Genomic DNA, 58,360 nt, shown 5'->3' with positions numbered 1-58,360 from the left:
GCAGAAAAAGCATTCGGCAAAATCCAGCATTTATTTATGATAAAAACTCTCAGCAAAGTGGGATTAGAGAGAACAAACCTCAACATAATAAAGGCCATACATAACAAACTACAGCTAACATCACACTCAATGGGGAAAGGCTAAAAACATTTTCCTTAAGATCAGGAACAAGACAAGGATGCCCACTTTCACCACTCCTCTTCAACATTGCATTGGAAGTCTTAGCCACAGCAATAAGACAAGAAAGAGAAATAAAAGGCATCGGAATTGGAAAGGAAGAAGTAAAACTCTCATTATTTGCCGATGTCATGATACTATATATAGAGAACCCTAAAGATTCCACCAAAAAACTGTTAGAATTGATCCATGAATTCAGTAGAGTAGCAGGTTACAAACTAAATATTCAGAAGTCAGTGGCATTTTTATACACCAATGATGAACTTTCAGAAAGAGAAATTAAGAAAACAATCCCATTTACAATTACGTCGAAAATTATAAAATACCTGGGAATCAAATTAATCAAAAAGGTAGAAGACCTATTTTTGGAAAATTATAAGTCATTGCAAAAAAGAAATTGAAGAAGATACAAGTAAATGGAAGCATATACTCTGTTCATGGGTAGGAAGAATCAACATTGTTAAAATGGCCATACTACCCAAAACAATCTATAGATTCAACGAAATCCCTATCAAAATACCAATGGCATTTTTCGGAGAGCTAGAACAAATAACCCTAAAATTTATATGGAGCCATAAAAATCCCCAAAGAGCCATGGCAATCTTGAGAAAGAAGAACAAAGTTGGAGGTATCATACCACATGATATCAAACTATATTACGAGGCTACAGTAATTAAAACAGCATGGTACTGGCATAAAAACAGATACATTGATCAATGGAACAGAATAGACAGCTCAGAAATAAATCTACGCCTATATGCTCACTTAATATATGACAAAGGAGGTAAGAATATACAATGGGGTAAAGACAGTCTCTTCAATAAATGATGTTGGGAAAATTGGACAGATACATGCAAAAAAAGCTGGACCATCTTCTTACACCATATACAAGCATAGACTCAAAATGTATTAAAGATTTAAATGTAAGACTAGAAACCATAAAACTTTTAGAAGAAAGCATAGGCAGATAGGCAGTAAATTCTCTGATATTACTAACAGGAATTTCTTTTCAGATATATCTCCTTGGGCAAGGGAAACAAAAGAAAAAATAAACAAATGGGACTACATCAAACTAAAAAGTTTTTGTACAGCAAAAGGAAACCACCAATAAAACAAAAAGACCACTGACTGTTTGGGAGAAGATATTCACTAATGATACATCTGATAAGGAGTTAATATTCAAAATTTATAAAGAACTGATATAACTCAACAACAAAAAGACAAACAATCCAATTAAAAAATGGGCAGAAGACCTGAACAGATACTTCTCTAAAGAGGAAATACAGATAGCTAAGAGACATATGAAAAGATGCTCAGGGTCACTAATCATCAGAGAAATGCAAATTAAAACCACAATGAGATATCATCTCACACCTGTCAGAATGGCTATCATCAATAAATCAAAAAACAGCAAATGTTGGTGAGGATGTGGAGAAAAGGGAATCCTCATATATTGTTGATGGGATTGCAAGTTGGTACAGCTGCTATGGAAAACAGTATGGAGGTTCCGTATGGAGGTTCCTCAAAAAAGTAAAAATGGATATACCTTTTGACCTAGCAATTGCACTCTGGGAATTTATCCAAAACACCAAAACAATAATTCGTAAAGATCTATGCACTCTAATATTCATGGCAGCACAACTTACAATAGCCAAGATATGGAAGCAACCTAAATACCCATCAACAGATGATTGGATAAAGAAATTATGGTTCATATATACAATGAAATATTACTCAGCCATTTAAAAAAATGAAATCTTACCATTTGCAACGACATGGATATACCTAGAGGTTATTATGCTGAGTGAAATAAGTCAGACAGAGAAAGATAAATACCATATGATTTCACTTATATGCAGTATCTAAGGGACAAAAAGAACAAACTAATCAAAAACGGACTCACGAATATAGTGGACAATTTGGTGACAGACAGAGGGGAGCGGGGTTGGGAGGCTGGGAGAATGGGGTGAAGGGTTAAAGAAGTACAAATTAGTAGTTGATAGTTGGGCATGGGAAGCATGGCAGAGGGAATGCAGTTGGCATTAATATGATGGCTAGGTAGAGGGCCAGGGGAGGGACGGAGCAATTGGGGGGATCGTTTTATGAACATTATAGATGTCTAACCAATGTACTGTATACTTGAAACTAATTTAAATAAATTTATGTCAAAATAAATTTATTTAACTTCATTAATTTTAGGCTTCTAGTTATTTGATTTGGGAAACAAATTATAACTTGATTCATCATTAATTTTAGGCTTCTAGTTATAACTTCATTATTGATCAGGCTGAATTAGGGAATAGAACCTAATATCAAATGATCTATGTGATACATTTGCACCCGGAAGTATGACCCTAACACAAATCTCCCTGCTAGATGCCTTGTATCAAATTATTCATTCTTTGTGTTCCTTTTCATGACTGAGGATAATCTGTGTGGGTCTTAATATTACTTACAATAAATTTGAGTGATCTAGAATAAGGCTTGTGTTGCGTCCATAGTTGTAAATCCGCACTAGGTGTCTTATGAAATGGTTTTTAGGTACAGATTTCTCACGCTCACAGTCAAAGTTCTGCCCAGTGTACTCTCAAACTTCCCAACCTATTTCTCACCAAAGGCTGCATCCACAATTAGATTACATGATGTTCCCTTCTCCTGAAGTATCCTCTTCTCCTTTTTCTGGCAAATACCTATCTACTCATGAAAAAAGCCATTTTTGATCCTTGAAGTCCATCCTATGATTACTTAGGTATTCTCTCTGGACTATTCCATTCCTAGTCTTGTTTTGTCCTTGAATCTCTTTAGAATTTTGGAGAGTCTATGTTTCTTAAAGGTACTTCTCTTTTGTAAAGTATCGTGAGTGAGTGAGTGTGTGTGTGTGTGTGTGTGTGTGTGTGTGTGTGTGTATTCCTGAATTTTCTTCCTAGATTGTAATTTCTTTAAACATTATCAATCCTTCTCATTTTTGCTTTCTAACTTGGTGTCATGCATGTAATGGGTAGTCAGTGTTTATTCCAGGAATTGAAAGAAGAGCTGCATTTTCTGGAGATAAGAATGATGAATCAAGTTATAATTTGTTTCCCAAATCAAATAACTAGAAGCCTAAAATTAATGAAGTTAAATAAACAAAGCTTTCCCTTGTTTATTTATTTGGAACACTGACACAGATGCTATTACAAAATATAATTTTATTAAGTATTGTTCTGTTTATGTTGAAATACAGAGTTGTCAGAAGTGTTTAAAGTCCAAATGTAAATGTGTGAAATTTTTATATACCGAACAATGCAGATTAGTGCACCTGGCTTCCCTTATGTGGTAACTCATGTAAAGGAGCATTATTTTTTTTTTTTTTTTGCTAACCTTCACCTTTGTATAATTAACGTCTAGCACAGAATCATATTTCACAGTTATCTTAGCGTTCTAAAATGTGTTCTCATTCTTTTCCGACAAAGGACTAGACCTGTCAGGAGGCTATCATAGATGTTTGTATGTCTATGCTATCATCTCCTAGGTAGCCTCTCTTGACTATTCATCCTCAGTTTTGATCTGTCTTTGAAAAGCTCTTTCTTAATTTTAACTTTTGAAATGACCTCATTCTCTGAGTACCCTTCTATATAACCGTACAACTAGATCTATATATGAAAATGAAACTTTACTTAGTGGTAATAATTACTCTTTGTTGAACTCTTCCTATGTACCGATACTATGTAAAGAAGTATAGTAAATCCTTAGCAGTTTTACACATCAAAAGTGAGAAAGTAAGAACCCATATCTAACAAGGAGCAAGTCTAGAATTTGAATCAGATTTTATTCCAAAGCTTTTGTACTTAGCCATTATGTGATACTGACTTCCACTGGTAAGAGAATGTGACCACAATGTAGTCACTTTTAGTACTATTCTTGATTATGTAGGGTCATTTTAGAGCCTTGGTAAAGTGAAACTTATCTACAAATGATAGAAATGATTTGTAAAAGGTATTTAAAGGCAAATAGAATTTTCTTCATATCACTAATATAAACATTCATCCTATGAATCACAGGACTTTCTTTTTTTAATCAAAGAAATTTAGTTTTATGGAGCGCCTGCTCCGTATTGAGCTTTGTCAGGTGAGCAGAATCTGTGAAGACATTCTCTTTTTTAATATCTGCAACCAAAGGCCAAGAAAGTCCATATGGCTTGTACATTTTACACATCTCTTTTGCTGAAGAACTGAGAGTTTAAACCCAGCACTCATTCTATTATATAACATTATTTATATTAACACCTCCCCCCAAAATGAAATACTTAGGTATAAAACTAACAAATATGTACAAAATCTATGTGAGGAAAACTAAAAAATGCTGGTGAAAGAAATCAATTAAATTTGGTCTCATAAAATATGTCAAGTAATTGAAATCATTTATAATATGTTTTCTGGACACACTGTAATTAACCTAGAAATTGATCATAAATTTTCCAGCTGTTTGGTAATTAAGCAATGCAATTCTGACTACTCCATAGTCAAAACATCATATGGGCAATAAAATATTTGCAATTGAATAAAAATAAATATTACATGTCTGGAATGGACAAAAGAGTGGAGTTTTTTGTTTTTGTTTTTTTTAACCTTTACGTAGACAACTTTGAACACACGGAAGTGTAATGGGACCTGCTGGTTCTCTCTGCTCTTTGTTGCTGTGACCTAAAACTGCTCTATAAAATAAAGTCCATTTTTAAAAAATGAATAAAATAAACAGGTAATGGAACAGATTTGGCCCATGGCCACAGTTGTTGACCCTTGGTTTAAATTTTTAATACCCCACAGAGGATAGAGGAACATGCTAAACTTCACCAGAGGAAAATGCAGACAGTGGGAAACTCCACAGAACAATCTTGTTTCCTCAAAAATGAATAGGAAGAAAAATAGACAGATGGAGGGGGGAACCATTAGATTGAAAGAGACCTAAGAGGCATATCAATCAGTTGCAAAGTGTGGATATCTCATAGATCCTGACTCAAACTGAAAATAAAAAATATTTTAAATTCATGATATATATAAACGATTGAAATTTGAACACTGATTTGATATTTAATGATATTCAGGAATTAGCGTTATTTTGTCAGGTATGGTAATGATATTGTGGTTATATATTTTAAAAGTTTGCATCATTTGAGGTAGGATGAACTTACATGATGTGTAGGTTTTGCTTCAAAATATTATGGGCAATTTAGCTATATATTATGTGCAATTTAGCTACATATTATGAGAGAAGTGAATGGGATATAAGTTTGTCCATATATCAGTAACTTAAAGTTAGGTTATGATTCATGGTAGTTCATCACAGCTTAATGTGTTTAAAATTGTCCACATAAAAGTTAAAACAAACAAACTTCACTATACTTCCTAGCCATACTTGCTTCTCCATTGCTTTTAATTCTTATAATTTTTCCGTTTTAATGTACACTCAAGCTATACTCTTTTAAAACTAAACACATATATCTAACTAGTTACATGTGGGATTGAATTTAGATAACATGACCAATTTTATACAAAAATGCCTTCCAAATTCTTATATCTGACCTGAATTAAAAGTGTTGTACAACTTGCAAAATCAGTCCTGTCATGCTGGTTTGCACTGTTCTTAATAGGTTGTAGCTGAGTATTCAGCATTGCTTCTAAGTGTTCTGCAATGGAACAGGTTTAGTTTTTAATTTATCAGATGTTTTATAAACTAGTTATGGATCTAGTGTATAGATCCACATGCACTAGATTCATAACTGCTGAGCTATATAGATCATTTTCTCTTTTGCTGTATAAATTATATGCAACCAAATATGTCAATAATAAAGTTGACATATTTTCCATAACTGTATCTTTTTTTGTTGTTTTACTTCAAGAACCTTATTGACAAATTCAGCATGCACCTTTAATTATTTTTAAGGGGTAAGGGACTATTTAATTTTTTGAAATAAGAGAACTTCAATTTACCCATTCTTGGTTTTGATTGATTGATTGGTTCATTCATTGATTCATTTATTTAACAGGCAACAACTAGGCATCTATTAAGTACCAGCTATGGTTCTAGACATGACGTCGCTGCAGTGAACAAAACAGATAAAAAACACTATGCTCATGGAACTTACATTTTAGTTGATGTCTGACAAATATTACAAACGACTAATAAAACATGTGGTATATTATATCATAAGTGCAATGAGGAAAAGTAAAGCTGAGAATGTCGAAATTTAATAGTAGAAGAGGGGTGCAATTTTAAATAATGCGGCCAAAGAAAGATTCAGTGACTTTTGAGTAGAGACTTGAAAGATTCGAAGGAGCAAGCCATGTGGACATGTAAGAAAAGCTATTCTTTTCAGGAAAAGTATAAGTCCTTAAGTTTTACTCATTTTCCTCAAATAGACTTCATTTAAACCTCTTTCTATATAGATATTTAGCATAAAAATCCTATTGACACTGTCAGATTTATTAAGTACCTTCTGTGATATAAAGCACTGGTCTACAAAGCAGCACAAGAAATGGTATCTCTTAAGGAGTTTGTATGCCAGATAGGGATATCTACTAAAAATTAATATAAGCAATTATATAAATGCTGGTGAGTGTTAGATTCTTTATTTAAAAAGAGGAAAAAAGAAAAATCCCTGAGGAGCTCGCTTAACCACATATAATCATAGTAAGGAAAGAGGTGAAACTTAAGCTGGGCCTTGTAAAAATAGGTAGAATTTATATTAGCATAAACAGTTCTGTGTTCTCTCTCTCTCTCTCTCTCTCCCCTCTCTCTCTCATGTATGTGTGTGTGTGCATGTGTCTATTTCCCCATGGCAGCATTTCAATTAGACTAGCTTGAACAACAGCACTGAGTAGAATGTTGGGAACAGTAAATACAATAGATAAGTTTAGATAATGTAAAGCTGAGAAATGAGGGAGGATGAAAGCCTGGGCAACTGTCTGGTTATCTATAGCTTTGCAGTCTACCCCAAACCATAGTGTTTTAAAATAACAGTTTATGTGTTGACTCGGTTCATTTGGGCAGTTCTGCCTTGGTGTCGGTCCCACTCATTAAGTTGCAGTCAGATAGTGGCTGGGACATAAAAGTTTCTCAAAATACATCTGGTGCCTGGTTGGTGATGGCTGGAATAGATGAGGATAGGTTGGTCATGTCTTCACATGGTCTTCCTAACTTGAGATTCCTCATTTAATAGTGGTCTCAGGGTGGTAGTACAACTTCTTACAGGTAGCCTATTTTCCCCAGAGCATCTTCCCAGAGACCTCGTCCAAGGCCAAAGCTTCAAGGCTTCTTGAGACCTAACTTAGGAAATAATGCGGTGTTACTTCTGCTGTATTCTCCTGGTCTGAGAAGTCAGAGGTCTACTCCAAAATAGAGAAACGGACTTTACTTCTCAATGAGTAAATGGCTGAGCACAGTGGTAGGGGTTGAGGTAGCTTGATGGCAACCACCTTGGAGACAAACTACTGTACCACTTTACATTTTCCCCTACCCCTTCACCCAAAAATGTGTATTAAAATAAATATGCAATCTAAGTATAGTTATATTTAGATTTTATTTAATTCTTAGACTAAAAAAAATCCATTCATATTTACCATGGTTTGACTGTCAGCAAACTTTTTTATTTTTGTGTAACTGGAATATTTCTTGATTATAATAATTTCTGCTAAAATACTAATATATACTAAAATATATATTCAAGTATACTAATTTTTTCATATATCAGAAATTGGCATTGTTTTCTCAGGAATTTCTTGAGCTTAGAATTCTAATAAGGGGATTCAATTATTTTGTCAACATGATTGTAATTTACAAAATGACCATAATTGGGATGGTACAAAACTGGAGTTTGGGGGCTTTTGGTGCTATAGCTGTAGGGGTGCTATACTTAACATCTTTCTGAGGCTGTGGAACTCTTTCTGCATTTTTGTTTCCTGGTAGAATTTGGAGGTGGGGGTGACAGATTAGATATGTTTAAGAAGTCTAAAGTCTATATTTGGAAACCCTAAAGTTCTTAAAAGTGCCACGTTTACTCTTCTTTTTTTTTTTTGAAATTGACAAAATAAGAAATTATTCAGAAAAAAAGTTCATAAACTTTGGATTGAATCTATACACACGTAACAGGATACGCAATGTAGTTTTCATATTGTCCCTGAATTGTAGCTGAAAACAAAAGACATTGAACCTACCTTCTTCTAAGAGCAGAGAAACAGCCAGTAATAGGAGTAACCCCCAGGTACCCCCATCTTTAGCCCACTGAAAAGTGCCAAAGAAGAAAATAGGCCCCTCCCTGCCCATCTCCTTTTAGGAAGCTGAAATCTTTAAGCAAAGATACCTGTTAACCTACTTCTAGTTACTCTAGGAGATACAAAACCAAACAATTGGGGAGAGATGCTAGAATATGCATGTTGCAGGTGGTGGTAGGGACTGTCAGTTGGAGATGGGGCCAAAACCTTCTTGCTTAAGTTTGCAAATTCAAAGAATTACAATAGTTGCAGCCTGCACATGCCTGCACACCTGAGAGTTGGCCATGATGAGACAAAATTGATGCCTCTAATCTTGTTGTAAGTGGTGCCTCCTGAGAGCTTCCTTAACGGAGCATCCTGGATTTACATAAGTGGCCCGTGAGGAAGACGACTACTGCAGGCTTTCCTGGTTATGGCTTTCCCCCTCTCCCTATTTTTTTGTCCATCACAAGAGGAGAAGGTACAAAGGAAACACAGAGAGGTAAAAGTGCACGAAGGGTGTGCCTGGTGCCCAGCTCTCACTTCCTAAGGCTGAACTACCAAAGGGAGGAAAACTTTTAGACACAAGATTCAAGTTTTAAAACAAAGTGAAGTGAGTCTTATAAATGGAAATAAGACTGGTTGAAAAAGTGATAGTGATTGAAACATTAAGACATGAAGCCAAGATGTTAACAAATGTTTCCCAGTGTGAAAGGGGGCTTGAAAGAACAAAGATAAGTTAGATATTACAAAAATGAAATTGTTTGATTTCCTATATATAACATATATGTATATAGACAGCATATAACATATAACATATAATGTTATATATACAGACACACATATATAGGAAGTACCAAAAATAGAGTCACAGAATTTATGAGTCACCATGAGATTTACAAAAAGCGAGAACTTCAAGCTAGGAAATCAAGAGACGTTTCATTGAGGAGGTGACTTGTAGAATGAGCTTTGAGAAACGGGCGGGCATTTGGGCAATGTCTAGTTGGGATACAGGAATTCACAGGAAGGGAAGAGCTTGTGCAAAGGGGGCAAAAATGGAACATAATTGTGGCACGGAAGTACTGAACTGACCTAGAGGACCACTTTGTAGTCCAGGTTGGCAGAGACATTAGGCTGTGTGATGGAGATGATACGGATGGATGGGCAGTTTACATCAAATAGTGGTGGTGACTGAGGTCAGTGGTGCTAGTAGTCAATTATCGCTTGCTGAACGAATGAATAAAATGGAGTGATGGCCAGACCAGGTGGTGGAGCCTTCCTTTTTTGTACTAAGCAATGGACAGCTAGTGAGGATTCTCTTTAGAAGAGAATCGCATAGGCTGAATATGTTTCAGGAACATTACTAAGAATCCTCTCATTTCTACTGTTGGAAGAATTAGCCTAGCTAGAAGGTTTGACCAAAGAACAGTAGCAGGACCTCTCTAAGGGACACACTCCAACCTCTGCAGACACTTCTTTTAGGGGACCCTGGTTGACCCCAGCATCGACACTTGCTGAGGACTCCTTTCTACCCCTAGATTCTTTCTGGCATTTCCAATCCACTTGGGCCACTCTTACTCCTTAGAATCCATTTCTGGCAGGGCCGTGAGAGTAGACAGACAGTACAGGACGCCCAGGACCGGAGGGACGCTGGGTCCCTGCAATCACCCATTCCTACCATGACGACATGAGCCTTGCTGGATCGCGTTCCCAAGCGTCAGTGGCGTCTGCTCCGAGCCCTCCATACTACAAGGGGGCGCACTCGGTCACCGGCCCACCTAGTTCCCTGGCGCGCGCTCTCCTTTGCCGCGCCGTGCTGGGCCACATCCTCGAACCCAGAAGCCACGTCAGAGTTCCACGACGACCAATCAGAACTGCCTATGTACTGAGGGGGGTGGGGCTGCCGAGACAGGAGGAAGATGGCGGCGGGGGCGAGGTGAGGTGTTGGCAGTAGAAAGGGGGCCGGGCGCGGGGGGCGAGGGAACGCGGAGAGATGGCCCGCGCCGGCCGCAGGGGTAGGTAAGAAGTCGTCGCGCCGCGGGTGTGGGAGGGTAGGACACCTGGGCGCAACGGGAGTATGACGGGGCTGTACGAGCTGGTGTGGCGGGTGCTGCACGCTCTGCTGTGCCTGCACCGCACGCTCACCTACTGGCTCCGCGTTCGGTTCGGCACCTGGAACTGGATTTGGCGGCGCTGCTGTCGCGCCGCCTCCGCCGCGGTCCTAGCGCCACTCGGCTTCACGCTCCGCAAGCCCCCGGCTGTAGGCAGGAACCGCCGTCCTTACCGGCACCCGCGAGGGGGGCCGGGCGCGGCCGCTCCCCATCCCCGGCTGCGCTGGCGCGCGGACGGCCGTTCCCTGCAGAAGCTACCTGTACACATGGGCCTGGTGATCACTGAGGAGGAGCAGGAGACCAGCTACTCGGACATCGCAAGCCTCGTGGTGTGGTGTATGGCCGTGGGCATCTCCTACATTAGCGTCTATGACCACCAAGGTGAGGCCCGGCGCGGGTAGGGGGACCGGGGCCTCTCTGACCGCGGGGACCTTACATCGGTTCCTAGAGCTCACCGCTGATCGCAGCTCTTCCCGCTCCACGAGTTTCCCGTTTCGCAGCCCTTAAGTGCAAATTACAGTGTTAGAGCTTTCCAAGGAGGGAAATAAGTTTTATTGAACACCTGCTAAGTCCCTGAATTCCATTCAGTCGCTTTCTGTACATTTAAGAAATATTTATTATTCTTAATAATGCCCCAGTAAGGTAAATGGTATTTGTATTCCTTTGTTTCACAAGTGAGGGAGCTGAGGATCAACAGCATTCACTGATTTTGTCCAAAGTCACAAAGGTAATAGGGAGATTGAAATTTTAGCCATCTGTGTTTTTCTACATATTTGCCCCTTTATTACTGCAGTGTTTCTTCAGAGAGGTTCAAGGCACTGATATTATGTCACATTCAGTCTGTGGAGGTTTTATGCTTAAACTGAGTGGTGGGGCCAGGTGGCATTTGAACTGGGCTTATGGTAAGTATGAGAGACTGAACTGGCAGAAATGAAAACAGTCATCTTATGTCTTGAGAGGTTTGAGATGGATCCCTGATTCTCAATGGCCAACACAGTACTTGACATGATAATGGTCCTCTCATAGTTTTGACTGAGGGAATGTTCACCATAGGAAATTTTTGTAAACACTGATCAGGGCGCTACAAACCTAAAGCACTGTACTAGGCATTATCCTTGGAATCTTACATTTAATTCCATGGACCCTCAGGCTTACAGGGATTAGACACATACTCACATAAGTGATGTGGTCAATAACAAGAAATGCTGAGAGTAAGGAACCACTCTGAGGAGGAAGAGAGAAATCCTGAATGGAGGAACTTGAGAAGTTTAGGCAGAGAGATGGAATTTAAGCAGAACATGGAATTTATATGAGAAAGATATGGTTAAGGAATGCTCTAAATGTCAGGTTTGAGTTTCAGTCAAATCCTGAAAGCAGTGGAATTTCCTTAGAGATAATGATGTGGTGAAAAGAATGATTTGAGAGCCTCAGTATGAAGGACAGAAACGAATATTTTATTCTCTGTTCAAAAAGTTAAATTACTGGTATGCTCCACAGAAACTACAACTTGATTTTTAATCTTAAGTCTTTGTCAGATGGGTAGGTTTAAGTGTGGGATTTTGTCGGAAAGGGTACTAACTCTAACAAGGTGTTAGAGTAATCTTTGATGACCAGGTAGCCTGTCAACATCAAACAGTGATTTTTCCAGTAAGGTAAAGTTTAATGTACTCAGCAGCGGACACTTCATGGAACTTGCCAGAGAGTGTGGTAAAGGAATAGAAATCATGAGACTGTTATGAGGCAATGTAATCTTTGCTTAAAATAATGCAACAGATAGATATATTGTCTCAAGAACCAAAGAAGTGAAGCAGAAATGGAAATTAGTTAAAGCCTTTAAGCAATGACTTGCAAGTGAGTCACTTATATGTAGGTGACTTTTTTAAAGCAAGGTCCTCCACCTTCTAATAGGGAAGGAAAATGTGTAGCTAAGTAGTTTAACTTGATGACTTTGCCTGCTAACAGATGATAATATAGCTACACTTCCTTGTTCCGGCAAGTCCTGTTAGTGAATTGCTGATGAGATTTAGAAACATCTCGTGTTATATTCTGTAAAAGAAAAATGATTGGTAATGAAAAGGGAGAAGTCAAGCTGACCAAGTACTGACTGAAAACCGAAAGGAGCTTTAAAGGAGCATTTTCAGTGAATGGATTTAGAGCTCGTGGTATCCTACTACAAAAACAATTTTAATTACTTCTTAAGAGATAAAGAGTAATTTCATTGTCTAAAATAAGATACTTTACATTTACCCATTCTTGATTTTGATTGATTGAATCATTCATTCATTTACCAGATGACAGTTGAGTATCTATTAAGTTCCTGACATGAGAGTACACCAGGAACAAAAAAAGATAAAAATCCCTGTGTTCATGGAACTTAAACTTTGATGCAAGTCTGACAAATATTATCAATGAGTAAAATATATAGTATATTAGATTATAAGTGTAATGAGGAAAATTAAAGCAGGGAAGTGGGATAGAATGTTGAATGCCCATGGTAGAAGAGGGGTGCAGTTTTAAACAGTGAGTGGCCTTGGAAAGCCTCAGTGACTTTTGAGTATAGAGACCTGAAAGATGTGAAGGAGCAAGTGTGGACGTGTGAGAAAAACTATCTTTTTTCAGGGGAGGTATAGATCCTTAAGCTTTACTCAGTTTTCGCCAACATACTTTTATTTAAGCTATTTCTATATAGATGTTTAACTTATGAAAAAATTCTATCGTCATACTCATAAATGCCAGATTTATTGAGTACCTTCTGTGCTATAAAGCACTGGGAAACAAAGAAGTACAAGAAATGGTGTTTCTTGAGGAGTTTATACTCAAATTAGAAAAATTACTAGAAATTAATACAAGCAACTATATAAATGCTAGTGAGTGGCACTTTTTAAAATGAGTGTTCATTCTAATTATAATTTGATCTGGATTATATTTGCTATAAAAAAATCCATCGATATTTACCCTGGTTTGACACTGTCAGCAAACTAATCCTTTTATTTTTATCTCCCTGCAATACTACTTGAATATAATAATTTCTGCCAGTATGTCTTTCATCTATCAAAAATTAGAGGTGTTTCTCAGGAATTTCTTGAGCTCAATTCTAGTAAGAAGACTTGGCTATTTTTTTTCCTACATGATTATATTTCAAGAAATGACTGTAACTGGAATGGTACAAAAATTGGAGTTTGGGGCTTTTTGTGCCATAGCCAGATGGGTGCTATGCTTGCTTAGGTCGTACTTGAAGGATGCCTGGATCCAAGTTATCTGGATATGTGTGATTGTCTTCAGTGATGGAATCTGTTCCATTAGTGCCATGCTGGAAACCTTGCAGTAGGATAGTATTTTTAAAATGTGGTCTCTCAACTATCCTGTGAATGACTCTGCAGGTACTTATAAGAAATACAGGTTCAACACAGTTATCGATCTGACTGCTTAGGGAATGGGACCTTATTATCTCTCTATTTTTATCAAACAATTTATACACTGTTACACTGAAGTTTGACCCTAAAACAAATCAAAGCATACTTTGCTGCTTACTTTAAATCAAATTAGTCATCCTTCATGCTTCTTTTCGTTAGTAAGGATAACCTGGATGTCTTAATATTACTTACTATGAATTTGAGTGATCCAGAATACAGCTTGCCTTCTGTGTGAGAATTCAGTAAAAGACAAAAGGAATCTATTTTGTATTTCTTTTTAGTGTTGCGTCCATAGTTGTAAATCTGCACTAGGTGTCTTATGAAATGATTTTGGGTACAGATTTCTCACACTTGCAAGTAAAAGGTCTGCCTGGTATACTGCCGACCTTCCCAACCTATTTCTTAATATTTTAGAGACCTTTTGCTGCATTTATAAATAGGTTACTTGATGTTCCCTCCTCCTGAAGTGTCCTCTTCTCCTTTTCCTGACAAATGCCTATCTTTCTGTCAAAAGGCCATCACTCATCCTCGAAGGCCATCCTGTCACCTCTTAGGTAGTCTTTATTATTTCTTCCCTAATGTCGCTTTATCCTTGAATCTCTTTAAAACTTTGTACATCTCTAAAAGTACTTTTGTTCTCTATTTTGTAAAGTATTAGTCATATGTATGTCCACCTGAATTTTCTTCCTAGAGTGTAAGCTCCACAATCTATCCTCATTTTTATTCTGCAGAGTATCACTTGGTGTTATGCATCTAATGGCTCGTCAGAATATATTCCTTGAATTGAAAGGAAGGCTGCATTTTCTGTAGATGAGAATAATAAACTTAGTTGGAATTTCTCAACACAAATACTACCCCAAAGCCTCAAAATAATGGAGAAAAATGAACATAGTTTTTACCTTGTTTAGTTATTTGGCACATTGACACATGTTATTGGCAAATATTTTGAAATACAGAGTTGTTGGAAGTGTTGAAAGTCCAAATATAAATGGGATTACATTTCAATATACCAAACAATGCATACTAGTGTACCTGGTTTCCTTTATGTGGTGACTCATGTAAAGGAGCATTCTTTCCCTAATCTTCACTTTTAAAACAGAATTTCACATTTATTTTAGCATTCTGGAATATCTCTTCTCCTTTTTCCTGCCAAAGCTAGCTCCCAGTCAGGAGGCTATCATCAATCTTTGTATATGTGTTCTGAATATCACCCCCTGGTTAACCTCTCTTGACTGTTCCATCCCCCAGTTTTGCTCTGTGTTTAGAAAGTTCTTTCTTGCTTTTGTTAACTTTTGAAATGACCTTATTCTCTGAGTACCCTTCTGTTTAATCATACTACTGGATCAATATGTGAAAATAAACTTTTACTTAATAGTTATAATTACTCGACCTCTTACTATGTACCAGATACTATGCAAAGAAGTGTATTAAATCCTTAGCAGTTTTACACATCAGAAACTGAGACTTAAAAAGCAAGTACCTATATTTAGCAAGGAGCAGGTCTAGAATTTGAACCAGATTTTATTCCAAAGCTTTTGTACTTATAGCCATTATGCGATACTGACTTCCACTGGTAAGAGAATGTGACCCCAATGCAGTCACTTTTAGTACTATTCCTGATTATGTAGGGTCATCTTAGAGCCTTGGTAAAGTGGTAGTTATCTACAAATGATAGAAATGGTTTGTAAAAGATATTTAAAGGCAAATAGAATTTTCTTCATATCACTAGTATAAATGTTTATCCTGTGAGTCATAGAACACATTGTCCTTTTTTAATTAGATAAATTTAACTTTATGGGGCTCCTGCTCTGTATTGATCTATTTATTTGTCAGGTGAGCAGTCCGTGAAGATATTTTAATTTTTTAAATGTGCAACCAGAGAAAGCCCATGAGGCTTGTTTATTTTACACATCTCTTTTGCTGAAGAGCTGGGACTTAAAACCCAGCACTCATTCCATTATACAGTGCCACCATTACCCATATCTGTTCCCTTGCTACAACATGCTAGTTCCAGTGTAATTGTTTTCTGTGAGGTATCCTGGGGCTCTCTCTTGAGGCAAAGCTGTTTAGTCGCTTATAAGATTTATTTTTTTGTTATGACTACTTCATTCACATAAAATTTTAATGGCAAGTTTTTTTCATTTTAAATAATTACTCCATAAGTATATGTTTTCCTCTCTGAAGTTTGCCTCCTCTAAGGTTATAATTTGATTGTTAGAGAATTAAATGAGAGTTACCACTAGGTAACTTACATAGATGTCTATTTTGAAAAGAAAAAAGGCAGGCTACTTTAATGACTTCATTTATTTATGAAGAGATATCAGTTTAATTTCATAGCTGGAGAGATGCTTTATAACTGAAAGATATTATTTCAATGTTCATCTCACTTCTCTTCTCCCCTTGCTTCCCTTGTCCTTATACATACGTGCTGTTAGATTTTTTTTTTAATTTGTTTTTGTAGAAGGAAGGTTTAACCACAGTAAAAATTCTGATTTCAGATTTAGAAGAAGATATATTAAACTTGTATTTTAAAAGGCTTGTTTTATAGAATTGATTATTCATTTCACAAATTTTAAAGGAAGCAGTATTTAAGGGATACAGATAAGATTTTTCTGACTGAATATTTGTCTAAGTAAACTCCTTGTTACTTGGTTTTCTAAGTTGAAAAAATATATGTATGTTATGGCTTTATGACCCAGTTAATGTGTATATGCTTGAGTGTATGGGTAGACTAAATATTGAAACCTATAAGTAATTCTAAAATGTCATTTTAACTAATATAGTAGAGATTTTTAAAGACTCCAAAAAGGTACCTGAATACAATATATAATCTAATAGATAGGTAGGGCATGCTTAATTCCACTCTCTCTGAAATATGTTCTCTCCAGGCTTCTGTGACATTGCATATGGTTGGATATGTACTGCCTTCCTGTCTCACTGCCTGTTTATTCCGAGCCTTATGTCTGGCTTCTCCTTGTTTGTTCCACTTGTAAATGTTGGGATGTCCTCCAGTTTTGTGATGTATGTATGCTCTAGTCTTTCTGTTCACTTTGTCTCCTAAATCAGGGGTTCACAAACTTTTTCTTAAAGGGCCAGCTAGTAAATATTTTAGGTTTAGTGGGCTAAACTACTCAACTCTGGTGATGTACCCAGAAAGCAGCCATGTGGCTCTGTTCCAGTAGCAATAGTTTGCTGACCTCTGCCTCACTCTGTTTTCCTATCTCAGAAAATACTACTACCTTCCAACCAATTGCTCAAGCTAAAAACCTAAATGTCATATGTCTTCCTACATCATGTTCCACCTGCAGTCTGTCAGCAGGCCTCCTTGGTCTTACTGCTAGAATATATACCAAATTTCCCACTTATTTTGATTCTCTGTTGCAGCCACCCAAGATTGAGTTGTCATTATCTTTTGCCTGATTATTGCTGTAGCCTCCTAATTGGTCTTTATTTCTAATCTGACCTCTATACAGTAGTCCCCCCTTATCGTGGGGATACGTTCCAGCACCCTCAGTGGATGCCTGAAACTGCAGATAGTAGTGAACCTTATACTATATTTTTCCCTATACATACAGTCATGTGTCACTTAACAGGGACATGTTATGAGAAATAGTTTGTTAGGTGATTTCATCATTGTATGAACATCGTAGAGTGCACTTACACAAACCTAGTTGGTATAGCCTACTATACAGCTAGGCTCTATGATACAGCCTGTTGCTCCTAGGCTATAAACCTGTACAGCATATTACTGTGTTGAATACTGTAGGTATTTGTAACATGATAGAAAGTATTTGTTTATGTAAACATAGAAAAAGAACAGTAAAAAAAATACAGTATAAAAGTGAAAGTGTATGCATGTGTGTGTGTGCTCACACATGTACACATGCCTTGGAGGCAAGGGGAGGACTGTAGAGGGCGGCTCCCTAGGAGGGAGAGTAGATATCAGGAAGAAGCAGAGAGGAACTGAGAGAGAGAAGAAGAAGAAGGGGAGAGAAAGAGAACAGAAATGAAAGAGACCCAGAGATAAAGCTTGAGAGAAATACTGAGAGAGAGAGGCAAGGGGAAGAGAGAAAGAGGGATGGAGGAGGGAAGGAGAGTGTGTGGCAGGCAGGCAGACACTGGAGCAACAGAGCATGGAAGGGATAGAGGAACTGGACTGGGAGGAAAGAGGGAGAAATGGAGGGAAGGAAAGTGAGTTTGTGTTCAGGAGTGTGTGCATGTGTATCTGTGAAGGGATGGGTAGGGCAGTCTCCCTGGCTTCCCCAACTGGCAACTCCTGGTGTCTAGGAGTTGGTGGGAGGAGGGTGGACAGCATCCTGAGCCTCCTTCTTTATTTAAACTACCCAGAGCTGGCTAAATTCAACATCTTAGATCCAGTTTTTCTTTCAACATCACAAACTTTTTACTTATAATCAATTTTAATCTTATGGGACCACCATCATGTATGCAGTGTGTCATTGAATTGTTATTTAGTACATGATTGTACATACCTACAATAAAGTTTAATTTATAAATTAGGCACAGTAAGAGACTAATAACAACCAAAAATAGAATAATAACAATGCACTCTGATAAAAGTTATATGAATGCGGTCACTCTGATAACCTAACCTATCTGATACCCCCAATGACTGCTAGGTGATTGACGGGCGGGGAGCGTACACATTGTGCCTGTGCTGGGCAAAGGGATGATTCATGTCCTGGGTGGGATGGAGTGGATGGTATGATATGTCAGCTTGATACTCAGAAAGGTGGCAATTTAAAATTTATGAGTTATTTCTGGAATTTTCCATTGATTATTCAGAACATAGTTGGCCATGGATAACTGAAACCACAGAAAGCAAAACTGTGGGTAAGGGAGACTACTGTATAATCTATTCTTAACCCACCAGCAAAGCAGTCTTTTTCGATAACATTCAAACTATGAATAAAACCTTCCAATGGCTTTTTATTGTACTTGAGCTCATTACCAAAGACCACAGACCCATTCATGTTAAGACCGTTACCTGCATCTCTGGCCTCATATAGTTCCCTTCTTTCTATTTAAATTCTATGTTTACCACTTATACTGGCTTTTTCGTTTCCTTGAACGTGGTGATAACCTAAATGCTGAGGGAATATGCAATACCTGTAATGGCAATGATTTCAGCTGGGGAGGTACTGATTTTTATATTTGAAGAGGTAAACAAAATCTGCAAAGACCTTTTTGTTAAATAATGCAGTTGTTAACATGAACATGAGATTAGCCCTAAGTGAGCACACACACACATGCACACATGTTTTACAAGAGAAAAAAGCAGGATACAAAATTGCATGATCACATATGCCAGGATTATACGTGCATGTGGACAAAGACTAGAAATAGTTGTGTCATGATGGGAAGGTGGATGGATGATTAGGGAGTATTTCTTTATTGTCTAAACTTTGAATATCTTATGTAGTTTTTATTACTAGAATTTCAAAGAGGTATTTCTTAGAATATAAAAATCTACATTTGGCCCTCAAAAGTGCGTAGCTAGTGTTTGTCAAGAAATACCAAAAACGATGTAGTCTTTCTGAGGTCCAGCTTCCCTAGCATAATGTTTTATTCTTTCATAGAAATTTTAGATGTGTGTGTTTGTGTTTTAAAATTTTTAGCTCTTTCATATATCTTTTCTGTGTATATCTCCACATAGTTTATGCTTGGGAAATTGAGACTGTATGAGATATAGTTGTAGAGCAACAAAACAATGTAGAATTCTTTAAGTCATTATTGCAAAAAAATTACTTTATATTCCCAAATCATTCTTAAAGAATTTAACTATCTGTTAGCCTTGAGAAACCTTCTACAAAAGCTTTTCAAAAACGAACTGCAGTCCTGGTTTTTTCAAAAGATACTGTTCATTTGTAAAAAGGTCAGTTTTATTTATTTTATGGAGTTTAACTTTTTTGAGAGAAGTAAAAATTTAATAGTATCATGGATTTATTATTGCTTATCAGCGCGTTAGAAATAGTTCTGAGCTGAATAATTTGAAGCCAGGAGACCTGGTTTTCAGTTCAGTCTTAGTCTCTTGACCAAGGACAACTGCTTAACCTTTCGGGGTCTTATTTCCTCATCTATTAAAGGATGGATAAAATAATTCTAATAGCTCATTACTATATAATTCTGTAAAATACAGTTTTCTCAAAAGTTTGAGTACTTGCACGTTTTTCTCTTAGATCAGTTATTCCTGAGTGTAGTCTCGAAATGCCTTTTACATAAAAGGACTTTTGTGACAGATTCTTTACTTTTATTATTTCATTTTGGCTTTAGTTGAGCTTCTATGAAGGCAAAAAAGATGAATTATGATATGAGAAAAAGAATCTCCACATAAACAATGATATTACTAGAGGATTTGCCTATTCAGTCAAAGTCACACTTATATTTTGTTGCCTTTCTTGTGTATCATGAGAAGTGTTTATGTGTAGACTTTGAGTCCTGAAGAAAATTATAAGTTGATAATGTTGCTTATAGGTAAGTGAGATAAGTATCATTGAGTATAATCAGATTTTAGGATGGGGGTCAGGCTATGGGATAATCAGAATCATCTTGCTGATAATCTGTCTTATCTACACATTTAGCATATCTCAGAAACTATACTTTTTAAAATTCATCTCTTCATCCAAATCAGCCAAGGCAAAGGTCTGTTTAAAATAACTTTATGAAAGTCTTCTTTTAAAAGATACTTGTAACTATACCTCTGTGTAATCTTTCTTTTTAACAATTTCTGCCTGTGTGCAATAAGGACCTGTCTACTTTTATTGTGAGAGGTCCCTGAAAACTTTTTAAAAATTCCATTCGGTGACATGTCCATTTAGTTTTTGTTGTTGTTAGGTAACATTTTGTGCACTGATAATTCAGTTTAATAAATAAACATTGAACTCCTGCCAAATGGAAGGTGCCTTAGGGGAAAAGAGATGACTAAGACACAAGTTCACAACTAAGAATACAGTTTAGTAGGGGGTTAAGCTATAACTATTATAAAAAGAATATTGGTTTATTAAGGAGTTTGAACAAAATGTATTTGGAGGGGGTGAGGGTCAGTCAGAGAAATGGGGCACATCTGGCTGAGCGATTGAGGATAAGTGAAATTTCAGCTGACCTGTGAAGAATTAGGAGAATTCACAGGTATGGGGCTGGGTAGGTAACATACCAAAGAATGGAGACTAGAATCACTGTGTTTTTGGAGGAGTATAAGACAATTAAATTTGCTGTGGTTAGAGTACTATAGAGAAATAGAAAGATTCATTTATTTCATAAATTATTTCCACCCACCAGTATGGAAGCCTGGCTGGAATGTTAATGCTGATCTGAGCAGCTTGTTCTTAATACGTTAAGCATTTGGGAGTCATTGAAGATATTAAAGTTGGACTGTTCCAGGATTGAAGATGTACCCAAAGAAAATTAATCTTGTAGTCAGTCTAATGAGAAGGGGCAGGAAAGACCCATTAGAAAGTGGTTGTGATATTATAAAGAAGACTGTTGCTTTGAAACAGTAGGGACAATGGACAAAAGGAAATGAGTACAGGAAACATTGCTGTAGAAGAGCATATGGGTTCAGCATATTAACAGGGCACAGGTGGGTGCTGGCGATAATGCTAGAGAGCAGAGAAAATGGCCGAGTGACTGGGCCGGCAGTGATGCCTTTATTAGAAATAGAACAAGAAGAAAAGCTATGGTTTTGCTTTGTTTTTAATTATAGAAATGGCTTTCCAGCAGTTATGATTTTAAATCACCTTTGTCCCATTACCTTTATACATTTACTATTTTCATATTGCCTATTTTCTTCCAGGCCTTGTCTATAAGTACATATAAGTTTCACAGTTACAGTACTGTTGTATTTTTTTAAACTTGATGTAGTATAAGTATTTGAGACCTAGCTTGAAAAGAGAAGCTGCCAAGTTTTAGATTTGTTCATTTTCAGATGCTTACAGAATTTCTGGGTAGGGTTAGATGTTTCAGATGAACTGGAAATGTTAGGAACCAAATGCTGATCCTGTTCTTAGTTAAAATTTTAATGATCATCATGGATGTTTTGCATTAATTTTAAGTTTTTAAAGGTAATGCATTATTTTTATTTATCTTAATTACTGAGTTTTTGACACCCCTTAAAGTTTGTCTCACCCGTCTTACCCTTGTCCTGGTCCTGTGTGGTTTTAAAATTCCCATGAGTAACTAAGTTCAGAGAAAGAGGAGCACTTGGACGGAAGGAGAAGGCTGAGGTAGAAACTCTGAGGAGTAATCCCCATTTAGAGGTAGAAGAGGAAAGGATTCAGTGCAAAGTGAGAAGAGGCCATTCTAGGAACAGATTGGGAGTTGAACCAGAAGAGGTCATTTACATAATTTTGAATGAGGATAGAATTTTGAGAAGGAAGCAGGGTGGTCATTAATGGTAATGCTTCAGAAATGCCGAGAAGGAAAAATTGAGAAGAGATAATGACCATTTTGCTGATGAAGACTGTCATCCATCGCCTTAGAGCAAGAGTTCCCGAAAAGCTTTCCCATTTTAATCCAAAGGAGAAGGTAAAAGAGTGAATTGGTGAGAATTGAGGCAAAGGTCTTGTGATGTGAATAGACAAAAGCAAGGATTCCTAGTGTTGAGTTACTATTAAAATGAATAAATCTTAATTCATGTGACAGATAGATTTAACATTTTATTTTTTATAAACTCATGTCCTATAAATAGTGCTGTGGAGAGTTTACGTTTTTAAATTAAGAAAATCTTGAAATTCATATACCTTCCACAATTTCTCTCTTCAACATAGACCAAAGCGTGGTCTAAACTATTTGTTTTCCTTTGCTTGCGTAGTTATAAGCTTGTATCATATATTTACATGCTGTTTTTGTATCATACATGTGAATTTTATGATTGACTTGAAGTTAGTGATTATATTCTGTACATCTGTTTTGCTACACAAGGATTAGTCTAAACATAGTTATTCAAATAACTCCTGATATTAATCACCTTCAAGAATTTTCTTTGGGAATTTTTTTCGTTTGCTTAATCTTGCTCAGGATATGGGTGTTATAAAATGTTCACTTTTATCTTTCCCAACTTAGAGTCTTAATGATCGCAGACTTTCATAAGGAGCCACATCCTCAGCCCTCTGCTCTTCTCCATGGATACACTTTACCTTTGGAAATCATCATTTTTTTTGTGTGTATGGTAATCACCTTAAGGAGGATGACTTCCAAATGTATATCTACATTTCTATCCTCCATTTTTATGTTAACCTGCCCAGGCCCACACCTGTAAAACTCCTGATTCGTCAGAGGCCGGCTGAAATTTCACTTACCCTAAAGAGGCCTTTTCCCAGTCCTCTAGCTAGTCTCTGACCTGTCATCTCCTTTCAGCAGATGTTTATTTGTTAAGTGTCTTGTTCTGTGCCAGGCACTGTGTTAGCCCCTAGTAAGCAGAATAGGTAAGATTCCTACTCACATGGTTCTTTTTACTTTTTTCAATAAGAAGAGTTTATTGCAGGTTGGTACACTTATAGGAGGCAAAAATCTAACAATGAGAATGAACTACAGGGCCCATCAGTTTAGAAGATGAGCAGGTAAAACAAATACACTGATAATGTACAATTATTAAAAAGAGCAGGGTGGTAGAAACAAGGAAAAACTGCCCGCAGCCTTCCCCACATGGTTCTTATATGACGACCTCTTCTGAACATCCTTTTCTCATGTTTCTAATCACTTTTACAGTAAACTGTGACCTAACTGTTCTGTCATCAGCTATGTTGAACTAATCTTTTCCTTGAAACTAGTTCTCTTTATAGAATTTCCCTACTTTAAAAAAAAGGTAGCATTTTCTGTTACCCAGGATTAAAGCCATGGAGTTTTCTGTGTTCGCCTCTAGTTAAGTCATGTTTTTATTCTATCATTTTGGAATGACTCTTTTGTAGTGACACCTTTTCCATTGATTAATCAAATTATGTATGGACTACTACAGTAGTCTGCTGCCTTGCTTTCTCTGTACTCTGTACATTTCTAAAGAAATGAATTTCCACACCTTTCCACATTACTCAGAAATTATTGGTTACCCTTTGAGTAGGTGAAATGAAATAAAAGTTAGGTCTATCTTGTTGCCTCTTTTCTCAGATCCTTTGCACCAGCAGCATTTGTCTTTTGAGCAGTCAGTGTTCTTTTTAAAGCATTTTCTCCATCTAAATATCCTTTCCATTTTCTTCTCTTTAATTTTCTGAGGTCAGCTCAGCTCGAGACTTGCTTATTTTACAAAGCCTTTTCCTACCAAAGGAGACTGCTTTTATCTTTGAATTGCTATTACACATACACTACCAAGTTGACATTTGTATACAACATATTCAGATTCTGCGCTATGTTCTCTCTCTTAGTTAATGTTTGAACTGTTTTAAAATCGTGTCTGACTGAGAGGAACACTTGATAAAGGCCAAAAAGGCAATGGCCACTATAAGGTTGGCCTCTCTGAAAACAGCCAAAAACTTGATGTTTGTTTTTAGTTAGAGCTCTTTATATTAGTTTTATATTAAATATATGTCACTTGGTTCCTTCATCCTCCTTAATGACATGATAGTTAACTTTTCTGTGCATCGTTGGAAGATCAAAAACAATTTTAAGTGGTATATTTCCATACTTTGTTGAATTTACTAAATTTTGTTCTATTTTCTACTTTTTACATAATTCATATTAGACCCTTTTATCATTAAGAAAACTAATCAAATTGAGGTAATAGTTTTGAATGCACATCATAAATCTGCAGGCAATTACAGGAGACTGGGAGTCAGGAAGATACGGACTCTAGACCACTGCTGCAGTTTATGCATTTTTGGACATTGGGTCTCAGTTTCTTACTCTGTAAATGATCTCAAATAAATGATCTCTTAAAATTTCCTTCTAGGTCTAAATTTCTATCATGTTCATATTGACACTAAATAGTTACCCCTGTTATGTTTTGTTTTGTTTTCAACTTTAGCCTGAAGCCAGGCTTGTGTTATTGGCAAAGTTTTGTTTTTAATATTTTCCTTTCAGATTCTAGGTTAGAATTAGTCATCACTACTTCATTTGGAATTTATTCAGTTCTGGGTTCATTGTTGTTTTCACAACAATCATCCACTAATTATTAAGGAGGATAAATTAACCTAGTTGAGATTTACTTGCCCTTTTTTTTTAAGGTATTTTCAAAAGAAACAATTCCAGATTGATGGATGAAATTTTAAAACAACAGCAGGAACTTCTGGGCTTAGATTGTTCCAAGTACTCGACAGAATTTGCAAATAGTAATGACAAAGACGATCAAGGTAAGCATGAATATAAATTGAATATGTAACAGGGACAGAAGTGTTTTGTGTTTCAAGGCAAATTCTATCACTCATTTATTCACTCCCAGATTTTGCCCTGTTAGTCTTTATTGTCACCATCTTTAATCATCAGGTTTAGACTTTTTTCATCTTGTTAAAAGATAATTTTCAGAAAAAAGATAAAATCATGACTTTCATAGATACTGAGCAATAAACAAATGTTAAAGATTTTATTCAACTCATAACCACCATGAACCAGGCAGATTTTATAGCTGGTTCAAAAGAGAATCCAAAGAACAGACACATTTCTAGATTAGAAATATTGAAATAGTTTTTATGTGGGGTTAGAGAGAATCTCTGTAGAATTTGGCATCGCTATTACTTACCTAGAAACCTATTAATTGTAAACTAGTTTTGATAGAATCATAGAATTTGATAAAGTGGGTATGTGCTGTAGATAATACTCCATTGAACCACATATTTTTGTCTTCTATCCCATAGTACTGTTAACTGTACTATGATTGTAGATGCTGTTTTAGACTTGTAAAAATTATAATTTACCCTATAATTTAAACTTCCTATTTTCTATAGGATTTACTCACAGATACAAGGTCATTCTGAATACTTTGAAAAGAAGGCAGTATATAAATATATAAACAAATGTGACATGTGGGTCCTTTCGAGGAAGAGTAGCTTAAGTATCTTTTGATGTGGAATTTGAAGGCCTTAAAAGACTCTTGTTTACTACAACAACTGTACCTTTATTTTGCTCTGAACTTATATATCTTGAAACAGATTTTGAAATATATTTGGAAGAGAGTGTTTTTAATGTCTCATTTGTGTTTTCCTCCAGTTTTAAATTGCCAGTCGGCAGTGAAGGTCCTGTCCCCAGAAGATGGAAAAGCAGATATCGTGAGAGCTGCTCAGGAATTTTGCCAGTTAGTAGCCCAGCAGCAAAAGAAATCCACAGATTTGGATGTACATATGTTAGACAGTTTACTTAGTAAGTTTTATATATTCATTTTTAGTTTCATCCCACAAATATACAATATGAAGTAGAATATGTTTCTTTTGCTTATAAAACCTGATTTTGTTGTTGTTGTTATACTTGTCATGTTTCTGAATTTTAAAGACCCCAACGTGAAAATGGTTTTGAGACAGTAAAATTTGTAGTCAACTCCTTTGCCTGAGGACTTACTGGTAAAGGCAAGGACCTAAGAGAATTTTGCAGGGGTAGTAATGAATATTCTTAAAAAGAAGACTCTTACTTGTCAGCCTTCTTCCTTCTGGGATGTTTTCCAACACTGACAATGAATTTTCTAATTCTCCAAACACGAACTGTGTGTTAATTCCAATACTAACTACCCAGAGTTAGTATCAGACTCTACCAGCTTTAAAGGCTCAGTCATACAAGACTGCCCCCACTTCACACATCAGTTGCAATTCTCTCGTCATTTGTACTTCTGATCAACTGGTTATAAATAGGGAGTTCCTGTGACTTCCTCCTAAGGTTTGATAATTTGTTAGAATGGCTCACAGATATTGTCTTTACCCCTATCACTCGGGAAATTCCAAGGGTTTTTGGAGCTCTGTGCCAGGAGACTGGGACAATGACCAGGTATATATTTTTTATTATAATATTACACTCCTTTCCTTCTTTCTTTTTAGTTTGAACACTCTGTTAAATGTGAACTTAATAGCTATTTAGAAAGCAGTCGGAGGAATATAATCTTACTGTCATCAATAACTCTTTTCGTAGTGTTCCTTCTATTATGGTATACTGAATATACCACTATATTTGTTATGGTAAATCAAATATAACATTTTTATTTATTTTTCTTCAACCGTTTATGTAAAAGCCTTTAGTTTCTTATTCTCTCTAGAGTTCCCTGGGAACTTTATAGTCTTTCTGTTTATAGCATTATCCTTGATCTTTTTGGAGAAAAGCAATATTCTAACAAATTTATGTCCATCGATAACTTCTATAGCTATACAATTTCAGACATTTTTTTGTTTATTCAGTAGAGTCTACATTTACCTTAGTTGTTAATCATGGATTTTCTGTCTTATTTATTTAACTTCCCGTTTTTCGTTGCTCCACTTTGACACATGTCTATCACAGACCACAGTCCTTCTCTGGCATTTTGGTCTCACTAACTTCATACTTTTATTTCCAACTCATTTCTTACCCTACTCTTCTATTTTCTACTCTGTCATTGCCTAACTGTATTCAAGCTGAATGAAAAGGCTTAAAGCAGACCATTGTAAGGGCTCTCTGGTCAGAGGATACTGTGAAGTTGACTGTTTCCTGGATCCTGTAAGGCCTCAACCAGAGAGTGATTTGTGAGGATATCTTAAAAGTGATGCAGAGACCATAGGTGCTTCTTCAGGTAGCCAGCCTGTGGAGAAGTGCTAAAGTCTTGCGCCCAGGTGTTGCTTCAGGGGTTGTAGACCCATGATAAGTGAAAAGTTAATTTCTAGAAATTTCTAGAAATAGAATTATATAATATATAGTCTTTTATATCTTGCTATGTTTACTCAGCATACTATTTTTGAAGTTTATCCATATTGCATGTTTTAGTATTTTAGTAGTTCATTACTTTTTGTTGCTGAATAGTATTTTATTTTATGGATATACCACATTTTGTTTATTCATTCATCAGTTGATTTACATTTGGTTTGTTTAAATAATGTTGCTGTGACCATTTACATACCTAGTCTTTGTGTGGACATGTTTTCCTTTCTCTTGGGTAGATAATTTATAATGGAATTGCTAGGTTGTGTGGAGAGTGAATGTTTAACTTTTAAGACACTACAAAACTTTACCATTTTACATCCCACCAGCAAAGTAAAGTAGTCTAGATTCTCCATATCCTTGCCAAGATATAATATTAGTTGTTTTATTGTTGTTGTTGTTGTTGTTTTTCATTTTAGCCATTCTGTTGGGTGTGTAATAGTATGTCATTGTGGTTTTGTTTTATATTTTCCTGATGATTAATGATATTGAGCATTTTTCATATGCTAATTTTTCATTTGTTTCTTTTGTGAAGTGTCTGTTCAATCTTTTGCCTATTTTTAATGGGTTATTTGTCCTATAAGTGGGTTGGTTTTAAGAGATCTTGTATCAGCGATAATACATATGATTTGTAAATATTTTCATTTTCTCAGTCCAAGACTTGCCTTTTCTTTTTCCTTTTTTTTAAAAAGAGTTTAATTATGATGAAATCCAGTTTGTTAGTTTTTTCCTTTGTGGATCATGCATTGGTGTCATCTCTAAGAAATTTTTGCCTAATCAGAGCCACAATTATTTTCTCCTGTGTTTTTTTTCTAGAATTTTTATAATTTCAGTTGTTATATTTAAGTCTGCCATCCATTTTAACCCAATTTTTGTGAATGGTGTAGGGTACAGAATACCAGTTTTCCTTCCACTACCATTTATTTAAAAACTCTCTTTCCACCCCTAACTGCCCCCCTCTCCCCCAAATTACTGTGGCTCTGTTGTTGAAAAATAGTTCATCATAAATCTTTGAGTTTATTTCTGGGCTTTCTATTCTATTGCGTTGGTTTATGTTCTGTCCTTATAATGCTACACTGTCTTGATTACTGGAGCCTACTGTATGTAGTAAAGCTCTGAAATCAGGTAACGCTAAGTCTTTCAACTTAGATTTTCTTTTTCAAAGTTGTTTTGGCTGCTCAGAGTCCTTTGCATTTTCATACACTTTTTAGAATCAGCTTGGCAATCCCCCTCCTCCCCCCCCCCCCAAAAGTGTTTGGATAGGGATTGAATTGAATCTATAGCTCAAGTTTGGGGAGAATTGCTATCTTAACAATATTGAGAGTTTCAATGCATGAACATAGTATATCTCTCCATTTATTTGAGTCTTAATGTTTCTTTTAACAATGTTTTATAATTTTTGGATACAGGGTTTCTGCTTCTTTTGTTAAATTTATTACTAAGTATTCTTTTTGATACTATGGTTAGTAGGATTATTTTCTTAATTTTATTTCTGGATCGTTTGTTGATAATATATGAAGATACAATTGATTTTTAATACTGATTTTGTATCCTGCGACCTTGCTAAATACTTAACAGTTTTATAGTTCTTTTTATAGTCTTAGGATTTTTTAAATACAAGGTCATGTTGTCTGTAAACAAAGACGATTATTCCTATCACTGCTCAGTTTTTCTACTTTTAATTTTATTTTTTTAGTCTGGCTTTCCGTGTCCACAGTTTAATGTATCAGCCAATGATTTGCTTACTGATTGCGCGTAGACACCTTGAGTTTGTAAAGTTTCTGAAATCTCTGTGTGATATAGGAGAGTGCATTCAAGTCAGTTCCCAAGTCTCCTTGGCTATTACTTTTCACTGGGCTTTCTTGTCACCCTGTGTTACCCTTCCCCTCCCTGTCCCATCGTCCTTCCTCCTTTGCATGTATAGCTTCCCTGTTGGTCCTGGAGGTGTGGAGAGCTTATCTGAGTCCTTATTTCCAGGATCTCCCTGTTAAATTTCTGGCCATTGTACTGCTTGCTCTAACTGGGCTCCAACTGCAGAAGAGCAAAACTGAGTTTTCCTCATTTGTTCCCTTTTGAGTTTGTCACTTTTAGCTTGCAAAATCGAAGGTTTTTACCACTGCCCCCTCCCTCCTGCTCACAACTTCCAATTCCAAATTGGGTCCATATCTTTTGGCTACAAGCATCAAACCTGCCAGTTTTGCTGTCCATCCTGTGCTGTTAAAAACTGCAGTTCTCTCTAATTGATTGGGGGTAGAAGGCAATAAGGCCGAAATTCTTACCATTCTCAATCTGAAGCTGTAGCTGATGTTTTTGTTTTGTTTTGTTTTTAAAAAATAATTGTCTTCTTCTGGTTAACATCCAGTACCTTTACGTGATTGGTGTTGTCTAGTTTAATACATGGTTTTGTGTTCTTTTTTTTTTTTTTTCCCCAGGGGATTCATCACCTTCTTCATACTACTATTAGCTGGAAGCCCCTTCTTGTTATTTTCTTTACTGAAGAGAATTTGCTTTTTCAGCAGGCAGAGGAATGTGTGTTATTCTACTTAGTTCATTCACTCTGTCAACATAGACTTTTAAAGAGACTTTGTTATTAAAATAATTATTTATTTCTACTGGATGGGCCTATGCAACCTAGTCTCCTTATTTAAAAAATAAAGGAACTAAGCCCTGAAGAAGTTGTGTGACAAGAAAGTTAGTGGCAGAACTGAGGTTATTAGAAAATGTTGGAACCTGGGTCTCTTGGATTATAGCATCTTTTTTCTTATACCATTGACTCTTATTTTAAGATTTATTTTACTCTTCTAAAATATATCAATTATCCTTATTCCTTTTTTTTTCTCAAGGTTAAGTCTCATATGGAAGCCAGTTTGTAAAGCCAAAAATGGCCATGCCTTTGTCGAGGCAGATGTACAGTCTTTAACCCTTGTAGGGGGCTCAGGCGCTGAGGAACACTGAGAATATTTGTACTGTATCGTTGGAAGTTGGTCTTTCTGGGTCCTTAGCTATAAAATGAAGGACATGGGGGAAGGAAGGAGAGTGGATACTTTTTAAGTCTCTTTTCATCTGAAGTTATTTGACTCTGGGGCCAGAGTAAGCATTTGTACTCTTAGAGCAGTTTGGTTCCCAGGATGCCAAGAGAACACTTAACAAATTGACTCTTGAAAGATAGATGGGATTAGGGGGCTATCTGTAGAGTTTAGGGTAGGAGTTGGATTTCTCCTCTTTATCAGGTAATCCAGTTCAGTGGACTTTAGGGAAGACTTCCACATTTAGAAATAACATAGATATTAAAGTATATGTTGAGCAGTAGGATGGGGGTATGGAAACATACAAGTAAAGTGTCTTAAGAGAACTGATACCCAAAGCATAAGAGGTCAATTTGATGAACAGATTTTGCCCCTGGTCATTTTACTTGTAAACAGTGCATGTTAAGTTGGTATGTATTTCTTTCTTTCCAAGATTCCAGTGGTTTCCCTGATCCTGATGTGGTATTGAAGTTTGGTCCTGTGGAGAGCACATTAGGCTATCTTCCTTGGCACATCAGATTGACTGAGATTATGTAAGTAATTAAAAATATATTGACTTTGGTTCGATACAGCAAGTATTTCTTTTTTTTTTCTTTTCTTTCTTTTTTTTTTTAGGTGAGGCAACCCCTGGTTGACCTCACCGATTGCAAGGACCTTGTCAGCTTATTACAATCTCTCTCTTTTTTTTATGTTTTACATCTACAGCACCTGGTCTTCCTAGGTGTTCTCCCATCCAAATACTAACCAGGCCTGACCCTGCTTAGCTTCTGAGATCAGACGGGATCAAACTTGTTCAGGGTACATGGCCGTAGATCAGCAGGTATTTCTTGAACCCAGCACTGTACTTGGTATAGTGGAAATTCCCAGAAAATTATAATACTGGATCCTTTCCCTCAGGTATTTCACAGTATCAGTGGTAAAATAAAGACATGAATGACTCAGACACAAGAGAGTGTGTGGTCATGTGAATGTTTGGTATTGACACCAATTGTCATAGGAGATCCAGAGCGAGAGATAATCTCTGTGGGCCAGAGTGGTTGATTATGCAGAAAAGATGTGACTTGATCTGCAGTATGTAAAATGGGTGGAATTTTTGCAACTAGAGGAATGGTGAGAAGTATAGGATATGGACAGGGAAAATAGAAATGCTGGGAGTGGGGTAGAGGGAATGAAAACACAGTTTAAAGAAATAATGAGGGAACCGGCCATACCAGAGCTGGGAGTTAGTGTTAGATAGTAGTATGAGGTGAAATCAAATAGTTTGGAGGCGTAAGCATTGGGAATGCTTAAATACGCTTAAATTCTAGCATAAGGAATATGTATAATCGTTTAGACTGGCATTAGGAAACAGTTGAGCCTGTGGATAATGCAGGAATGGTAATTTTGGAAGATTTGTTTGGTAACTGTGTACTAGAATAGATTGGGATTTGGGAAAGAATGAGATAAAATGACAAGTGAACAGGCCATAGCTAAAATTTAGGGGAGAATACAGTGATGAGAATGAAATTGTTTATTTAGAAGAGAGTTTGGTAAGTTTTTCTGTAAAGAGCCAGATAGTAAATATTTTAGGCCTTGTGGGGTGTTACAGTCTCTTGCAGCTACTCCTCTCTGTTACTACTATTCATTTGCTAGTAAACCTAAACAACCACAGGCAATATGTGAACAAGTGTGTGTGGCCGTGTTCTAACAAAACTTTATTTACAAAAACAGGGGCTGGCTTCTGGACTCTATTTCCCTTTGGCTGATTTAAAATAAAGGAAAGAAATATATTTAAATTCTGGCTTTAGGAGAATACTACAAGTTCTGTCTCTCATGAGAAGTAATTAACAAGTATAATTGCAGGCCTGACCCTTTACTAATTGTGGTAAAAGAGAAGAAATGAAATGACTCCTAAGTTTTTAAGCCTAAGTGACTGGGTGAATTATTGTGTTATTGAGAAAGTCAGAAAAGTCAAGGGAGCATTGATTTTTGAAGGGAAGATGTTGAATTCAGGAATAAGATGCATTTGAGTCCATAGTCTGTTTAGATGGAAACACTTAGGAAGGTAGATGAAAATGGAGAATTGGTGCTCGGATGAGAAGTCAGTACTAAAGATGAACATTTGGGAATTGTCAGTACCTAGGAAATAGAAGTAAATGAACCTGTGAAAATAGAAGACCTCTCTAAAGTATACATAGAAGAGCATAATACCAAGGGATTAAATAGTTCAGGTTCAGGGCTGGAGCGGGGAAAAGTGTCAAATAAAGAGGCAGAAAAGAACACGTAGCATGTTAGAGTCAGAAAATGCTGTAGATAGATCATCTGGTGCTGCCTCCTCATTTTATAGGTGAGGAAGATGAGGAAGAGACATTGCTCAAGCTTGTAACAAAGTGGAATTACAACTCAGATCTCCAAATTCTGGGTTTCCTTATGGTGGCCTGTGTTTCTCTTGTCTCTTTTTCTCTAGGGATTTTCCAGGTAGTTTTGGGTGCCTTTGGAATCCAAGAAAGGTAGCCATCATACTTTTTGAGGTTGGGAGTGGTTTGGAGGGAAGAGTGTGTTTCAGAACAGATCTTGGTTTGAATCTTTGCTCTGCAGCTCAATAACATGACTTTAGAAAGCTATTTAAACTTCTCTGTATTTGTAAAATGGACAATTAAATACAGAGTTGAGGATTTAAATCTGATAATGGACATCAGATACCTCACACATTACAAGCTTTCTCATGGAACTCTGTACTTATGTCTGTCATAGCTCTATGTTATATTGAGGTTTGCTCTGTATTTGCCTACCAGACTGCAAGCACCGTGATGGCAAGAAAACTGTCTTAATCATAATACAGGAAATTAGAATGGCAGAACCCTATGTCCCTATCTGGGACATAGCAAGACCTGAGGCACTGAGGGGTGGTGGTGCTAAGTGCTTCTTGAGGAGTGATAGATGAGACTGTTGATAATGGGGGTGTAAAATGAGGAAGACTTAGGAAAGTGAGTAGTTTGAAGGAGACATTTGAAGCAAGCTTTAGTGAGAAGAACATCATTAAATTTTCCTTTGAGGATATCATTTCAGTAGAGTAAATAAGATAAAAGGTTGATATAGAGATTATTAATAGATAAGAAAATGATGGGAAATGGGAGACTTGTTTCAGAGTTTTGGGTAGTTGAAGAATAAAGATTATTTGTCAATTATATCTCAGTGAAGCTGGGGGCAGGGAAGGAAGGATAAAGAAAGTGTAGCGAAAGAGAACCACAGGATCAGGCAGGAGTTCATTCATGGTAGGTTTGTTGAATCCCTTTTTTGTGGTGATTGTAGAATTCTAAATGTGAGTCTTGTACTCTGATCAGGTGTTTGACACTGATGCTGTTTGGAATTTCTAAAGCCTCACAATAAAGCTATATAAATTAGTGACTTAAAAACATGTTAATTATTGTAAATTATCTAAGTGTTTGAAATACTTAAAGGGGAACCCTCTGGCTCTATGTTCACCCTGCCTTTAAAGTACTTGTTTTCACATTGTAATTGTCTTCTTGAGCAGTTGGAAATGGTGGAGATAAATATCATTCATTTGTTGATTACTCACCACATGGCTTCAGTTATCAGGTGGGGATGCTGTGCTGCTCTGCCAGTGTTAAGCCTGGTTTTCAGACACCATTCAACTAGTACCAGCTTTACTGTGACAGAGATGAGTTCTTGAAACAAATTTGAGTGAAGCCCTTTATAAATAGACCTCCGGTTTTGCATTAATCTAGACTTAACGCTGCAATAGATTCTGAATTTCTAATCTCACTATAAGTTGCTTTTCTCTTATGGAAAGGAGAGATTACTTTTTACTTGGTTTCACAATGAGTTTAATAATTATTTAATAGAGATGGTTTGTATACTCTATGCTTATAATTTACTTTCTTCTGCCCTTAACCTCTTTTTGGTCATTACTCTTCCGGTTCCCCTGCTTCAAATTACAGTATGTCATCTAATTGCTTTTTTCCCCCTGTGCTTTCTTTTCAGCTCTTTGCCTTCCCACCTAAACATCAGATATGAGGACTTTTTCTCTGCCCTTCGTCAATATGCAGCCTGTGAACAGCGTCTGGGAAAGTAGTGATCCCTGGTTGCATAATTCGATTTCAGACTTTTGGAGAAAAGGACCCAAGTGACTCTGATGTTTACAAAGCACCCCTGAAACCCTATACACACCTAGTTCATAATCCTCATAATTTATCAACAAACACAAAAAAGTGTCTTACTTGAGAGTAAGAGTATGTGTGAGTGAGTGTGCGTGTGTGTGTACATGAGCGTGTGTGTATAGAAATACATTTATAAATGGGGAAATATTGGAGAAGGAAATACGTGGACTTGTACCTTTGAGCAAATAGCGGCAGTTTTCGGAGCTGAAATTTCAGTTTTAAAGGCTTCAGTCCCAATGACTTCCCTGTTTTGTAGGGAGAGGAATTAGTCATTTTTGGGGAGTGGGGAATAATTTTTTTTTCAGTCTTTCATAGTGACCAAACTTTAATTTTCAAAAATAATATATCGACTTATTAAATGGAAGCATTCTGAGTTTGAGGGATTTCCAGAAGAATGGAGTTCTGTGTTACTCACATGTTATTAAAAACTTGCTCACCATTTGGAGCAGAGGGAATATCTATTTACAGATATCCGTCCATTTTCATCTCATCATTATTGTCAAACAATGTGACTTAACAGTGTTGATCTGGTGTCTTTGTTCTGAGTTGTGAAGATCATTTGAAAAAGAACTCTTACAACACTGAAATGCCAAATTTAAAAAATTTTAATATTGTATTAGGCAGTCAAAAAATGGTGAAAAAGTTGTAATCTTAAAAGGAAAGGTGGAAAACTTCCAGAAAAAGAAAGAAAGTTTGAATTTTCTTTTCCGTTTGGTGGGCAGTGTGCTAGATAGTACCCAAAATTGGTTTAAAAATTATTTCAATGAACTATATTTATTTAAAATAAATATTTGAGGGAAGTTACTAAGGCAACTCTTTTCCTCAAAAGTAATCTACCTGTTCCTCTTTGGAATAACACATTTTAGGCCATGTTAGTACCTAGGATTTTTACTCAGTAAATCCTAATGGTGACTTAGTGTAAAGGATCTTTAAGTAAGATTGAGGCCTGTATAGGTAATAAAACATTACCAAAGTCTACAAAAGTAAATTAATTTCACGTGTTCTCTTTCATGACAGAGAACAACACTGGTTCTGTTATTTTTTTAATGAATAAGTGATTTTTGATATGTGTTTAGTATTTCTTCTCTCACTGCTGCTGATCTTTGGACAGAAACCATTCATATTTTATGGAGTTTTCGGAAAAATCTTATCAAAAAATATATAATAGTTATCTAAAATTGTACATTTAGAATGGAGTCCTGGAAGTCTGAAAAATAGAGAAGACTGGATTTGGAAAACAAGGTCTGGAATTGCTTGTCAAATTCTGAAGCTATGAAGAATATTTCAACTTTGGATTACAAAACCCCATTTATGATTTTTAAAATACACTTGAAATAAAATGATTAAACTAAATTTTGGTTTAGTGACATTACTTTGCACTTACAGTCCTTTGTACATTGTAAGAATTTTTTTTTTTAAATCTTAACTTATTGCTAAAAGTTTTTTGTGAAACTACAGCATATCTTTAAACTTTTAACAGAATTTTTTTTATTTCTGTTGCCCTGTACTGTGATTCATGTTCTATTGAGGCTTTTTTTGGCCTTGGTGTAAGACTGAATGTATGCCTTTTATAAACATGTATCTTTTTTAAACATTCTGGAATATGTATGGCTTTAATGAATTAAATTTAATGGGCCCAATTGAAGTGAAGAGATTTAATATTTGTTAAAATTAAGTTAGTCAAATGAATAACCCACTAGGATGTAGCCAAAGTTGCTAAAGGTTTAATAGTTGTGTCTTTGTACTTTATTTTCTCTTTCCATTTTATAGCAATGTAGTGTTACACATCAGGTTATAAACCTAAACTTGTGACCTGAGTCCGTTATAGTCTGAGGAAGAGACCCTTAAAACAAGTTGCTAAGGATTCTGAATTCAGATATAGGCATTCCAAATCCTTTTCCTCATGAATTCAACTGTTCATATGATTTCCACAACTTGAATGGCATTGGTCATTCTATAATTCCTGCCAAAATTATCACTAGTTAGCATTATCAGGGCTCTCTTGGCACTCCTAAGAACAGATTATTTTCAAGAAAAATGTTGTTTGTCTTTATGTGTATGGAAAGATATTATCTTTAAATTGTTTCTTCTTGACACTCCCACAATGGAAAAATTATCAAATTAAACCTACATTATAGATGGCAGCTGGGAGCATAGCAAAAGTCAGAGGATTTGAATTCCATTCCCAATTCTAGTTGTGTTTCTTAAAAGTGATTACTGTTAACAAAGTTTGAAAGCTGGGTTTGAGGTGAATTAGTAAATTCTGGTATATTGTGATTAAGGCTTAGTAATGCCTGTCGTAAGAGAGGCAGGTGTTATATTGTTAATGAACAGTGCCAAATACACTGTGCATACCTACAAATTAATCTTTGAATGTATGTTACTTGATAGCTCCCTCCTCCTCCTGTGCGATGGTAGAGTCAAATCCTTGTGATGTTTTGTATGGCTGTAGACTTTGGCAACATGTAAATAATATGTAAAACAAGTTTTTATGATTAAGGAATCAAATTTATTGATTTTTTTGAAAGTTGAAACCTAACATGTATGAACAAAAATAATAAAAGAATATACTCTTTTCATGGACTATAGTATTATGTGAATGCTACATTTATTCTGAACATGTAGGACTTGCAGAAATGTAATGAGAAACTCATGACTAGATAGCAATACTATTTTTTTAAATGATTGTTCTTGTTCGAAATATATTCTCATTTTTTACCAGGTTAAACATTTGGAATCTTACATTACTTGCTTTTTGCTAGGTGACAGCAAGATAAAATTTCACCATTGCAAGAATTGTCAAAATTCCACAATAATTAAAATCTGAATTGATTTTTACTGAATATGGAATGCCAAATTAAAAACGTATATGTGTACTCTTTTAAAAAGAAATTTGACAGTTTTTGTCGAACCAGGAAATAGAATGTTAAGAGCTATGGTTTGTCTTATGTTGCATAGAGTATTCACTTCCTAACTCGAGGATCTAACTGTAAGATAGTTGGCTTTTTACACGTGATTTTCATCTGAAAAATTTTACAAAGGTCACATTTTAACTTTGGTCAATAGGAAATGCCTTCAACAAAAATTAGTGTAAGAAAAGTTCAGGATACTTTGAAATAAAACCCAGGAAGCAAGATTAATTGGCAATAAATTATAAAATTGGTGGGAAAAGGGAGTGGAAAGAGAATTTGCTTAAGGTTTAAAAAACCACATTTATTGTAGAAAAAGAATTCAGAAATGTAAAGGAAACAAAAATAACTACCATCACTCATTGATTATGTTTTTGGTGATGATCCTAGAATTCTTTTGTATTTATATATTTTAAAAAATGGATCTTACTGTAACAGGTTTAATAAAGAGATTCTTTTTAAACTACAGATTATAAAATGAGAGTCTTGCATTTTGTTTTGTATTTGATTATTGTGTTTGGATATAAATTGCATCAGCACATGATAAAAAGAGGAAAAAAAATAAATATCACAGTTATCCTTAATGAATATTTAACCTTGGTCCAAATTCTTCAGGTCATTATATACTCACCTCTCTAATCTGTCTTTTAGAGATTCAAGAGCTATACATTTTGCCGTCTGTATTTATATCTAGAAGGCAAAAAATAAAACTTAAATGTACTCCCATATCAAGCTATTTCGATTATCTGCTATTGACCATATTTATATTCCCCTTCATTAGTGCTAATTTAAGTTGCTTTAATGAGAAAGAAGAAAAGATCTGTTTGTCTCAGAGAAGGAAAGCTTGAGCAAAATGAAAAAATGTAGGCGAGTGCTAACTGCGTAGTTATACTTGTATGTATCTAATATTTCCATTCTGATAAAAATTGATTTTAACCGCTTTGTCTTTTATGAATTTGATTCTACGAACCCTTTATTTTGATAAATGTATATTTTGCAGTGTTATTCCTCGATAACAGTTGTACATAAGTGCCTTGAATTTCTTATTTTTACAAACTTTGATGGAGAAGCTGATGGTTATTGGTAATAATAGTAACCAACTGTTTTCTCCAAAGAGGAGCCTGTATTTTAACTAGATTTCGAATAATTAGAAAATGGGACATAAAAATGTGGAAGTTACTTAACTGGAGATGTTTGACAAAGCATTTGTCTAATGCAGTGGTTCTCAACTGGAGTGATTATGCCCCCTGGTGAACATTTAACAATGTCTAGAGACACTTTGTTTTCTAACCAGGGAAGAAGAATAGTAGTGGTATCTAGTTGAGGTGAGGCCAGGAAAACTGCTAAACATGACAGCCTCCAAAGGAGTTATTAGGCCTCAAATGTCACTAGTGCTGAGGCTGAGAATTCTTGGTCTAGTATAATTTATTTGGGGAGAGCTGATGATGGATGTTGCCTAAAATATGCTATAGGATAACTGCAATAAAACATTTGTTCAGGTTTGAATGTATATATTATAGTTTAGAGATGAAATAAACATGTATATTTTAATTACATGTAATGATATATTAACTTTTTTCCCACTCGAGTTCTATTATTTTCACATTTATCTTTGACATTTTGAGACACCTACCAGGATTTCAAAGCTTGTCAGCTTATTGTCTAAGTTTATTTGAAAGAAATGTTTTTTGAGAGATGGTACAGTTTTACACATGTATAATGTTATAAGAAATCCCATGCTTCAAAATACCTGTGTATAAATATCAAGTTAGCAATTTTATCCTGTAGGTGATTGATTTCCATGTTATAACCACTTATATTGTTCTTTAAAATGATCTTTTAAAATGCTTGTTATATAACATGTCCTATGCTCATTTTTTAGGTCATATCTCCAAAAATAATGGCTAAATGGTAAATTTCTTTGCCTCTTTGTTTTTAAATAATTCATCTAATGGCTTTTATTTTTTAGCCCTTTGAAACTAACATTGATTGAAATGGCTTCAATGATTTCTCCAAATATTACCTTCAATTCAAATAAGTAATTAGAATGCTCCTCATAAAGATTTTGCATGGCCTGGAGACAGATGACTTCTGGAAGATAATTATAGAGAAATAAATCTGCTTATGTTCAGGTGTACATGGGATATATATGTGGATGTAAAATTATCCTGATAAATCTGTGATTGACTTTGGAGTGTGAAGTGCAACACCAAATATATTCAGGAGATTAACAGGAAGGCACAAGAAATATCCAGGTGAATGATTTCATTAAATATTAATTTATGAGTTACTTGGAAGATGAAGCTCATCTATACATAAATATGCAGAATATCAAGTAGCTTTGCAAAACCAAACTCTCTATCAGATATACTCTGAGATCCTCAGCTTATCATCAGGTGGAATGTAAGACCAGCCAGAATGCTTATAGAATATCAGTTGATGATGCTTTTAACTAATTTAAAATAAATTTTCAAAAATCAAAGCTCCCCCACTGTCTGCTCTTGTGGGCCCAAGAAAAGTGAAGTTAACGAAATGAGCATGTGTACATATTTGTGAAAGTAGAAATAGGATTATGATCGCTGTGTCAAAGGGTAATATTACCCAATTCCCCTCCACAGGACGTGTACCATATTCCCACTTGGAATATATGAGGGTGCCTATTTCTTTTGAGTCTCTTGTCAACTTTTAGATTTTTGCCAATTTGATGGGTGAGACAAAATTTTTTTATAGTTTTAATTTTGTACTTTATGGTAGATAGTGTTTCCAAAGATGGCCGTAACAATAGTTGCCATTCCATGTAGTTTTTTGCAGTTACCTTGCCAGTTTCCTATAAGGAGGTAGATTCCATTTCTTCTTTTCTTGAATCTGGGCTGGCCCTGTGACTGACTATGATTAATAGTATGTGTCACAAGTGACACTGTACAGCTTGCAAAGCTGCATTTTGAGATCTTGCTTCCTCTTTCTTGTTCTTGGAGCCCTGAGCCATCACATAATGAGACCACATGGAGAGAGGAGAGGGGAAATGAAAGATAGATGATAGATGGGTAGATGGGTAGATAGATAGATAGATAGATAGATAGATAGATAGATAGATAGATAGATAGATAGATAGATGATAGATAGATGACAGGTAGATAGGTGGGTAGGTAGGTAGGTAGCTAGGTAGCTAGGTAGCTAGGTAGGTAGCTAGGTAGGTAGGTAGATGAGGGAGAGAATGAGAGATAGCCCTCAGTCCATCCCAGCCATGTGGAGCAGAACTGTCTCATTGAGCCTTGCCTGAATTTCTAACCATTAAAATCATGAGCAAATAAAATAGTTGTTATTTTAAGCCAGTAAGATTTAGGCTAATTTATTCTGCAGCAATAGAAAATCAAAACATTTCTATTATTACAAGTATGATTGAAGATATTATGGACATTTATAAACTATTTCCTTTTTTTCTGTGAATGTACATATCTTTGCCCATTTTTCTTCTATTTTCCGGTATACTCTTTTTCATGAGCTCTTCATAAATTAGAGTTATTTGTTCTTTGTGATGTAAGTTCCAAATATTTTCATCTCAGTTTATCATTTACCTTTTGATCTTATTTTTAGTTTTAACTTTTACATGCAAGCAGTTTTAAATTTTTGTGGTTAAATTTATCGATGTTTTATTGGTTCTAGATTTTGATTCAGTTAGAATATCTTTTCCCACTTACAGATTATAGAGTAATTCACTTGTGTTCTAGTATTCCTGTATTTTCTCACTCTCTTCCTCCTCTCCTCCCCCATCACCTCCCTTTCTTCCTTCCTCCCTTCCTCTTCTTCCCTTCCTTTTTTTCCTCCTTCCTTTCCTCTTCCTTCTCTTCTCTTCCCTCTCTTCCCTTCTCTCTCCACTCCTTTCTCTTCCCTCCCTTTCCCCCTTCCCTCTTTGTTTCTGACATTTTTTTTTTATCTCTGATTCATCTGAAGTTTATTGTGAGGTATGGTTTTAAGATATGGACCCAATTATATCTTTTTCCAAGTGACTAACCAATCGTTCCATTTTTTCAAAGTCCATCTTTTGCCCAGTGAATTGAGATTGCCATCTTTATCATATGGTGAATTTGGATTTGTACTTGGATTAACTTTTGGACTAAACATGTTCTATTGGTCTGTTTATTCATGCACCAGTATGACCTAAGTTTGATTATAGTATGCTTTAATATATCTGGTAAGGCTTGGCATCCCTATTGTTCTTTTTCAGAATCTCTCATCTATTTTTGTTTATTTATATAATGAACTTCAGAATAAACTTATTTACTCTAGAAAATAACTTTTCTTTGTTAGTTTTACATGTTTCAGTTTAAATTTATATATCAACTTGGAGAGGATTGACATTTTTATGATGTCGAATTGATTTTCCAAGAACAAGGGACATGATTCTATTTGTTAAAGTTTGCTCTTAATTTTTTAGTCCTTTAGGAGTGTGTTAAAATTTTATTCATGTAAGCATTGCAGATTTCTAAATTTACTCAAGACTTTTATCTTGTTTTTTTTCCTTTTGTATTGGTTTTTGTATGTTGATTTTATATTCTACCTTATTGAATTCTAATATCGTTTATATTAGTTTTACCTTTATTTTTTTAAGGGTTTCCAGGTATTCTATGATATCATCAACAGATAAAAATAATTTTACCTCTTTTTCTCCAATTATGTCTTTAACTGTTTTTTTTCCTTTTCCAATTGTGTTGGCTAATACCTCCAATATAATGAGTGGTGGAGATAATGAGTACCTATGCCTTGAACTTGACTTCACTGGAAATGCCTCTAGTGTTTCCCCTCTTATCAGATGCTGATCTGGAACGTAAGTTATGTATATATTTATATGTACATATTTATATATGTACACACAGGTATGTATACACACAATGTCATTAGGAAGTATGCACAGTAGTCCCCCCCATATCTGCAGTTTTGCTTCCCTCATTTTCAGTTGCCTGCAGTCAGCCACAGTCCAAAATCATTAAATGGAAAATTCCAGAAATAAACAATTGATATGTTTTAAATTGCACTTTTCTGAGCGGCGTGAAATCTCACACAGGCCTACGTGCGACGTGAATTATCCCTTCGTCAGTGGATCCACACTGTATACGCTCCCGCTTGTTAGTCACTTAGTAGCCTTCTGGGTTATCAAATTGACTGTGGTAGTATCAGAGTGCTTGTGTCTGGGTATGCCAAAGGGAAGCTGTAAAGTGCTTTTTACACATTGTCAGAAGGTCCATAGTAGCCTAATGCTATGTCACAAGGCCTACTTCATTCACCTCACTTCATCTCATCATGGAGGTATTTTGTCATTTCACATCATAAGAATGGTGAGTACAGCACAATAAGATATTTTGAGAGAGAGACCACATTCACATAATTTTTATTACAGTATATTATTGTTACAATTGTTTTATTTTATTATTAATTCTTGTTGTTAATCTCTTACTGTGCTTATAAATTAAACTTTATCATAGGTATATATGTATAGGAAGTGACAGTATATATAGGGCTCGGTACTGTTCAAGGTTTCAGGTATCCATTGGTGGTCTTAGAATGTATCCCCCCCCAGATAAAGAGGGATTTCCGTATTCATCATTTCCTATTTAAGTACTTTTATCAGAAATGGATGCTAAATTTTGTTCAAGACTTTTTAGAATATATGGAGATGATCACATGATTTTTCTTCTTAGATCTTTTAATATGGTGAATTATGTTAATGGTTTTCTAAAATTGAATCATTCTTATATTCCTGAAATAAATCATATCCAAACCAGATAGATTAGTATTTTCTTAAAAATGTACTGTTGTATTCTGTTTGCAAATGTTTTAATTAGATTTTTTTCACTGAAGTTTATAAGTGAGACAAGTCTGATGTTTTCTGTCCTTTGCAATGTAATTCTTGTTTTGGAATTAATGTTATATTTTATTTATAACAATAAATTTGTCTTCTTTTAGAACAGTTTATTTGGTCTTTAAAGACTTGGTAGAATTCCTCTCAGAAACCACCTAGACCTGGTGCTTGTTTTGGGATTAGTTTTTTGATAGCTTTTTTTATTTCAGTTTATACTTTTGGTCTCAATAGAGGCCAAACTTGGTAAGATATATTTTCCTAGGAAGTTGCTCCTTCCATTTATGTTTTAAAATTAATTTGCAAAGACATGTACTAAGTAGCCTCTCAGTATTTTTTTAAATATGGCCTTTGTTTACAAGTTATTTTTCCCTTTTCACTTGCTATTTTGTGTATTTGTGTTTTCTCTCTTTTTCTTGTTTCGATTAGCTATCTAGTGCCTCATTTATTTTGTCGATTATTTTTTAAGAACCAGCTTTTTAATTTATTAGTTCTATTGTTTCATTTTGGTTCTAAATCATTATTTGTACCTTATCGTTATTATTGTATTTCCTGTTGCTATTTTTATAGTTTTTGAAATGAGTATTTAATTCAATGAAAGTATATTGAGTCTTTCATTTTTATTAATATAAGTATATAGGGCTCTAAATTTTCCATGAATCGCTGTTTTTAGATGTATTCCATATATTCTGTTATGCGATGTTTTTATAAGTTTTTTAGAAATTTGGCAATATTGATTTGTATTTTTGCTTTGACCTAAGTCATTTGTTTAATAAAGTGTTTCTTTTTTTAATTTCCTGGTGAAGTGACATTTTTGGTTTCAAAAATGTGTTTATTTGCTTCTAATTTTACTATATATTGTGATCAAAGAATGTTGTCATTTTTTCTACTTTATACAACTTTTTGAAGTTTTCTTTTTGACATAATAGTCAGTTTCCTCAAATGCTTTATGTTGCTTGAAATTAAGGTAGAGTCTTAAATATCAGGGTACAAATTTTGATATATAGTCATATATATAATATCAACCTCATTAAGTATGTTGTTTAGGCCTTTTATATATTTATTTTTACTTGATCTGCTTTGGACTAATAACGATGTATTATTAATATATTTCTGTCAATTTCTCTGTGCATCTTCTGAAGTTTCTGCATTATGAAGGTAGCTGCTGTGTTATTTGGTATATAGATATTCAAAACTGCTGTACATTATAAATTGTGGCCTTAACATTATAAAGTATCCTTTGTCTTGTTTAATACTTTTGGATCTGAATTCTACCTTGTCAAGGTATCAAGCTCACAACCGTGCTTTACTTTGGTCTGCAATTGCCTAGTTTATTTTGCCTCTTTCTTTATTTTTAACCTTGCTTTAGTGTTGTCTCTTGAATACCACATAAGGTTCAATTTTACTTTGTTTAACTTTATGGAGAAATTTTTTTTAAATAGTTCGTTAAGCCCATTTACATTTATCTCTATAACTTACTGATTATTCTATGCATTGAGGTGGAGAGAGCCTGCCTAAGACTTCCAAATTTACATTACAGCTACCACCCAGGCAGTTTACAGCTCCATAGCAATACTAAATATTTTACTTTTGAACAACAATTCTCAATGCTAATGATCTTGTCTAGCTTTCTTTTTTTGCTGTTGTTGTCGTTGTTGTCTAACTTTCATTTCCTTGAACATCATAAGCAGTATTTGGCAGCTGTATTAAAAGAATATGGCCACCTTTAAACAATAATTTAAAAATGTAGTTTCAAATTTACTTAAGGGCAAAATGGCAAGCTTTTGAGTAGGAGTATTATATTTTTATTATATGAACAAGTTCTAATGGCCAAGTAGTACACCATCAAGTATGCTAGAGCAGCATGCTTTGGGGGAAAATTACCAGAGAGAGACAGGATAAATAATCTCCAGGGGAACCCGTGGTCCATTAAGTCTAGGAAAATGCATAGAGCTAAGTACATAAAAGCAAAGCTCAGTGTTCTGTTCCAGGAGAAAGACACTTGGATTGTTTTATTTCTAGGCCACATGACTAAGAAGCACTGGAATTTCTGCTGGCGTGAACAAGGCCAAAGGGAATCTTGGTTTCAGTCCTATACTGATAGCTTGTTCAGCCTCTGTGGCTAGAGTGTGTGTGTGTGAGGGTGTGGGTCGAGTATTTCTCCTCTCTTGTAATTGAGGGCTGGGCCCAAGTCCTGTGTGGCAAGCTAATTGCAAGTTCACCTGTCCCTTCCCTGGTATGACCAATACACAGGGGTCCAAGATTTGAGATTGACTGGAAATGATTGTGTTTAGTACCAGCCATAGCCAGTTTCCATGGAGTTTTGCATTTTTCAACCTCCTCTCTGAGAGACCAGTCCCTAGAGAATCAATATTAGACAAATTAACGATTAACCTTCAATTTCCATTACAGAAAGACCATTATGTTAATTTAATATTTATCTCAGATATACTATATGTTTACATAAAAATCCTTAAATATTTAAAATGGCTTCCATTGATGTCACTATATTATGATTTGAATCTGGTCAAGTGAGTTACTATTGTGAGTCACTTTTGATTATAACACTTAAATTTAGATGTTTTTAGTATGGAAAAAGAGAAAAATACCAAATATTTTTAGAAGAAAGTAAGTTCCTTGGATATGAAATTTGCTTCTTTGAAGGGAAAATATAGTTTGATTACAACAAATAATTTTCATCATAATTCTATAGTTATTAAATATAGTTTTTATCATAATTCAATTCCCCTAAAGAATAGCAGCACATGAAGCATTTTTGATGTGTTATTAAGCTATAAACTGATCCAGAATAGGAAATCAGAAAGAAAGAAACTTTGGTTGGAGGCCTGGTGGAGATGGTTGTTTAACCCACTTCTTTTACATATATGAAAGGAAAAATGTGAATAACTAAAAGAATGAAAATTTGATAATTCTCTTTTCTATCTATGTTTTATGCATCCTAAGTTTTCAATAATTTGTATTTTTTTTTTAATAAAGGAACACCTATATAGTAAACTTTATATTTAAAAAGCCAGGAAGTTATATTTTATGTATATGGTACATAGTTTATTATACTTTTATGGACTTTATATATGTATAATTTTTTTTCTTTTAAAATATTCTATATAACTTTTGTATTTTTCTTTGGATGGCAGTTAAAATAATCAAATGTGTTTGAAATTTTTGTTGACTTCTTTTTTTGTTCTTTTTTGTTATACTGTCTCCCATTCCCATAATAGTGACATGCTCAAGTATTGTGAATACTTGATGAATACTAGTTAAATGAATGACTGTCCCCAGGAAACTTTAATCTTGTTTGAATGTGTCTGCTGGAACCAAATCTGTGACTTAAATAGAGACCATTGACATTGTTTGTTTCAGTCATTGACCCAGCTGCCATTCTTTTTTCTAATGTAATTTAAAATACCACTGTTCATCATTTCCTTGAACAGTTTCCCCTAAGCCAAGCCTGTCATTCTTATTTTACTGGCACTTTCATCTTTGTTATTGATATAATACTTTGAGGAAATGGCAATTTAAAACTACCTCCAATTATAGTAACCGAAATGCCAGATCCTCCCTCACTTCTTCTCCTTGGAACCGGGACTTGGTCATGTGATCAGGGCTTAGTTAATCAAACACTCCCACCCAGGACTCTGAATCTTTAGTGACTGACACGTGCATAGGGACAGTTAGGTGTGTGGTTCAGGGCAGCAGGGGCAGCTGTTTCTGCCAAAAAGCTTCCTGTTTCTTCCCTTCAGCACTCCCGTGGTGTTGGTTTAGATTTTTTGTCCTCCAGCATCCCGCCAATAATGTGAACTCCCAATATCCTTTCAAAAAATTCTTTTTTTACTTGAGAGAACTGGTGTCAGTATCTGCTACTTTCAATTTGAAGTTTTTTAACATATGTAATGGTTCTTCTTAGTATCTCAGTATCTATTGTTAATATTTTCTTAGGAGTTCAGGCTTCATTAATCTAATTGGTTTCTGACTCAGAGATAGTGAAAATGAGCCATCAAGTACACCTTAAAATTATTAGTGTTGATTATATTTTCAAGACATACCAAATCATATAAAGTAATCAAAAGAAACATCTAAGCAGGTCTTTGTGATAAACTAGCAAGTTTTCGAGCATCCTTGTTATCCCCCAAGATAATTATAATTTTGCTTGACACTGTAAGATTAAAAAGATAAAAATATTTTTGTTAATAATATGTTGCATATAGAAAAAATATAATAGATAAAATTTATTATTGAGTGCTTATTTCATGCCAGTCATTGTTTTATGCATTTTATACATATTATTTAATTCTCATAACAATCTTATGAGGCAGGTATGATTAAAATTCCCAGAGAAGGAAATGGAGATGTTGGCAAAAGGAAAGAAAGTGGGGGCAGCTGATAGTTTTATTACACTGTAGCAACTTCAATCATTATTAGTAAGTCAGTTCTCTAAAACTTTCTGGCATCTTAGGTGCAGCCAGGTCCAAACAATTCAGCCATTGCAAGACTTAATGTGTTCTTTATCTGCGACTTAAGTGTAGCTCTCAAAACAGCACCAAATGCAGAGGGTATAGCTAGCCTAGCAAATATAGGTTAAAGCCATCTGCAGAATTTCACGAATCTATAGCTTAATTTGCTACAGATGTATATGTGTGTGTATGTATATGTATATACACACATGTACATATATATTATAATAGTATGCTATCTTAATGTATAATTATTTTTTAAAGGAACCCCTTACTTATCTAGAAAATCATTTGGGATTACTTAAGGCAATCTCAGTTTTATAGCTCAGCTGTAAACCTCATGGAGAATCTTGACATAGAGGTATAGACAAAACAATAACAACAACAACAACAACAACAAAAACATTTAAAGAAGTCAGTAGGCTTAGGTTTCATGATCAAACTGTCAGAAATAGCTAGCTTTTTAGGCTATTCTGTCCTAGTACCATACTTTGATTCAATGATATTTTACCTCTTCATTGTGGTGGGCTAGCCTGGCACTGGGTCAGCCCAGTACCTGGGTCCACAGATTCTGAGTTTGCAGGGGCTGGCCTGGTGCTGGGGTCTACTCAGGGCAGGCAGGCCTAGTGCCTGGGTCCACAGAGGCAGGCCTGGCATACAGACTGTGGTGTCGGGCCTGAAGATAGGGTCCGTGGGACTAGGCCTGAACCTTGGGTTTGCGAGAGCCAGCCTGGTTCTAGGGTGAGTCCGGAGGTTGAGTTCACAGGAGCAGTTCTAGGGGCTGGGTCTGTGGGGGCCAGCACAATGTCAAGACCTGCTGGGGCAGGCCTGGATCCTGAATTGGACCTGGAATTTGGAACCTCAGTTCTGCAGCCTGGATCCATGGGAGCTATCCTGGAGGCTAGGTCCACAGGAGCTGACCTGGTACTATAGGAGCCAGTCTGGAGCCTTGGGTCGTGGGGTTTGGCCTGGCACTGGAACTGGCCTGAAACCTGGTCTATAGGGGATGGCCTGGCACCAGGATTCCCTGGGGTGGGCCTGGTGCTGGGTTCACCACAAAGTGGTTGTTCAATTCACTCTCCTTCTCCCATGGGGAAGGTGTCTCTCTGTGCCATGCTGCCTGGGTTTGGGGGAGGGGTGTTGAGGGGAATGTGAAACTGTCCTTCCTGCCCTCTTCATGGTGTCTTTTCTTATTTCTGTGCTCCATCCAGGTGCTGTAATCTCTAACCTGAAATCCTTGGCTCTCGTGAAGGTACTTTGGTGAGTGAATAGTTTTTCAAATTGATGTTTCTGTGAGGAGACAAGTGCTGGAAATTCCTATCTCATTATCTTGCTGATGTCATTCCAAACTGTTTTAAAACCAGACAAAATAGGGACCATTTTTTAATGCACTAATCTTGTTGTTATCCATGTCTTGTTAAAATTCCCATTTCTCAAAAAGGGTTGCAGCATCAGCAGATTTCAATGAAGTGATTAATAAGTATATTTGACTAAGATGGAGATAGATTCACTTCCCAATGATCTTTATCAGACTGAAAATAAGAGATTTGGAATATGCTAGTTTTGTGCACTGAATATTAATATTTTCTTTATTTTTTCCAGTGATATTATATCAACATAGCATGTGACAAGTCAGTCAACTGAAACAAAATTCTGAGGTCACATGAGCACAATGCATATGTTTCATTTTTTTTTTTTTTATGGCTTACACACATGATTCAAGGGCAATTTACTTGGAGAAATCACATTTCTATTACGTATGCTAAATGAAATAAGAAGGACTTAATTCTTCTGTGAGAGTATGGGAGTGATTAGACATACACACTTTTACCTCTTAGGAGAAAAAACTTTCTTTGGTATCTCTTGAGAATATTCAGGTATTGGGCCTCTGGAATAAAGAATTCATTGTATTTCTGAGTTACTAGTTGATGTAGCTCCTATACATCTCCTTGCAACAGATTTTATTTTTCCCTTTGCATTGACTGCTAGGATGCTCAGAACCAAATGATTGTTCTAATTCTGTTGAATATTATTATCAAATCTACTGTCATATATTTTTTTGGTCTTATTTTTTATTAACCCCAGTTTTCTCATTCACATATTTTAGTTTTTGGAAAGCTTAACAGCTATAGTTAGGTTGTCCTGAAAAAAATATGGATCTTACTTCTGTCTACATTAAATTGAAGATTATTGAGTATGGGGTGAGAGTTGTTACCTAGGCTCCAGCAGCTTCAGAAGAAATTCTCATCAACAAGAATAACCTGTCTTGCTGGCTCCTGTCCTTGAACTTCTCTCCATTGGGCTCCGACACCTGTCTACCTGGTGACAGACACATGCCCTCTCCCTCACTTTCTCCTTTTCCATGCACCTGAGCCCAAGCTTCTCCAGACATGTTCTCCACTCACTCCCTCTCCCATTCAAATCAATTCATGCAAATAGGTATCACAGGCTTGCAAATGTACTACTTCATTAAAATTCCTGAAATCCCTTTAATCAACCCAGATCCACAATACAGGTTTATCCAACCTGGGAAGCCAGGAAATGTACCGCAGAGCACAGGGGAATGACCAGACTTGCTCTATTTCATCCACCTCTGGTTTGTTTCTCTGCAGCCCCAGGACTGTGTTTCCATTCTAGATACTGCAAACACTTTTACTGCTCTCTTTTATAGCATTTTTGTTTCTGCCAACATGCACCCGTGCTGGTCATGCCCTCTTATATAGTCTTCCCTTCTATGATTTTCTTGCCTCCTCTGATGCACATGCTATTTGTGGGATGTAGAAAATAGCTCAGTTAATTTCCTGACACTTGGATGAAAATGTGCTTTTCGAGAAAAACTGTGTGCTAATGTTCCATGGAAAGAAGTACAAGGGTCCTATGCCCTTCAGAGATCAAAGAAAAGAGCATTAATTAAGGAACTTCATCTCTTTTTCATTTGAGTCCTTCAAAGTTATATAATCAAAATATGGTTTTATAATTTTTCCCATTCATGAATTATCCCCTTTAGCTATTTGATTCAAGTTAGTTCAATTAAATATTAAACTACTGTAAGCCAGAATTATAAGATATAAAATGAGACATTGCTCCTAACTCCTAAGAAATCTTAGAGTAACACATTTGTTGTCATCTCTGGCTGCAGAGAAGAATCATTTGGGGAGGACTTCAAAACATGGATGTCAGCACTCTATTCTCAGGAACTCTGAATTAAATAATTTGGTGTGAGACCCAGGAAATTTTTTTAAGATGATACTAATATGCAGTCAGAGCTGAGGACCACTAAGGTAGGTACATGGGTTATGCACAAAGTAGCTGTACTACAAAGCAGAATATAATTTAGCTGTTATAAGACAGAAATCATCATTAAGATAAGGTGTCCACTGCCCACAGCTTCCTCAGAACTGCCTGCCCCTCCCCCACTGCATCCTGGGGCAGTCACCCCCTCTCTTCTTTCATAACTCCATACACTTACTGCAGACATATCATTTGTGAGTAAACTTTTCTTCTCCTTCATTTGTCAATAACCAGGGTTTCTACTAATGGACTAGTTTCCCTCACGTCAGGGAAAAGATCTACAGTTAGATTAACATGATTTCACATCTGAGCAGCTCATGATATAGGCAAGTTACTTAGCCTCTGTGCATCCCAATTATTTATCTGTAAGATGTCAAATATAATAGTGTCTAACTCATAGGATTAGCATGAGGTTGTAATAAATAATGCCTATAAGGCACTTAGTTCAGTGCCTGGAACATAGTGAGTGAACCCTGAATCTCAGCTATGGTTATTTCTAGTCTCTGTTGCCCCAGAATCTGCCATACTGATTTGTACTTGTTAAGTACTTAATAAAAATACCACTATACTTGATTTCACAGGCCAGATTTATTGAACTTTGCTAGGTGTTCTTTAACAAAAGGCAAGCTGCTGCTAATCCAAACAGGTGACTATGCAACTTAGAAAAAGGCCACTGTGCTGTTCCCCCCCGCCCCCCCCCCCCCCCCTGGGGCCAATTTGTTCTCCACACTTCCCTGCCTCAAGAGGCTGACCTCTCTTAACTGCTGATAGGAGACCCTGGGAGGAGAGTAGAAAGGCAAAAGAAGAGCTGGGCCATTTATTCCTGCTCCCTTCCTGCTCCCTACCTGCTTGGGGCTGCATTTCTGGAAGGGGCTGCATCTGTCCACATGTGCACTTTTTGTTGGGAGGGAAGCTCATCCACCACACGGGTTCAGCTTTCATTGGATTCTGCTAACACCATTTCCTTCCCTTGCTCTCTGGGTCCAGGAATGATGATGGCTTCATGCTTATGCTAGTCTCCAAGTGCAATATTCCTTATTGGTTTCCTTAGCCCTGTACACACAGGAGAGGGGTGGAGAGGTAGTCTCTTCCTTAAAGTCTTTTGAACTGAGTTGGACTCAGTTTCCTCTTAGGTGCCTGACTGATACCTGTTACTTCTTCAAAGATATTTTGCTGCCCTCTGCTGGAAATGTGTGGTAAGCAATATTCATTTACTAAGTCTCTGGTCCAAAAGGTACCTCTTAGACATGGGTTGAAGCAAACAGTTGAAAACACGGCAAAGTCAGAGGCACAACATTTATAATAATATAACTAACTGGCTGTCTTATATCTCATAAAGGAACAGCAAAGCCTCCTCGCTTAGTTGTTTAGAATGTCACCTGTGAATGCTTCCTTGTTCTCTATTTCTCTTTTGAGTCCTCTCGCTCAGCAGCCTTTTTGGGGTCACCTCATGTAATAGTCTGCCCTCCACTCTTCCCCACCAAGTAAATAATAAGAACTTTGAGGAACATACTGATATTAAAATTATTCATTGTCTATCTGAATTTAAAATTTAACTGGGCATCCTGTATTTTTATTTGCTTAATTTGGCAACTACTCCCTGGGCCATTAGCTGGCATTAGCAGCACAGACTTTGTTCTAGGATCAAAAACATGAGAGGAATATGGTTGTATTCAGAGTCACATTTCCACAGGGTGGCTCTGATTTGGCCTAGAAAACATATTTCTTTCTCATGCTTGTCTTTCACTTAGAGAAACTTCTCTATTGGCATCGGTGCGCTTGTTCCAAGTGCTGCTCTGCCCTTTCTAGGATGTGAACAAATATTACCATCTATAGTTGCAGTGTTAATTTTGTTTGTTTTTATAGAATCTAGATAGTGAACAATATAGAAAGGAGAACTTTTCATTATGATTTGCATACTTTTCAGTCTCAATTTTAATATCTGAACATTATTTATTGATAATAATAATTATTTAATTTTTATTATGGCATGTTGCTTATACTTTGGTATAGATTTTCACATATCATTCATCTCAAAGGACTTATTAAAAAACTATAAGTTATTCAATTTTCTATCAATTCAAAAACTTATAAAAACATCTAAAACATAACTACGTAAGATCTTTGTCTATGGCGTGCCTGTCTCCTTTTTTTTTTTTTATTTGCATCTACTCAATCATTCATCAACAAATATTTCTTATACATATAATAAAACACGAATAGGACATTTGCTAGATACAGTGGACAAACAGTGTAAGACCCTGTCACTGGCTTTCTGAACTTCATACTTTGGCAAGGGAGCATCAAATGGTTGGTAGTATGTATTAGTTATTGGTATATAACTATTTAACTCAAGTCTTGGTGGCTTGAAACAACGGCATTTATCTCTCGTGGTTTCTGTAAGTCGAGATCTGGGTGCAGCTTATCTGGGTCCTTTGCTCCAGAGTCTCTCACAAGCTTCCTCAGGGATGGCCAGAGCTCTGGGTCTCATCTGCAGGCTCAAGTGGGGAAGGAGATGCTCTAGGCTCACCCAGGTGGCTATTGGCCAGGATTCAGTTCCTTGAGGGTTGTTGGACTGAGGACTTTAGTTCTTTATGGATTGTCGACTGGAGGCTGCTTTCAGTATTTTTCAATATAGGCCTCTCTATATAGAAGCTCAGATCATAGCAGCTCGTTTCTATTAGAGCAAAGAAGCAAGTGGGCCAGAGAGTGCTAGCAAGACAGAAATCACAGTCTTTTGTAACTTAATCATGAAAGTGACCTTCTAAGAGTTTTGCTACATTTTATTTGTTAAAAGAAGTCTCTCAGTCCATCTCTTAGGAGAAATTAATGTTAGGAGCAAAAACTGAAATCACTTTTAACATATGCCAATTTCTGGCTTTTATTTGCCAAAAAGTCTGACCTCATTGAAGGACTTACCTTGAGGGACAGAGGAGCATAGAGGGGAATGCTTTTTAAGTTAAGGAGAGAAAGCCAAGGAGATTTCTCCAGGAGTAAAGAAGTTGAAAGTCAAGGAACCTATTGAGGGTTGAGTAGGGTGAGGGATCAGTGTTGATTTTAAATAAATTTAAAGACAATAGGAACATGCCTGATCCCGTCTGATCTCGGAAGCTTAGCAGGGTCGGGCCTGGTTAGCACTTGGATGGGAGACAACCTAGGAAGACTGGGCGATGAAGGCATAAAAAAAAATAAAATAAAAAAGTAAAGACAATAGATGAATATTTCTTACATACTCATGAAAATTTGTGAACCGAGAGTCATGGCCACTTATGATATTTGTTAATGTTTATTCACTTTAAGAGTAGGTAGGTGATTGAACGGGGACTAACACAAATATTTTAAACTAACTGCATAGTTATTTTTTGGATTTAAATCTTGGTGTGTCTCATTTAAATTGTTTGTTTGTAGAATTCTGTAAAGCCTATTAAATCATGTTAGCTAGGATTAGTTCCAGAACAATTATTGATGCTTCCGCCAGACTTAATATTCCTTTTCATAATTATTTTCCAATATGTAAAATGCTATAAAAAGACCAGAGCAAATGAGTTTTTGCTCTTTAACTTGCTATTTCTAGCTATCAGAATATGGTGTTTATTGGACTTGGGAGATAAAAATATTACAAACATTTTCAAGTTCGAGATAAAAATCTTAGTAAAATAAATAAAAATAACGCTATATCTCACACCAGATTCTTAATTCTATTGCTCCTTCCATTTGAAAACATTTGAACATTTAGCATACCTCTTGCTTCCTCTGCCTTGGACTCCATAACTATTCCTCCATTCCCACTGCAGCCATCTTGGTTGGAACTGGTGGTCCCTCTCTGCTGGACTCCTGCTAGAGCCTCCTGGCAGCAGTCCCCACTGCCACTCCTGCCCCTCGAACCCCTATACAGCAGGAGAGAAACCTTAAAGCAAGCAAACAAACAAACAAACAAACATTAGATCACACCATTCCCTTCTCAACACCCACCCACGCTGCTCATTTGACTTCAAATAGAGCACAAGTTCCTCAGATCCCTCCAGCCAGCTTCCTCATGTCAGCTCCACTTTTCTCTCATTCTCCTCTACCCTTTGTTCTGTCCTCCTACTTACTCAACTATAGGCCTAATTCAGATGAGTCAAAGCCGCTAAAAAACAAACAAATGAATAAAAAAAAGCAAATCTGCCTGAGGTAGTAAAAGTGTGCATACTCATTATTTTCAATAGATAAATTTCCCATTAGCTTTTGCCTGGATCTATTCAGATTCTGTCTCATATATGAGCTTCTAGTTCATTCTGTCAAATGACTGAATATAATTGATGACTGTATGGGAAGCAGATTAATGCAGGATTCTCTGCCATTACCCTCCAAGGTGAATGAAGATGACCTGTTTGGCTGTTCAACAATCTTTTGCTGAGAGTTAAAAGACTCATAATTTATCTGTTTGATGGAGTTTAGCAGTAATATATGTGGGCCAGATATTTTGTGGTATTTAAAGACTGGTCAAAGGATTGTGAGCCTGAGGCAAACTTATTTGTTATTAAATTTTTCTCTCCCTCAGCTCACCAGTCCTCATGAACAGACATCTTCTAGTTTTCAAAATAACCTATCTGTCAACAACTTTGGAGGTTCCTCCTTGGTCACGTCCTTAAAAAGGAAATATATTTTCTTGATTAAACAATATACCATCTCATTTGGCAGTCCTGAATGTGATGGAGAAAATGGAATTATTAATCATTCTCAATGCTCTTCAGAAAGTAAAATTTCTATTTCAGCAAAGCAAATAATTTCTTTTTTTGGTTAAAGAATAAAAGTGGACTCTAAACTCTCCTCGCCTTTGGGTCATGCCTGTGAGCCTAAGTCTGTGAAGATTCCATAGGGTCAGTTCCTTCTCTACAGTGTTCTTTCTCCTAGTTATCTCTGTGCAGTGCACAGAGATAAGGCCAAGCTCAGATGAACTTTTCTGGAGATTTTATGTTATGACCCTTACAGTTCTCCCAGAACTGCTCCTGCCTAACAGGCTTCAAGTTCTCAGAAGGAAAATAACACACCGTGTAAGCCATAAAATTTATATTAAGAGATGATGAAAAGAGACACAGAATGGTACATTACAAGCTTTTATCACTTCCTCCAGAGAGTAAAAAAATGTCTATTAGGCACTACAGGGTGCTTAGTACTTGGCTAGGATGAACAAGCCGTTTATTTGGGCACTCAGTAATGACATATATCCAGCAATAAATAATATATAGCCTGATGAAGACAAAATCAGAGACTGTTGGAACCAACAGAAAGGAGATCAAGAGGACTGAGTAAGCGGCAAAGCCTTCAAGAATCTTCAGTGATGAGAATGATTTGCCTAACAGCCAAAGCCTTAATCGTTTTCTTTATGAAACCTTTATAATAACTTTTTTGTTTTTGTTTTCTTTTGTTTCCAGCTGCCATTCCACTCCCTCATAAACATGATCATTTAGGCCACAGTTGGCTCCTTCTAAAGAAACTTGTCATCCTGAGTCCTCCTATGTACCTGGGGACTCCAGATATTTGCAGTGTACAGTTGGGCTTATGCAACTGTCCAATCCCATTTCTGCCTTCAAATCTGGACTCGGGTTTCTTTGGAGACAACATAATAACTTGTTAGGAAAACTCTGTTAATATCTGCAAAGGACTGACCACCACATGAACCTCTGAATGGGGCTGAAGAGCATTCTCCTACTCCCAACGCCAGTAGTAAACCATGACTGCTGCATGCCCATGCAAAAGGCCTCTTTGAAGGCTCATCTTTCTCCTCTTCATAGTTATTATAGCTGGTCACTCTTCCAGACTCAGTAGTGACTGTGGACTCGGGCTCATGGTCTTCCTCTTCATCCCAAGCCCCACCACCATTCCTGAAAAGAGCACAGAATCAGAGAACTGGGCTTAAAACTCAGCTCCACATGCTACTAATTGTGTGACCAAAGGCAAGTTGCATAATTTCTCTGATTTTTACTTTCTCATATGTAAAACATAATTAATGGTGCTTACTTCAAAAAGACTGTGAGACCATGCATGTAAATTTCTCACCAGTATGCCAACCTCATAGAAAGTTATACATGAATGTTGCTTGGGATTGTTATGATGTGGACAGCACACTCACACCCTCTGTTCAGTTCTATCAACCTCCACACAAAGCTTTCAACTTCGGACTTTACTGTAGTGATCTGAATCACTCCTCTTGCAAAATCCTAAACATTTACATTTTTTAACACTACCTTTTTTTTTTTTTTACTACCCCAGCCTTCTTATTCTATACTCCTATTATACCTGTTCTTCAGTTTTTCTTGATCTTCATTCCTCCTTGTTCCGCCTCCTCTATTTTCTTATTTCTGAAAGAAGTATAGATCTCATGATGTTATTAATAACATTTTTTTTTTTGACAACTGTCTTGCTTCTTCATCTTTCCTCTGCATCTTTCTGGCAAAACTCTGCTGCTAAATCAAACCAGGTAGTTAACTCTTCTGTTTTTATACCCAGTCTCCAGAGAGCTATTTGAATAAACATTACTCTTCGGTGAGGATCTATAAACTTAGAATCTCCAGCCTAGCTCTGGTGAGCTACCTCTGCCACGCCTGACATTTCAACCTTCAGCATTCTCCTCTCTGAAAACTCTCAGCTGAGACTCTTGCTGCCTACATCATGAGAGGAATTTCTTCAACTTTCTGTTATATCCTCTCTCTCAATCTTTTCTCAACTCCTCTCTCTCCAATTATATAGATCCACATGCTCTTGTAATAGAAGGTACTGTACCCCATCCTTTCCTACTTTCTTAAGGATGTCATTCCATTGTAAATGTCTGCTCTTTTCTGTTGCTTTACCCTTCCTTCACCTACTTGCTTTCTCTTTGAAAATATAAATGTGTTAAAGGTCTCTCTCCTTCATATGCTCCCCT

General features: G+C 36.1%; 1 protein-coding gene, 1 long non-coding RNA gene and 1 pseudogene across 2 annotated transcripts; 1 reads left to right on the top strand and 2 right to left on the bottom strand.

The window, feature by feature from the left end:
• Positions 1-6,089: 6,089 nt before the first annotated feature.
• On the bottom strand, positions 6,090-10,314 carry LOC111742784. The gene is made up of 2 exons (XR_002781465.1): positions 10,084-10,314; positions 6,090-7,482 (listed from the first exon to the last, which is right to left on the bottom strand). It is a non-coding gene; the product is annotated as an uncharacterized LOC111742784 (long non-coding RNA).
• On the top strand, positions 10,311-38,304 carry NUS1 (NUS1 dehydrodolichyl diphosphate synthase subunit). The gene is made up of 5 exons (XM_011364758.2): positions 10,311-10,897; positions 25,101-25,226; positions 26,080-26,229; positions 31,201-31,300; positions 34,752-38,304. Exons 1-5 carry the CDS (start codon positions 10,483-10,485, stop codon positions 34,840-34,842), a joined length of 882 nt encoding a protein of 293 aa, XP_011363060.1. The 5' UTR covers positions 10,311-10,482; the 3' UTR covers positions 34,843-38,304.
• Positions 31,464-31,581, bottom strand: LOC111742816 (annotated as a pseudogene).
• Positions 38,305-58,360: the final 20,056 nt, after the last annotated feature.

The sequence above is a fragment of the Pteropus vampyrus genome, unplaced genomic scaffold (genome assembly GCF_000151845.1).
Source record: "Pteropus vampyrus isolate Shadow unplaced genomic scaffold, Pvam_2.0 Scaffold101, whole genome shotgun sequence".
NCBI lineage: Eukaryota > Metazoa > Chordata > Mammalia > Chiroptera > Pteropodidae > Pteropus > Pteropus vampyrus.
This window is presented reverse-complemented; position numbering and strand designations above follow the sequence as displayed.

Bases quoted from the DNA above. Each gene is read 5' to 3' on its own strand.
- NUS1 (XM_011364758.2), top strand. From the start codon at position 10,483: ATGACGGGGCTGTACGAGCTGGTGTGGCGGGTGCTGCACGCTCTGCTG. The intron at 10,898-25,100 runs GTGAGGCCCGGC...TTTTTTTTTAAG, and splicing joins TAGCGTCTATGACCACCAAG to GTATTTTCAAAAGAAACAAT. The intron at 25,227-26,079 runs GTAAGCATGAAT...GTTTTCCTCCAG, and splicing joins TAATGACAAAGACGATCAAG to TTTTAAATTGCCAGTCGGCA.